This window comes from Caretta caretta, chromosome 23 (assembly GCF_965140235.1).
Source record: "Caretta caretta isolate rCarCar2 chromosome 23, rCarCar1.hap1, whole genome shotgun sequence".
NCBI lineage: Eukaryota > Metazoa > Chordata > Testudines > Cheloniidae > Caretta > Caretta caretta.
In genome coordinates, this window is record NC_134228.1 from 12,334,738 (window position 1) to 12,401,697 (window position 66,960).

At 60.8% G+C, this 66,960-nt stretch overlaps 5 protein-coding genes across 12 annotated transcripts; 4 read left to right on the plus strand and 1 right to left on the minus strand.

Annotated features, from left to right (window-relative positions):
• Window positions 1–704: 704 nt before the first annotated feature.
• Window positions 705–4,644, plus strand: LOC125627966 (germ cell-specific gene 1-like protein). 2 transcript variants are annotated; one of them, XM_048832626.2, is made up of 5 exons: window positions 707–1,130; window positions 1,547–1,594; window positions 2,032–2,184; window positions 2,592–2,703; window positions 4,221–4,644. In XM_048832626.2, the coding sequence occupies exons 1-5, from the start codon at window positions 821–823 to the stop codon at window positions 4,546–4,548; spliced, it is 951 nt and encodes a 316-aa protein (XP_048688583.2). In that variant the 5' UTR covers window positions 707–820; the 3' UTR covers window positions 4,549–4,644. The 2 variants fall into 2 exon arrangements, with proteins under 2 accessions (XP_074978611.1, XP_048688583.2); XM_075122510.1 differs by lacking the exon at window positions 2,032–2,184 and having other exon boundaries at window positions 705–1,130.
• Window positions 4,645–6,870: 2,226 nt separating this feature from the next.
• LOC125627931 (uncharacterized) lies at window positions 6,871–31,636 on the plus strand. 7 transcript variants are annotated; one of them, XM_075122415.1, is made up of 15 exons: window positions 6,871–7,043; window positions 7,845–8,018; window positions 15,821–15,994; window positions 17,394–17,630; window positions 17,884–18,111; window positions 19,698–19,841; window positions 20,654–20,881; window positions 21,279–21,428; window positions 22,138–22,365; window positions 22,770–22,919; window positions 23,629–23,856; window positions 24,183–24,512; window positions 27,987–28,217; window positions 28,687–29,454; window positions 30,070–31,636. In XM_075122415.1, the coding sequence occupies exons 1-15, from the start codon at window positions 6,905–6,907 to the stop codon at window positions 31,140–31,142; spliced, it is 4,482 nt and encodes a 1,493-aa protein (XP_074978516.1). In that variant the 5' UTR covers window positions 6,871–6,904; the 3' UTR covers window positions 31,143–31,636. The 7 variants fall into 7 exon arrangements, with proteins under 7 accessions (XP_074978516.1, XP_074978518.1, XP_048688509.2 ...); XM_075122417.1 differs by having other exon boundaries at window positions 29,286–29,454; window positions 30,070–30,226; XM_048832552.2 differs by lacking the exon at window positions 23,629–23,856.
• Window positions 31,637–34,699: 3,063 nt separating this feature from the next.
• Window positions 34,700–43,244, plus strand: FAM83E (family with sequence similarity 83 member E). Its single transcript, XM_048832680.2, has 6 exons — window positions 34,700–34,779; window positions 35,573–36,654; window positions 36,952–37,119; window positions 37,393–37,517; window positions 40,424–40,949; window positions 42,176–43,244. Exons 2-6 carry the CDS (start codon window positions 36,214–36,216, stop codon window positions 42,413–42,415), a joined length of 1,500 nt encoding a protein of 499 aa, XP_048688637.2. The 5' UTR covers window positions 34,700–34,779; window positions 35,573–36,213; the 3' UTR covers window positions 42,416–43,244.
• LOC125628000 (sperm acrosome membrane-associated protein 4) lies at window positions 38,317–39,182 on the plus strand. Its single transcript, XM_048832674.2, has one exon. It carries the CDS (start codon window positions 38,817–38,819, stop codon window positions 39,180–39,182), a length of 366 nt encoding a protein of 121 aa, XP_048688631.2. The 5' UTR covers window positions 38,317–38,816.
• Window positions 43,245–54,789: 11,545 nt separating the features above from the next.
• On the minus strand, window positions 54,790–58,888 carry LOC125627941 (uncharacterized). Its single transcript, XM_075122388.1, has 4 exons — window positions 58,728–58,888; window positions 57,549–57,908; window positions 56,081–56,620; window positions 54,790–55,652 (listed from the first exon to the last, which is right to left on the minus strand). The coding sequence occupies exons 1-4, from the start codon at window positions 58,732–58,734 to the stop codon at window positions 54,826–54,828; spliced, it is 1,734 nt and encodes a 577-aa protein (XP_074978489.1). The 5' UTR covers window positions 58,735–58,888; the 3' UTR covers window positions 54,790–54,825.
• Between the last annotated feature and the right edge of the window lie 8,072 nt (window positions 58,889–66,960).

The window sequence follows — 66,960 nt, forward strand, 5'->3', positions numbered from 1 at the left end:
TCTTCTTTGGGCTCCACCCAAGTAACTCAGCACCCATCTAAAGCTCTCGCTGGCCCGGGTCTTCGCCGCTGATCCTGGCCCTGTGGCGGCGAATCGATCCAGTCAATCTCAGATTTTTTGGAGGTGGCCCAAACGCGGCTTCGTTTGCCGCCCCAATCTCCGCAACCGCTTGAGGATTCTGGAGTTTGTTCTTTTGAGCCAGCGCCGGTCCGAAGACGGTGTGACGCCCGGTCGGCGGGCGGGCAGGATCGAACCGGCCACCGCTGGAGCTAAATGCACGAGCCTCGGCTGCAGGAGCTAAAAGCCAACTGCTTGTATAGGAGACGCGTTAATCTCAGTGCCACACCCAGGAGGTGTGCGGGTCACAAGGGCCCCAAGGTGCCTCCAACCCCGAACGGAGCAGCCGAGATCTTTTGCCCAGGAAAGCAGCGGGTTGCGGGGGGGGGGGGGGGGAAGGGGGGAGCAGGAAGCTACATAATTCTCCGCAGCTTTGCAGGGAAGACAGAGACCCAGCACTGGATTAGCGCGGAGAAAAGATTTTGATTCCTGCCTCCAAGACGGGCTGGAAGCTAAGAGTGGATTAAACGATCAATCCGCAGAGCGTGGAGTGTCGTCCTGGCCCGTCCAATTCGGGGAGGGAGGGAGGGAGGGAAGGGACCATATGGGAGCCGAAATCGCCGTCTGGAGTCCAAGAAACTTTCTCTCCCAGAGAGACTGAAGCCTTGGCAGCGAGTGGGAGGAAAAGGCGGGGGGGTGGGGGGAGACAGACATTAGGAAGGGAGCTGCCGGCCTGTGGCGACAGAGGCCGGGGCTCAGGACGATGATCAAGCTGAGCCGGAAGACGCGCTCGCTGCTGGCTCTGGCCTTGAACTCGCTGGCCCTCTGCTTGGCCGTGTCGGCCTTCGCCACCAGCTACTGGTGCGAGGGGACGCACAAGGTGGTCAAGCCGCCCTGCCTGTCGGCCATCAGGGAGGGCAACTGTGTGCCCGTCGGGGCCAATGAGACGGAGGCCGGGAACGCCACCCTGGACCCCAACGTGGTGCAGTACATCTGGGAGACGGGCGAGGACAAGTACGCCTTCCGCTACTTCCACACCGGCTTCTGGCTCTCCTGCGAGGAGCACCACGGAGGTAGGGACAGCCCCCGTGTCCCGCCCCAGAGTTGGTCGCATCTCGGTGCCAGGCGAGGGGTTCCCTTATACCCAACCCCTGCACCCCACCCCAGAGGGGCCGCATCAGCACTGGGCAAGGGATCCCTGTGTACCCAGCCCCTGGGCCCCACCCCAGAGGTGGTTGCATCTTAGTAATGGGCGAGGGGTCCCTGTATATACAGCCCCTGGGCCCCACCCTAGAGGGGCCGCATCAGCACTGGGCAAGGGATCCCCGTATACCCAGCCCCTGCACCCCACCCCAGAGGTGGCCACGTCTCAGCCCACGGCCAAGGTAAACCCAATAAACATTTGGGGGGGAGGGTTGGACTGTGCCCCCTCCGTCCCGCTGACCTCACACTCTGTCCTTTTCTCTCTCCCTCATCCTCCCGCCCCCAGACGAGATCTGTCGCAGTTTCATAGAGCTGCCCCCTGAGTCGGAGAAAGGTGAGCAGCCGGACAGATGGACAAATTTGGGGCGGGACTTTCCCCCAGCTCAGCAGCTCCCCCATGGGCACCCCCAGGATGGGGGCTCCAGCTGGCAGACACCCCCCACCAACACACCCACCCAGCAGCCCCCCCCACGACACGCAGACCCAGCAGCCCCCCCCACCGACACGCACACCCAGCGGCCCCCCAACACACCCACCCAGCAGCCCCCCCAACGACACGCACACCCAGCAGTCCCCTGACACACCCACCCAGCGATCCCCCTGACACACCCACCGAGTGGCCCCCCCCACTGACACGCACACCCAGCGGCCCCCCAACACACCCACCCAGCAGCCCCCCTCCCCGACTGGGCAGAGTGGGGCTGGGAGGCGGGCGGGGGGCAGGCCGGGGGCGGGATGGGGGGGCCGTGCTGACCATGGGGTGCCCCCCAGGAGTGCTGTGGCTGTCGGTGGCGTCGGAGTTCCTGTACATCGCCCTGCTCAGCGTCGGCTTCGTGCTCATGGGCCTGGACGCCACCTGCTACGCGGACTTCATCGCCGGGCTCAAGATTAACGCCTTCGCCGCGGTGATCACCGTGCTGTCGGGTACCGGCCCCCCTCTGCCCCCCCAGGCCTGTCTGCCCCCCGCCTGCCCCCGGTCCCCCTCTGCCCCCTGCCTGCCCCCCAACGCCTTTGCTGCGGTGATCACTGTTCACTGTTGGGTACTGGCCCCTGGCCTTCTGGCCCCCCGGCCCCCTGCCTGCCCCCCACCTGCCCTCCCAGCCCCCCAACGCCTTAGCCGTGGTGATCACCATGCTGTCGGGTACCGAGCTCCCCCTTCAGCTCCCGCAGCCTCCCGCCCTCTACGTTCATCACTGTGCTGCCGGGTGCCGCCCCACCCAAACCCCCATGGCCCCCCGACATCACCCCCATTAACCCCATCAGTGCCACTGCCCTCCCTGATCCCCCCAACCCCCCGTGCTGCCCCTGCTCACTGGGCTCTCTGTCCCCAGGCCTCCTGGGCATGGTGGCCCATATGATGTACATGACGGTCTTCCAGGTGGCCGTCAACCTGGGGCCCAAGGACTGGAGGCCCCAGACCTGGTTCTACGGCTGGTCCTTCGGGTGAGTGACCCCGGGGACATGGCGCCTTTCCCCTCTAGGGGGCACCGGCTCCCATCCAGCCCCCAAGTGCCCTGCTGCTCCCCCTGTTCTGGGGACGCACGATGGAGTCCTTCCTGGCCCTTTGGAAGAGCCCCGGAGATGCTGGACTGGCGTGTGCACGGCTGGGGAGGGGCGGGCCTGGGGGATGGACGGACTGAGGGACAGAGGGATGTGGAGCGGCTGGGCATAAGGGTGGGTGGGACATACATGGGTGGATGAGAGGGTGACTAGCTGGCTGGCTGGGGAAGGGAATGGCGGAACAGCTGCTGGGTGGGAAGATCACTGAGCGGTGGATGGTGGGTGGGTGTGGGTGGGCGAGTAGATAGCTGAGTGGTGGATGGATGGATGGATGGATGGATAGGGGAGTAGATAGCTGGGTGGGTGAGTGGATAGATGGGTGGGTGGGCGGGTGGGTAGGTCAGTGCGTGGACAGATGGATGGGTGGGTAGGTAGCTGGCTGAGTGGACAGATGGGTGGGTGGGTGGATGGATGGATGGGTGGATAGGTAGGTCAGTGGGTGGATGGTTGGGTGGGTAGGTAGGTCAGTGGGTGGACGGATGCGTGGGTGGGTGGATGGATGGATGGGTGGGTAGGTAGGTCAGTGGGTGGATAGATGGATGGGTGGGTAGGTAGCTGGCTGGGTGAACGGATAGGTGTGTGGGTGAATACGTAGGTAGGTCAGTGCGTGGATGGGTGGGTGGGTGGGTAGGTAGGTCAGTGGGTGGATGGATGGATGGGTGGGTAGGTAGGTCAGTGGGTGGACGGATGCGTGGGTGGGTGGATGGATGGATGGGTGGGTAGGTAGGTCAGTGGGTGGATAGATGGATGGGTGGGTAGGTAGCTGGCTGGGTGAACGGATAGGTGTGTGGGTGAATACGTAGGTAGGTCAGTGCGTGGATGGGTGGGTGGGTGGGTAGGTAGGTCAGTGGGTGGATGGATGGATGGGTGGGTAGGTAGGTCAGTGGGTGGACGGATGCGTGGGTGGGTGGATGGATGGATGGGTGGGTAGGTAGGTAGGTCAGTGGGTGGATGGATGCGTGGGTGGGTGGATGGATGGATGGGTGGGTAGGTAGGTCAGTGGGTGGATAGATGGATGGGTGGGTAGGTAGCTGGCTGGCTGGCTGGCTGGGTAGGTAGCTGGCTGGGTGAACGGATAGGTGTGTGGGTGAATACGTAGGTAGGTCAGTGCGTGGATGGGTGGGTGGGTGGGTAGGTAGGTCAGTGGGTGGGTGGATGGATGGGTGGGTAGGTAGGTCAGTGGGTGGGTGGGTGGGTAGGTAGATGGGTGGGTTGGTGGATGGACGGACAGATGGAAGTTAGGTGGAGAGGGCAGCGGGTACCTGGGTGTAGGGAAGAGGCTGGGGGTGGGTGGGAAGAGGTGGGGAGCACAGGGCTGGGTATTTGGGGAGAGTGGGGGGCTGTGGCTGGGGCTTACCGCTCCCTGGCCCGATCCCCCCTTCTTCCCCGCCCACCCGCAGCATGGCCTGGCTCTCGTTCACGCTCTGCATGTCGGCCTCGGTGCTGACCCTCAACACCTACACCAAGACCCTGCTGGAGTTCCAGAACCGGTGCCGGACCCGCGAGCAGCAGAGCCAGCGGGGGCCGCGCTCGCCCGGCCTGGCGCCCGACCTCGAGCGCTTCCTGTGGGACAAGTACGTCTTCAGCGTCAGCGGCTCGCTGGGCTTCTCCCCTGGCCGCGCCCGCCCCGCCGCTGGGGGGTGCAAGGGCCGTGGCGGGGGCTACGCCGGCCTGGCCGGGGAGCGCTGCGGGGATGCCGGCGACCCAGACGATGGCGAGCCCTGCTAGGGGGTGGGGGGGGGAATCGACCGTCCCTGGCCCCCCTTATCTCCACAGTCCTACTCTCCCCCCACAATCAAACCTCCCTTCCCAGATCCCTTCCCCCATTCATGCCCCTTTCCCTTCCCCCTCCCCAATCCATGTCCCTTTCCCCTCCCCCCTGCCACAATTCCCTCCCCAATGGGGATGCCGGGCAGTGCAGGCTGGGGCAGCCCCAGGGTCCCTCTGAGGCCAGAGCCCCCTAGTGGGGACACTGGGCAGTGCAGGCTGGGGCAGCCCCAGGGTCCCTCTGAGGTCAGACCCCCTAGTGGGGACGCTGGGCAGTGCAGGCTGGGGCAGCCCCAGGGTCCCTCTGAGGCCAGAGCCCCCTAGTGGGGACACTGGGCAGTGCAGGCTGGGGCAGCCCCAGGGTCCCTCTGAGGCCAGACCCCCTAGTGGGGACGCTGGGCAGTGCAGGCTGGGGCAGCCCCAGAGTCCCTCTGAGGCCAGAGCCCCCTAGTGGGGATGCCGGGCAGTGCAGGCTGGGGCAGCCCCAGGGTCCCTCTGAGGCCAGAGCCCCTAGTGGGGACGCTGGGCAGTGCAGGCTGGGGCAGCCCCAGGGTCCCTCTGAGGCCAGAGCCCCCTAGTGGGGATGCCGGGCAGTGCAGGCTGGGGCAGCCCCAGGGTCCCTCTGGGCCCAGCAGCCTCAGTCCAGAACCGGGAGTGATCCCGGCCCCAGCCGCGGGCCCCAGAGCAGGAACCGAGCGGGAGCGACTCAGCCTGGTGGCAGCAGCGAGGGGCTCGCACAAGGTGGCGGGGATGTAACAGCCAGAAGCTGGAGCTGGGGAGCGAGGCACCTGCAGGCCGCCCAGGGGCCATCACTGTGGGGGGCGGGTGGGTGGGTGTGTGACCGCTCCCAGGGCAGCAAGGGGGAGAAATGTCACCCTGAGTCCCGCTGGGAATTCCTCTGGGGTCCCCGTGACATCGAGTGGCCATGTGGGGAGCAGGGTGCCAATGCCCCTCGCTCCCGACCCGCAGCCCCCTGCTAGCCCAGCCCTGGTGCCTCTCAAGCCCCAAACACCCCCCCTCCCCAGCTCTCCTGATGCGTGTGGCAGGGGTGTGTAATTGCTGTTTGGTTCTCATACGGCAGCTCCCATCTGGGGAGATCAGAGGTCGTACCACTCCGAGTGATTAAAGAAATTGAGAATTAAGCGGCGCCAGCCTGGTTCTTCTGGTGAGAGCGGAGGGGGGGAGTGGGCACCGTGCCAGCCTGGCGGCGGGAGCTACGCGGCGGTTCTCAAAGGCGGCCACCAGGGCCTTTTCCAGCAGCCTGGCAGCCTCCTGGGGGCAAAGCATCGGCCCCTCACCCCCTGTAGCTCCTGGATGCATTGTCCTGCACAACCTCTGGAGACAGGTGGGACCAAACGTTGCAGGAGCAAAGGGAGTTCTCACCCCACCTTGGTGCTGGGGGGCTCGGGCTTCAGTTCTGGGGTGGTTGAGTGGCAGGCTCCAGCCGTGGGGCACTGACCCACAGCTCTGGGCTCCGGCCACAAGCACTAGGCCCCGGGTCCCGCCTCGCTCTCTGGCCCCTGGCTGCGTAGCGGTGGGACTCACCCCCCCCCCCATTGCCCCAGGCCTCTGTTGCCTCCCCCAACCCACATCGTCCCCACTGTCCCCCCTCCGACCACAGCTTAATTTGTCCTGGGGCTTGCTGAAAAATTAATATTAACAAAGATACAAATATCACTTTTCACAGCATTATTTTTACTATTGAGGCCGCAAAAAAAACAAACCCCCACCCCACCCCCAAACCCAACAAAACAACCCTCCTCCCCCACCCTACATAAACAAAGGACAAGGATTTGGACGGGTACATGTGCATATTTATTTGTTTTCCCTAAAGTTCAGTATTTTAGGGGAAAGGGTCAGTGCGACCCCCAGCAAGAGAACCCAGGAGTCCTGGCTCCCATCCCCCGCTGCTCGACCCACCGGCCCCCACTCCCCTCCCAGAGCCAGCGAGAGAACCCAGGAGTCCTGGCTCCCAGCCCCCACTGCTCGACCCACCGGCCCCCACTCCCCTCCCAGAGCCAGCGAGAGAACCCAGGAGTCCTGGCTCCCATCCCCCGCTGCTCGACCCACCGGCCCCCACTCCCCTCCCAGAGCCAGCGAGAGAACCCAGGAGTCCTGGCTCCCAGCCCCCACTGCTCGACCCACCGGCCCCACTCCCCTCCCAGAGCCCGCGAGAGAACCCAGGAGTCCGAGCGCGGGGGCCGGAGGGGGCAGCTCAGGGAGGAGGAGCGAGGGGTGGGGCAAGCGGAAACCGCTTCCTCTTTCAAAAGTCCCGTCGGCCAATGGGAGCGGCCGGGGCTCCCTGCCCCGATTTGGGATGGAACGAGGCGAAATCGGAAGCGCGCGGCCGGTTGGAGGATTCGGAGCTGGGCCCGGGCCAGACGCTGCGGGGATGGACCCCGAGAGGTCGGGCTCTGCGCCCCTGCCCTGCACCCTGCAGCCAGCGAGAGAGCCAGGTACAGGCCGGGTTCTGATCTCAGCCCGCTGGAGTCAATCCGGAGTCACCCCTGACTGCACTGGGGGCAGGGCCGGGTTCTGATCTCAGCCCACCCAGGATCAATCCGGAGTCAATCCGGTGCCTGGGGAGTTACACAGATATAGTTTAGGGTTAGTTGCTCTCTCTGGTCTGTTTTTAATGGCTCCTTACATAAAATAATTGTTTAGACTTTTTGGAGTTTAACTGTGTATCCTGGGGTGGGGGCAGGGCTGGGGATCAGGCCTTCTGCGTATTCTGGGTGGGGGGCAGAGCAGGGGGTGGGGATTGGGCCCCTTGTGTATCCCCCCCACTGCCTGAAGATGGGAAGAATCCTGCTGAAACCTTCAGGTTTGTTTCCTAAAAGACTGTCCCAAGATGTGGGAGGTATCGCTAGACCACACCTCCCCTGGCCCCAGCTGGGGATAGAACCCAGGAGTCCTGGCTCCTAGCCTCGCTCTAAGCACTAGATCCCACTCTCTTCCCAGAGCTGGGGATAGAACCCAGGAGTCCTGGCTCCTAGCCTCCCCCACTCCTCTCCCAGAGCCGCCTTGGGGCCAGCTCTGCCTGCCAGGGGAGAGCGCTCCCTGCTGAGCCCCCCAACCCTGCTTCCTCTAGCTCCAGGCCCCTTACTGCCATGCTGGGACATTGGGGTCAGCACTGAGTGCCAGGGGATATCAGAGAAACCCAGGAGTCCTGCGCTCAGCTCGGACAAGCTTTTGCCTTGTTCGGGTGGGGTGGGGTCCTCTCTGGGCTCACAGAGGTTTTTGCTTCTCACATGCAGGCTTCGTGCCCGTTCCCTTCTTCCTCCGGCACGACTCCCCAGTGTCCTGGGACCTCTGCGACCCTCTCCCGGCTGCCGAGAGCCCGGGCTCGTGGGAGAGCAGCTTGCAGTGGGATGGAGGGTCTCTGGTCTTCGCCAATTCTTCCCAGGGGCAGCCGGGGACACCAGGGGGAGGTAAGGAGGGATTGAACTCCGGACCTTTGGCACCAAGAGCATAGGCCTCTGCCACTGGAGCTGAAGCAGGCCGTCCGGTGGCTGGTAGCAGTAGGAGGCCGTTATCCTGGCAGCAAAAAAGGCATGTGATACATTTGGTCACAGAAAGCACCGTCCACACCAATGACTAAGCTCAACCAGTTTCGAGCTTTAATTTGACCACGCTATGACGCTATGTTACGACTTTAATTACGCATAAAAGGTAAAAAAAGCCGATGGAGGAGGGGGGCGTGACGAGGAAGTATCTAGCCTTCGGGCGCAGGTCACTGGTGCTGTTAGTGTACGATTGTTGCCGGTCCGATCAGATACAAGTCTTGCATTGTTTGAGCCCCCTTTGGTCAAACCCACAGGTTTTATCCCCCGTGTCTTGTGACGCGAGGCAGGCGCAGATCGCTGAAACGGCCATCTCTACCGACGTATTTTAAATATATTTCCAGACATGCCAGTGTAAAATTCTTTGAACGGATGCATTTTTTCCCTTACGTGACTAAAACGTTGCTTGGTACCTCTTTTATTTACTTCCACGATTACTATTCGTCTTAATGAGTTCTGGGTTTTCATTGCGTTCGTGTGTTTCCCTGCGTCTTACAACGGGTCATGCTGGCTTTTCCTCTTGGTGTTAGTCTGTGGCCAGCACGATTCGCGCTCCCTCGTCTGTTTTACGAGGGAGGTATAGGTCTGGCTAGTGAATCACCCATTTGGCTTTTGCCCTGTTATCTCTGCAGCAAAACGACACAAACCAACTTTCTGATTTTTGTTTTTGTTACAAGCTTTGAAAGCTGCGTCGACAAGACACACCGAAAGCCGAGAAATACCCTTTGGTGTTTTCTTAGAACGCTATAAACGAGAGCAGTTACATTTTTCACATTATTTAATAGACATTTAAGAGAGTTCACTACACAGATATTTTTAAGTCTCTTTTTTTCCTTCTTTCTCCCCCCCCCCCTTTTTTTTTTGGGTCTTCCATGTTTTTTCTCCTCTTCCCCCCCCCCTTCTTTCTCTAACCTTCCCTCTTTTTGCTCCCCAACTGGCTCCATCTCCCCCCAGCCCCCTCTGGATCTCTCTGGGTTTCCTTTGGCCCAGCCCTGGGACAGCCTTTTGCCAGAGCCCCCGCTGATGCAGCCCTTGATTTCCTTCACCCCCTGGTGATGGCTGTGTGACAGTGTGACACAGCAGGGAGGGGGGAGTGTTGACCTGGGAATGTGCCCTGGGGATGGGAGACCTGAGAGCCTGTAACCAGAGCCAGGAGGGGCAGGGGGAGGGGGAGGTAACACCTCTGCCCAGGAATGTGAACAGAGGCTGCAGGAGGAAGCCTGCTGGGGGGGTTTAGTTTTCATTTTGGGGCTGGGTGGGGAAAGCAGGGAACCCCAGGGCTGGGGTCTAAGCTCCCTGCTCCCCCAGAAGGACTTGACTGAGGGGTCCTGGTTGTACGCACAAGCTCTGTTTTGGACTGTGTTCCCGTTGTCCAATAAACCTTCTGTTTTACTGGCTGGCTGAGAGTCTCAGTGAATCCCAGGAAGAGGGGTGCAGGGCCTGGACTCCCCCACACTCTGTGACAACTGGTGGCAGCGGTGGGATGTACTGCACCCCGTGAACGGCGCTTCCTGCAGTAAGTGACTGGGGAGCAGTAAAACGAAGGGGGATTGATGGGGACCAGGTGTGCTGAAGAGTCAGAGAGAGATGGTTTCAGGGGGTGGTTAACCCCTGGGAGTGTGTGACAAGAGAGAAAGACTTTTGCAGTAACAGGGTCCCCCGGGGGATTGCAGTGAGCGGTCCCAGGGACGGAAGAGTCTGCAGCGCGACCCTGGCAAAGAGGTGGTGACCTCAAGAAGGACTGGCACATGAGGGGTTTTTCCTGGAAACCGTGGACAACTGCCCAGGCCTGCGAGTGGCCAGCAGGGAGATGTACGCTAAACGCCTTAAGAGTGACCTGGTGGAGCTGTGCAGGCAGAGGGGGCTGCGCATTGGGAGGTCCACCAAGGAACAGCTGATTGCCCAGTTGGAGGAGAGGGATCGCTTGGATGACCCAATCCCTGTCCCAGAGGGAAGCCGCCCGGCTGACGCAGCATGGGCCCTGGGGCCTGACCGGGCTGGGAGGGGTCAGACTGCTGCTGAGGACATCCCGAGACTCTTCCTACCTATGCCTGGGGGAGGGGTTGGGGGAAGCCCGGCGAATACCAAGGGCACCCTGACCCCGGCAGCCAGCAGGGGATCCTCCTGGCGGAGCTCCCCATCCCTGGAGCGGATGCGGCTGGAGTGGGAGAGGGAGATAAAAATGAGGGAGCTGGAGGATCATGAGAAACAATGTAAGCATGAGCAGGAGGAGAAGGAGAGGGAACGTCAGCATGAACTGGAGCTGGCCAGGCTGAGGAGCAGTGGGGCCCCGGCTGTGGTGAGTGTGGGGGAACCCAAGACTGCAAGGAGCTTTGATAAGTGCTTCCTGGCCCAGCGGAAGGAGGGGGAGGACATAGATAGCTTCCTGACGGCCTTTGAGAATGCCTGCGAGATGCACAGGGTTGACCCTGCAGACAGGCTCCAGTTCCTCACCCCCTTACTGGACCCCAAAGCCATGGAGGTGTACAGGGGCAGGGGACTATGAACTGTTCAAACAGGCCCTGCTCCGTGAGGTTGGGCTGACCCCCGAGATGTACCGGAGAAGGTTCCGGAGTCAGCGTAAAACGCCTGAGGTCACCTACCTACAACTGGTCAACCGGAAGCAGGGATATGCCCGCAAGTGGACAGCTGGGGCCCGAGCTAAAGAGGACCTGCTTGACCTAATCGTACCGGAGCAACTGTATGAACAGTGCCCTTCCGACCTGAGGCTGTGGTTGGTGGACAAAAAGCTCGAGAACCCCCAGCACGCAGGGCAGCTGGCCGACGAGTTTGTGAACAGTCGGTCGGGGGTAGCAGGGAGGAGTTCCAAAAGAACAGGCCCCCCGCGATGCAGAGAGAGAGTCACCATGGGGCCTCCCAGCGGGGAAATAGGGAGAACCCCCTCTCAAGGGGAACGCCTGGCGTCAGGCCCCTCCGACCCGTTCGAGGGGACCAATGTGACCTGAGCTGCTATCACTGTGGCCAGAGAGGCCACGTATGGACCCATTGCCCCAGGCTCAGGGACAGACTGAGCAGACCCAACTTACCCTGGGTTAACTGGGTAGGGACCCAGCTGGACGAGGGGCAGACGGCTCAGGCAAGGGGGGCTGCCAGCTTACCACCTGCTCGGGAGGGAAGAGTATCCCCGGCCAGCTCCTCCAGAGGGCTGGAGGCTCCAGACTCAGGGTGCTCGGTTTACAGGATGGGCGCGGGATTGTCCCTCCGGAGAGAGTGCCTTGTTCCCCTGGAGGTAGATGGGAGGAAGGTCAATGGATACTGGGATACGGGCGTGGAGGTGACGCTGGCCCGGCCCGAGGTGGTGGCCCCAGATCGGGTGGTGCCCAACACCTACCTGACCCTGACGGGGGTGGGCAGAACCCCATTTAAGGTGCCCGTGGCAGGGGTACACCTGAAATGGGGGGCTAAGGAGGGCCCCAAGGATGTGGGGGTACACCACCATTTGTCCACTGAGGTTTTGATGGGGGGAGACCTAGGGGACTGGCCAAGCAAGCCCCAGACCGCCCTGGTTGTGACCCATAGCCAGAGCCGGCGAGGGGCACTGCACCCTGACCTTGGTGAGGGTACCACACCGGAGGCGCAGGACCCTACCCTTGTGGGGAGGGAGCGCCGAGGAGCACGGCTCAGAGAGGCTCAGGCCTCAGACCCGGCCAATGAGGGGGAACCGGGCCCCATCCTTTCCCCAGCCGCAAGAGTTCCAGGCCGAGTTGAGGAAAGATCCCTCCTTGCGGAAGCTCAGGGACCTGACCGACCTCAGTGTGCTACGGACTATGAGGAGAGGCTGCCAGGAGAGGTTCCTGTGGGAGAAGGGGTTCCTGTACCGAGAATGGGCTCCCACAAGGGAAGTAGAGTCCTGTGAGATCAGGAGGCAGCTGGTGGTCCCCCAGAAGTATCGCCGCAAGCTACTGTACCTGGCCCATGACATCCCCCTCGCAGGGCACCAGGGAATCCGGCGCACCCGGCAGAGGTTGCTACAGAACTTTTACTGGCCCGGGGTCTTTCCCACAGTCCGGCAGAATTGCCGATCCTGTGATCCCTGTCAGAGGGTGGGGAAGGCCCGGGACAACGGGAAAGCGACTTTGAGACCTTTGCCCATCATAGAGGAGCCTTTCCAGAAGGTGGCCATGGACATTGTGGGGCTTCTCAGCAAGACGACCCGGTCGGGGAAGAAATACATTCTGGTGGTGGTAGATTTTGCCACCCACTACCCCGAGGCAGTGCCCTTAGCTTCCACTGAAGCAGACACCGTGGCAGATGCGCTCCTGACCATTTTCAGCCGAGTGGGGTTCCCCAAGGAAGCCTTGACAGACCAAGGATCCAACTTCATGTCGGCCCTGCTCCGGTGCTTGTGGGAGAAATGTGGGATCCGGCACAACTGGGCCTCAGCTTGTCACCCCCAGTCCAACGGGCTCGTGGAGAGGTTCAACGGGACGCTAAAGATGATGCTGAAAACCTTTATGAACCAGCACCCGCAGGATTGGGACAAGTACTTACCTCACCTGCTGTTCGCGTACAGGGAGGTGCCCCAGGAGTCTACCGGATTTTCACCTTTCAAACTGTTATATGGAAGGTGGGTGAGGGGCCCCCTGGACCTGATGAGAGACTAGTGGGAGGGGAAGGCCACTCCCGATGGAGAGTCAGTGGTGGAGTATGTCCTGATCTTCCGAGAGAGATTGGCTGAACTCATGGGCCTGGCCATGGAGAATCTGGCCAGAGCCCAGAGGAAGCAGAAGGTCTGGTATGACCACACGGCGCGGGCCCGTGCCTACGCCACCGGGGATCCGGTGATGGTTCTCATCCCTGTGAGAAAGAACAAACTACAGGCCACCTGGGAGGGCCCTTTCAAGGTTGTCAAGCAGCTCAATGAGGTAAACTATGTGGTGGAGCTGTCGAACCGGGCACACCACCGCCGGGTGTACCATGTGAATATGATGAAGCCATATTATGCCAGGGGGAATGTGGTGTTGGCCGTGTGTGGACAGTGGGAGGAGCAGGGAGATGACCCTTTAGTAGATCTATTCCCTGGGACCAGAGCTGGTTCCCCCCTGGAAACAATTCCCCTCTCGGATCAGATAACCCCTGCCCAGCAAGCTGAGGTCAGGGGGGGTGCTGCATCCGTCCCGACAGCTGTTTTCCAACCAGCCTGGACGCACTAATCTGACTGTCCACCGGGTGCAGACACGGTCGCACCCGCCGATAAGATGCTCCCCCTTCCGAGTCACAGGGAAAACTGCTCAGGACCTGGAAAGAGAGGTCTGGGACATGCTGGCTTTGGGGGTGATCCAGCCATCTGCCAGCCCTTGGGCCTCACCCGTGGTGCTGGTCCCCAAAAAGGACGGGTTGGTCCGGTTCTGTGTGGACTATCGGAAGCTCAATGCCATCACTGTATCTGATGCCTACCCCATGCCCAGGCCTGACGATCTCTTAGACAAGCTGGGAGGAGCTCGGTACCTTAACCCCACGGACCTTACAAAGTGCTACTGGCAAGTGCCGCTGGATGCAGATGCCTGGCTGAAATCGGCCTTTATCACCCCTCTGGGGCTCTATGAGTTGCTGACCCTGCCTTTCGGCCTCAAGGGAGCGTCGGCCACCTTCCAGCGCCTGGTGGACCAGCTCCTGAGGGGGATGGAGAGTTTTGCCGTGGCGTATATTGATGACATCTGTGTCTTTAGCCAGACCTGGGAGGACCATGTGTCCCAGGTTAGACAAGTGCTGGACCGACTCCAGGGGGCTGTGCTGACTGTAAAAGCGGAGAAGTGCAAGATGGGGATGGCTGAAGTATCTTACCTGGGCCATCGGGTGGGGAGCGGCCGCCTAAAGCCAGAACCAGCCAATGTGGAGGTGATCAGAGACTGGCCCGCTCCCCGCACCAAAAAGCAGGTCCAAGCCTTTATTGGGATGGCAGGATACTACCGAAGATTTGTGCCCCACTTTAGCGCCATGGCCACCCCCATCACTGAGCTATGCAAGAAGGGGAAGCCAGACAAGGTGGTCTGGACCGAGCAGTGCCAGGAGGCTTTCCGGGCTCTGAAGGAGGCTCTGGTCAGTGGCCCAGTTCTGGCAAACCCAGACTTTGACAAGCCCTTTGTGGTGTTCACCGACGCCTCCGACACGGGACTGGGGGCGGTGTTAATGCAGGAGGATAAAAAGGGGGAGAGACACCCCATCGTGTATTTGAGCAAGAAGTTGCTACCCCGGGAGCAACACTACGCGGCCATCGAGAAGGAGTGCCTGGCCATGGTGTGGGCCCTCAAGAAACTAGAGCCCTATCTCTTCGGGCGACACTTCACCGTGTACACCGACCACTCTCCCCTGACCTGGCTGCACCAGATGAAAGGAGCCAACGCCAAACTCCTGAGATGGAGCCTGCTCCTGGAGGATTACGACATGGACGTGGTCCACGTGAAGGGAAGTGCCAACATGATAGCGGATGCGCTGTCCCAGAGAGGGGGCCCCGAACTTCCCCAGGTCACTGGTCAGAGTGACCCCGCTCAGTTCAGTCTGGAAGGGGGGAGAGATGTGACGCAGCAGGGAGAGGGGAGTGTTGACCTGGGAATGTGCCCTGGGGACGGGAGACCTGAGAGCCTGTCAGCTGAGCCGGGAGGGGGAGGTGACAACTCTGCCCAGGAATGTGGAGACAGGCTGCAGGAGGGAGCCTGCTGTGGGTTTTAGTTTTCAGTTTGGGGCTGGGTGGAGGAACGCAGGGAACTCCGGGGCTGGGGTCTAAGCTCCCTGCTCCCCCAGAAGGACTTGACTGAGGGGTCCTGGTTGTACCCACAAGCTCTGTTTTGGACTGTGTTCCTGTTGTCCAATAAACCTTCTGTTTTACTGGCTGGCTGAGAGTCTCAGTGAATCCCAGGAAGAGGGGTGCAGGGCCTGGACTCCCCCACACTCCGTGACAGGCTGCCCACCTGGATCCCGGGGTGCCATGCTTGATGTCAAGGATAAATCCAGGTGATGTCTGGGGCGGGGGTCGCCGTGGTTGCCTGCCCTGGGGAATTGTGGGGAGCTGGGATCCTGTGTTTCGCTGTGTCTCGGCCTGGGCCGGATCAGACACAGAGGCTGAGCTCCCCACCCGGCTCCCCTCTAGGGAGGCAGATGGTGTCCCAGTGCATGCTGGGAAATTCTGGCCAACTGCACATTAGCCTTGTCCGTATCCTACTGCCCAGCCATGTCTGGCCAATGGCCTGTCCGTATTCTACCACCCAGCTGTCTCTGCCCCTGGGCATGCTGGGAAAACCTGGCCAATGGCCTGTCCATACCCTACCGCCCAGCCGTCACTGTCATGGAAGATTTGGACAGAAATGACTGGTTTGGGTCTTCTTCTCTTGGATAAAAGTAACTCGTTCTCATTTTTTACCAAAATGACTTTTTTTTGTTTTCTGAATAGCAGCCGTGTTAGTCTGTATCCGCAAAAAGGACAGGAGGTCTTGTGGCACCTTATGCTTATGCTCAAATAAATTTGTTAGTCTCTAAGGTGCCACAAGTCTTCCTGGTTTTTTTTTTCTGCTGTTTTGTTGCCAAAATGACTCTCTTTACCTTCGAGTTTTCTCTTCTTTGTTGTTGTTTCCCTTCTCTTCTATCTTCTTCCTTCCTTCTCTTTCTTTCTTTTCTTTTTTTTTTTACCACCTTCCCTCCTCTTCTTTTTCCAGCTTTTTCCCCCACTCCACCACCTCTGGATCCTGCTGGTTTTCCATTGCCTGAGCTCTGGACTGGGCCCCATATGGACGCCCCTCCTGCCGCAGCCCCCGATCCGACTCTGCCCCCCGTGGCTGCTGCCTGCCTGGATCCCACAGACGGACCCCCGACATCCAAGACAAATCCAGGTGAGGCTCTGGGAGAAGGTCGGTGCTGCCCGCCTTGGAGGATCCTGGGTAGTCAGGATCGTGCATGTCGTGAGTTGCCGGTTCTCGGTCCAGTTGGAACAGGCTGAGCAGAGAGGCTGAGGGCTGGACTGGATCCAGAGGCTGCTCCCTCCATGCCCCTCCCTAAGGAGGCAGGCGCTGCCCCAGTGCATGCTGGGAAAACCTGGTCAGTGGCCTGTCCGTACCCTACCGCCCAGCCCTCACTGCCCCGGTGCATGCTGGGAAAACCTGGTCAATGGCCTGTCTGTATCCTGCTGCCCAGTATCTCTCATGGCATCTCTGTCTTGCCAGACATTGCGGGCCTCCTGCTGCTACTCTGCAGCACCCTGGACTCCTACCCCAATGGCCTGCAGGTCTTCAGCCTGAGGAAGGCCATGTGGCTGAGGCATGGGGTGAACCTGGAGTCATTCAGCCAGCAACAGGGATATCTGGGCACCCTGGACTATCTGACCAAGCTGCGTGGGATCAGGCTGCAAGGGCTGGAGAGAGGGGACAAGTGTCTCGTTAAGCTTCAGACAGATGAGGAGAGAAGGATGGGGTCCATGCGTCAGGGCTGAACTAGTCTTGGTTAAGGATGAGGGCAGGTTATCCCACTGCTCACACCAATGGGCATCCTGCACCTTCCTCTGAGGCTCACTAGAGTGTATGGCCTTGGGCTTTCTCTGACACTTTTCGGGCTTAACTGAGGTGTCCTGGGTGAATTGCTACCACCTGGTGGCAGCAGGAGGGACTCTTGTCTGTCATGTAGTTAGATCGACATGGTGTCAGTGTAGACGCTGGGTTGCTTACGTCATGTTACCGGCTTTCAGGAGCCGTCCCACAGAGCCCCACGCCGACGGTACAATGGACGCAAGCGCTCCTGGTGGGGACACGCACCACCAACACATAACTGCAGTAGCTGTGTGCCAACAGAATTTTGTCATGGAGACGTGGCCCTAGAATCAAACCAAATTGAAGTTTATTTAATGGAGTTTGAGACCGATTCAGAGAAGGGTTTGCAAACATAAAGTTGCAGGGAAAAGTAAAACATAACCCATCATCTTCAGCTTCCAGTTTATTAACAAGTTCCTTCCCTGTCTACTGAGGTATTTCTCACCCAAAGGTTGGTCCATACAACGCTTGTCCAGCCTGGAGAGCTGGGATTTCATGAGGCACTCGCGCTGCCAAAATATCTCCTCCGTAATGATACCATCTTGTGCCCATTTGAAACTCTACAGTGCATCAGTGTAGACACTAGGGCCAATGTCCATACACTGTCTCTCTGGGTGGTGGTCTCCAAGGGCACAGGTTTGGGGTCTCGTGGGCTGGAGGGGCTCCCTTTCCTGTTGTTCAGCCCTGCTGTCTCCCTCCCTCTATGCAGACTTGGGTGAAGTCTTGGCCTACGTCTCTCACACCCTAAGCTGCCACCGCAAGGGTATGAGGGTGAAACCGTTGATGAAGAGGCTGCTGAAGGAGCATGGGGTGGACCTGTTGGCATTCAGCCAGGACGGGGGGTACCAGGGAGTCGTGTCCTTCCTGCAGGAGGTGCCGGGTATCGAACTCTGGAACCCCGAGAAGGGAGAGAAGTGTCGTGTCCTGAGCTGTACCTTTAAGAAGAGTGAGTGAGGAGATGGTTTCTTGTAGGGCTGCCCCAGCCCGGCCCCCTTCTTGAGCGGGGAGAGAGCCCGTGGCCAATGGCACACTGGCCTCGCTGCACCCTGCTGTGTCTGCCCAGTGCATGCTGGGGAAATCTGGCCAATGGCTTCTGTGCAGCCAACTTTGTCTGCCCCAGAGCAGGCTGGGAAAACATGGCCAATGGCCTGTCTGTATCATGCTGCCCAGTATCTCTCATGGTGTCTCTCTCTTGCCAGACATTGCAGACCCTCTGCCACTACTCTGCAGCACCCTGGGCTCCTACCCCAATGGCCTGCGGGTCTTCAGCCTGCGGAAGGCCATGTGGCAAAGGCACGGGGTGAACTTGGAGGAGTTCAGCCAGCAACAGGGATATCTGAACACCCTGGACTATCTGACCAGACTGTGTGGGATCAGGCTGCAGGGGCTGGAGAAAGGGGAAAAGTGTCTTGTCCAGCTTCAGAAGGGTGAGGAGAGAGGGATGGGGTCCAGGTGTCAGGGCTTAACTGGTCTTGCATAGGATGAGGGCAGGTTATCCTACTGCTAACACCAATGGGCATCCTGCACCTTCCTCTGAGGCCCAACGGACTATATGGCCCTTTGGGCTCCCTCCCCCATGAGATTTCATCTCCCATGATGCACTGTGCTGCTGCCATCATGCACCGCCTTCCCCCACCAAGACTAGAAGCCATGGTGCATTGTGGGAGATGTAGTCCGACCAGGAACCCTGGGCTGTAGAGGAGAATGGGAGCCACGAGGCATCTGAACTACAACTCCCATGAGGCACCGTGGTGACTTTTCTAAATTGAGGTAGCTCACTGAAAACTTGAAATTTTCTAGGGACAATCTGGACCTTTTTGCCTCATGTTTACTTGACAGGAGTGACTCTCTTCCCCCCCCTTTTTTTTGGGGGGACAAAAATGACTTTTTTCCTCACTCTTTTTTTTGACGTCTGCCATTTTTTCTCTGATTTTTGACAAAAGCGAGGTTTTTCCTTCCATATTTTTTTGACAAAAATGACATTTTTCCATCTGTTTTCTTGACAAAAGTGACTTTTTTACCTCATGTTGTTTGGCAAAAGCGATTTCCCCCCCCCCACTCCCCGCTCTGTTTTTTTGAGAAAAGCTGCTCCTTTTTTCTCAGGTTGGCTTGATGAAAATGACCCCCCGCCCCTTCAAGTTTTTTGACACGTGCAACGGTTTTCTCTCAGATTATTAACAAAAGAAATGTTTTCCCGCAGCGTTTTTGGAGAAAAATGGCTCCTTTCTTCCTCCACTTTCTTCGCAAACGGCGACATTTAGTTCCCTCGGGCCTGGTCTACCCGTAAAACGTCGGTGGACGGAGCAATGACCTGCGGGGGTGTGAACAAGCCGCGCTCCGGAGCCCCGCAGCCTCGCCGCCCCGGCCCCGGTGTAGACTCGGCCAGGCGGAGGCTGAATGTGCCCGTGGCCGCGGTTCCCATTATTCGGGGAGTGGAGGTCCTCCCGCAAACCCCCGTTCTGGGGCTGTAACTGGTGCGGCAGGGGTACAGCGCCACCGACGCGGCCTCACGGCTGGGCTGCTCGGGCGCCCGTAGTGTAGACGTGGCCTCAGGGGTTTTCGGACAAACTCGAGTGTTTTTTTTTTTCACTCTGGTGTTTGATGAAAGCCTCCGTTCCCTGCAGTTTTCTTCACCCAAGGGACTCTGTTCGCGCTTCTTGGGGGCACAAAAATGTCTTTTTCTTTTTCCTTTTTTCTGTTTCTTTTGACCAAAAAAAGTGGCAGGAAAGGAGGACGGCACAGCTGGGCCTGTGCCCAGTATGAGGGATAGCCATGCCTGGTGGGGGGAGCTGGGGGAGGGGGCCGTGCCTGGTGGGGGGAGCTGGGGGAGGGGGATGTGCTTGGTGGGGGGAACGGGGAGGGGAGGGGACATGCCCGGTGGGGGGGAGCTGGGGGAGGGGAAGGCATCTTGTCCGGTGGGGATAGCTTTGGGGGGAGGGGGACGTGTGGGGGCCAGCTGTACTTGTCTTTTCATGCCCACTGTGGTGGTCTTGTTTCTTCTCCCCTCCTTCAGGTGCCGCTGTGAAGCCCCCTGCCCCCCAGCCCCCCTCTGCTCCCCCATCGGCCCGGCACAGCAGCAGCCCCCCGCCCGATGCCCCTGCCCCCCACTCGCGGTCTGCCGACCAGGGGCCGACGGGAGCCCCGGGGGAGACGCCCGGTGAGCAGCTTAGCCGGCTTCTCAGCAAGGCCGCTGCGTGTGGGGCGCGAGCCTGGGCGGTGAGACCTCAGCCCAAGCCAGGCCCCCCAACGCCACCCCTGCATCACCCTGCAGCCTGAACTCCCCTCTGCTCCTCCAGGGAAGGGCTCTGTGGGGCTTGGCGCCTGGGCTCTTTCCTTTGCCCATCTCGGGGGGCACGTTGGGGCAGGGCACGTTTGGGGGGAGATTGTGGGGGGGGTGGCTGTGTTGGTGGGGGCTAGGTGTGTGGCATCATTGCCATTTGTGGGAGGCATCTTCGGGGGGCTGTCGGGTTTATGTTGGTGGGGGGGGTGGGGATGGAGGGAGCAGGTTGGTGGGGTGGGGGGGGTGGGGATGGAGGGAGCAGGTTGGTGGGGTGGGGGGTTGTGGGGGAGACGGGGATGGAGGGAGCAGGTTGGAGGGGTGGGGGGATGTGCAGGGGGCTGGGGATGGAGGGAGCAGGTTGGTGCCATGGGGGGGCTTTGGGAGGGAGCTGGGAATGGGGGGGGCTGTGGATGGAGGGAGCCCGTGGCAGGGGTACAGGGATTGGCTGGGGGGACATACTGGCAGCGAACTGTGAGGAACGGGGGGCAGCCTGTGGGGTGCCCTGCTGGGCCCTGCCCCTGCTCTGGGGATGCCCAAGGACTCAGGCCCGTGGGGCTGCCAAACTGCCCCTCACCCCCAGCGCCGGGTCTGCACCCACAGGGTGCCCCATGGCGGGGGGGCTCTCAGCTGGCGCGGGCTCTCACAACCCCCTCTTCCTTCCTCCCCCCCGCCCCCCGGTCTGGTTGCAGACTTGGCCGAGGTCTTGGCCTGTGTGCGGGATGTGCTGGGCCGCTTCCCGCTGGGGCTGAAGGTGGGCAAGCTGAAGGAGGCGCTGCGGAGCGAGCGCGGGCTGGACCTGGAGGAGCTGAGCCGTCAGCGGGGCTGCGGGGACGCCCTGCACCTGCTCCGGGCTCTGCCCCACCTGTGGCTGGGGGACCCGGGCAAGGGTGATGCCTGCCTGGCCCGGATGAGCGCGGGTAGGGGGGCAAGCGGCCGGAGGGGTGGGGGGCAGTTAGGCCGTGGAAGGTGGGGGAGGACGTGTCTATGGGGGAGCCCTGCTCCGTGGGAGAGGGGGCAGGGCATGGCTGGGCCTGTGCCCAGGGAGTGGGGGTTCCTGGGGTGTGAGGAGGCATGGGTGGGCCTGCTGCAGGGCAGGGGGCCATGCCCAGTGGGGGGAACTGGCGGGGGGGAGGGAAATGTGGCTGGTGGCAAGAGGAGGGGGAGGGGGATGTGCTTGGTGGGGGGAGCGGGGAGGGGACATGCCCAGTGGGGGGAGCTGGGGATAGCTTTGGGGGGAGGGGGACGTGTGGGGGCCGGCTGTACTTGTCTTTTCACTCCCACTGAGGTGATCTTGTTTCTTCTCCCCTCCTTTAGGTGCCACTGTGAAACCCCCTGCCCCACAGCCCCCCCCAGACCCTGCTGCCCCATCGGCCTGGCACGGCAGCGGCCCCCTGCCCGATGCCCCTGCACCCCCCTTGCAGCCTGCCAACGGGGAGCCCAGGGGAGCCCCGGGGGAGACGCCCGGTGAGCAGCTTAGCCGGCTTCTCAGCGAGGCCGCTGCGTGTGGGGCATGGGCTTGGGTGGGGAAGCCTCAGCCCAAGCCAGGGACCCCCAATGCCACCCCTGCATCGCCCCAGAGCCTGAGCTCCTGTCTGCCACCCCGGGGAAGGGCTCTGTGGGGCTCAGCGGTTGGTCTCTTTCTCCAGGGTGGTCCAATAAAAGAGATTCCCTTGCCCATCTCGGGGAGGCTATGGGGCAGGGCACATTGGAGGGAGATTGTTTTGTGGGGGGGTTTGGGGCTTTGTTGGTTGGGCCAGATGTGTGGGTGCCATGGGCATTTGTGGGGGGCATCTTGGGGGGGACTGTTGGGGGAGATCATTTTGGTGGGTGGAGGGGCTGTAGAGGGGGCTGGGGATAGAGGGAGCAGGTTGGTGGGGTGGGGAGTTTGGGGGGATGGAAATGGAGGGAGCCCACGGCAGGGGTACAGGGGTTGGCTGGAGGGACACACTGGCAGCAGAGTGTGAGGAGGGGGGCCAGCCTGTGGGGTGCTCTCCTGGGCCCTGCCCCTGCTCTGGGCATGCCCGAGGACTCAAGCCTGTGGGGCTGCTGAACGGCTCCTCGCCCCCAGCGCCGGGTCTGCACCCACAGGCTGCCCCATGGCAGGGGGGCTCTCAGCTGGCGCGGGCTCTCACAACCTCCTCCCCCCCCCGCTCCCCCTCCGGTCTGGTTGCAGACTTGGCCGAGGTCTTGGCCTGTGTGCGGGATGTGCTGGGCCGCTTCCCGCTGGGGCTGAAGGTGGGCAAGCTGAAGGAGGCGCTGCGGAGCGAGCGCGGGCTGGACCTGGAGGAGCTGAGCCGTCAGCGGGGCTGTGGGGACGCCCTGCACCTGCTCCGGGCTCTGCCCCACCTGTGGCTGGGGGACCCGGGCAAGGGTGATGCCTGCCTGGCCCGGATGAGCGCGGGTAGGGGGGCAAGTGGCCGGAGGGGTGGGGGGCAGTTAGGCCGTGGAAGGTGGGGGAGGACGTGTCTATGGGGGAGCCCTGCTTCGTGGGAGAGGGGGCAGGGCATGGCTGGGCCTGTGCCCAGGGAGTGGGGGTTCCTGGGGTGTGAGGAGGCATGGGTGGGCCTGCTGCAGGGCAGGGGGCCATGCCCAGTGGGGGGAACTGGCGGGGGGGAGGGAAATGTGGCCGGTGGCAAGAGGAGGGGGAGGGGGTGTGCTTGGTGGGGGGAGTGGGGACAGGACATGCCCAGTGTGGGGGGAGCTGGGGGTGGGGATAGCTTTGGGGGGAGGGGGACTTATGGGGGCCGGCTGTACTTGTCTTTTCACTCCCACTGAGGTGATCTTGTTTCTTCTCCCCTCCTTTAGGTGCCACTGTGAAACCCCCTGCCCCACAGCCCCCCCCAGACCCTGCTGCCCCATCGGCCTGGCACGGCAGCGGCCCCCTGCCCGATGCCCCTGCACCCCCCTTGCAGCCTGCCAACGGGGAGCCCAGGGGAGCCCCGGGGGAGACGCCCGGTGAGCAGCTTAGCCGGCTTCTCAGCGAGGCCGCTGCGTGTGGGGCATGGGCTTGGGTGGGGAAGCCTCAGCCCAAGCCAGGGACCCCCAATGCCACCCCTGCATCGCCCCAGAGCCTGAGCTCCTGTCTGCCACCCCGGGGAAGGGCTCTGTGGGGCTCAGCGGTTGGTCTCTTTCTCCAGGGTGGTCCAATAAAAGAGATTCCCTTGCCCATCTCGGGGAGGCTATGGGGCAGGGCACATTGGAGGGAGATTGTTTTGTGGGGGGGTTTGGGGCTTTGTTGGTTGGGCCAGATGTGTGGGTGCCATGGGCATTTGTGGGGGGCATCTTGGGGGGGACTGTTGGGGGAGATCATTTTGGTGGGTGGAGGGGCTGTAGAGGGGGCTGGGGATAGAGGGAGCAGGTTGGTGGGGTGGGGAGTTTGGGGGGATGGAAATGGAGGGAGCCCACGGCAGGGGTACAGGGGTTGGCTGGAGGGACACACTGGCAGCAGAGTGTGAGGAGGGGGGCCAGCCTGTGGGGTGCTCTCCTGGGCCCTGCCCCTGCTCTGGGCATGCCCGAGGACTCAAGCCTGTGGGGCTGCTGAACGGCTCCTCGCCCCCAGCGCCGGGTCTGCACCCACAGGCTGCCCCATGGCAGGGGGGCTCTCAGCTGGCGCGGGCTCTCACAACCTCCTCCCCCCCCCGCTCCCCCTCCGGTCTGGTTGCAGACTTGGCCGAGGTCTTGGCCTGTGTGCGGGATGTGCTGGGCCGCTTCCCGCTGGGGCTGAAGGTGGGCAAGCTGAAGGAGGCGCTGCGGAGCGAGCGCGGGCTGGACCTGGAGGAGCTGAGCCGTCAGCGGGGCTGCGGGGACGCCCTGCACCTGCTCCGGGCTCTGCCCCACCTGTGGCTGGGGGACCCGGGCAAGGGCGATGCCTGCCTGGCCCGGCTGAGCGCCGGTAGGGGGGCAAGCAGCCGGGGGGGGAGGCAGCTAGGCCTATAGCGGGAGATGCAGCTGGGGCCATGCACAGTGTGGAAGGTCGGGGAGGACACAGCTGTGGGGGGGCTGTATTCTGTGGGGGGCGGGCAGCACGTGGCTGGGCATGTGCCCGGAGGGTGGGGGTTGCAGGGCACAATTGAGGTTATGGGCTGTGAGGAGGCCATGCCTGGCAGTGGGAGGCATGGGTGGGCCTGCCCCGGGGTGGGGGGCCCTGTGCCTCACATGGGGGCCTCATGCTCTCACTCCATATAGGGGCTGTGTTATTTCTTTTCCCCTCCTCATCAGATGCTGCTGTTAATGCCCCTGCCCCCTCCCGGCCTGCTGAGGCGGGGGGCCTGGGCGCTGCAGGCCCAGCGAGGCAGAGGCGGGGCCAGCGGTGGGTGGCAAAGCCCGGTGCAATGGAGGCGTTGATCCGGGGCGCCCTGGCCCCCTGCCCCTTTGGTATGCGGGTGAAGAGCCTGAAGAAGCTGCTGGCGGGGAAGTATGGAGCCAAGCTGGAGGCCTTCAGCCAGGCCAGAGGCTACGGGGACGTGGTCTCCTTCCTGGGGGACGTCCCGGGACTCACGCTCCGGGACCCAGAGAGGGGCAACAACTGCATCGTGCAGCTCCAGAGAGGTAGGGAGTGCGGCCCGGAGCCAGGCTCACCAAAATGAATCCCCCGACAGTCCCCCCAAGATGCCCCCCACAAATGCCCATGGCACCCACACAAAATGTGACGCCAACCTGGGACCCTGACTTACTCCACTCTGCCCTGTTGTTACCTGCACGCATTAGGGCACCCCACCTTTTCCCAGGCCGTAAGGCTCCAGGTGAAAAGCATCTACCCGTATCCAATCCGTAGGGCTCCGGGTGTAACTAACCGGGTCAATTTAAGTACCCACACCCTTTCCCAATACGTAGGGCTCCGGGTGTAACTACTTCTGCAGGTGAAAGAGCTTTACCCAGTAATATCCTACGTAACCTCTATTAACAATCGCCAAAACTAGACGGCACACGCTACTCATACAGTGCTCACCACGCTCAATACGACAGGGGAACTTTTCTTGATGGCTGGTCCGGATCAGGCCCATCGGGGGGGCTCCAGTTTCTGCCCGGTGTCATTGGCAGAGCGTTGAGGTCTGGCAGCTCTGATCTCTGGGGCTGTGTCCTGGAGTTGGTTCCCAAAGAACTTCCTTTTGGACCCCAGTTTATACAGTGAAACTCGAGCCCTGCTTAACCATATCTTAACCAATCGTTATACTGAAATCTATCTAACCAATCCTAACATAGTGTAACCAAATTCTCTAACCAATCCTACCCCACCACCTTAATTAATTTACACCTAGCAAAATTAATTATGTAGCAGAGAGAAACAATCAGAGAACCAGACAGACCACACAGACAAACAATAGGGAAGCGGGGACCATAATGACAGAACAATAACGAAATGAGGAGTTCACAACCACAGCTATTGAGAAGTGATTTCTTGCCAGACAGGACGCTGTCAAACTCCGTTTTCTTTAACCATCTCAAGATCTGTTTCTTTATCTGGTGACAGTGGGGGCCATTAGGCCGGGGTCTCCGTCTTAGCAGCCTGGTATGACATTGTTTGAATGTCCTGTAGATGGAAACTGAGGATTTGACTTCCTGCTTCTCAGCTAATGGCTGCTGCTCGGCTGCTCTTTTAATCTGGCGGCAGACGAAGGCCTTCTCCTTACACTCTCACCCCTTCACCTGTCCCCAAGACGACCCCTGGCAGGCCAGGGGCGTGGCTGGCATGTTAGGGTTCTGGGTGGCCAGTGAGGGCCCCATTCTGCCCTCTCCGGGGTCCCCGCATCCCCACGCAGCTTCCTGACCCGGGGAAGCAGCTGCCGGCATCCCCCCAGAGCAAGGGGTGGCCGTCAGCTGGGAGGCCGGGGAGCGGGACCCAGAACCTGCTGCCATGCCGGAGAGAGGTAAGGTGATCAAATGTGGAAAATCAGGAGATTTTTTTTGGGGGGGAGGGTAAAGCCCCTAATATTGGGATGTCTGGGCACCCTAGAGAGAAGTGAGGGGGCTGTGCTGGGTTGGGGCAGGGAGGAGTAGCCCAAAGGGCTGCGTTGCCTTTGTTATATTCACCTGCAACCTACAGGCCTGTATCCATAGAGAAATGGCCCCACACTTGCCCTTCGGTTTTGGGGACCTCGGACTCTAAACCGCCGTGGCAGGAACAGGGAAGTGGTAACCACAAAACCCGTTGGAGCCGGGGTGCGCTGATGAGTTAAAATGCTATCAGCCCTGTCCCTCCCCTTGCCAGATTTCACAGGCAAGGTCTGATTTCACGGTCCGTGACACGTTCTTCATGGCCATGAATTTGGTAGGGCCCTACCTATTGGATAAGTACACCTGATGAAAAGGGTGAGGAAGTTCGATTTTGGCCCAGAAGGCCGTGTACTCGAATGAATCATAGACCTGGAAGGGATCTCGAGAGGGCATCTTGTCCAGTCCCCTGCACGCATTGCAGGACTAAGGATTATCTAGACCATCCCTGACAGGGGTTTGTCCAACCTGCTCTTAAAAATCCCCAGTAATGAAGATTCCACAACCTCCCTGGGCAACTTATTCCAGTGTTTAGGAAAAACTTCCTGTCAGTGGTTAATGTCCAGCCTAACCCCCACTTGCTGCAATTTAAGCCCATTGCTTCTGGTCCTATCCTCAGAGGTTAACGAGAATTTTCTCCCTCCTTCTTGTAACAACCTTTTATGGACTTGAAAACTGTTATCACGTCCCCTCTGACTTCTCTTCTCCAGACTAAACAAACCCGTGCTTTTTTCAATCTTCTCTCGTAGCTCATGTTTTCTAGACCTTTCATCATTTTTGTTGCTCTTCTTTGGACTTTGTCCAGTTCGTCCACATCTTTCCTGAAATGTGGCGCCCAGAACTGGACACCATGCTCCAGTTGAGGCCGAATCAGCGCGGAGCAGAGCGGAAGAATCACTTCTCGTGTCTTGCTTACGACACTCCCGCTAATACAGCCCAGAAAGATGTTCGCTTTTTTTGCAACAATGTGACACTGTTGACTTGTATTTAGCTTGTGATCCATTCTGACCCCCAGACCCCTTCCCACAGTACTCCTTCCTAGGCCGTCATTTCCCATTCTGTATGTGTGCAACTGATTGCTCCTCCTAAGTGGAGCACTTTGCATTTGTCCTTATTGAATTTCATCCTGTTTACTTCAGACCATTTCTCCTGTTTGTCCAGATCATCTTGAATTTTAATCCTGTCCCCCAAAGCACTCACAACCCCTCGAAGGGTTATTCATGATAGTGCTCGGGCCCTGTAATAGGGCCAACCGCTGTGTGGAGGGGGCTAGCTAGCTGTCTCTTGGGCCTTCAGCTCTGATGTTATCTGCTGTCCTTCTTGAGCGTTGAGGAACCTGGACCATCAGACCTTTGTCTCTGCTCTCCATGCCCTTGAGGAAGGGTGTGAGCATGCAGATCTAGGAGTATGATACTCCAGGTATCCCCAATAGTGTATTGTTCCTATCTCGTTATGAGCTTTTCTGGCTTTATTACCGATCTTAATCAAAATCGCTGTGGCTTTGCTTTTCCCCTGGTGCGAGTGTCCTTGCCAGACACTCCGAGGTTCCCGCCAAGGTATCAAACTCCGTGGTATTAGCCTGGTTCTGGGACAAGAACCTTATTCCCGCCGGATCAACTGGCCATCGGTACAAGTATTGTTAACGTTGAATAGGATCGGGCGACGCTCCCCACATGGGTGTGTATGGTGGGCCAAACCGATCACCCCAGATCCCAGGGATCGGGGTTGGAGAGGGGGTGCAGATCCGAATGGGCCAGAATCCAAGGAATAGCTATCGGCCAGTGAGAGGGTGTGTAGGGGCTGCCCCCTAGTGGAGGGTAGGGGAATTGTAGCCTGTGTGCTGGAAGAAGTGGGGTGTAGCTGGTTTTCCCCCTCCTACCGTAGGACATGAGAAACTCGGATTCATCCCTTCCTGGTTCCCTGGAGCCAGCCCGTCCCTGCCCTTGCGCTGGATGGGAGCTGGCGCCCCCTAGAGGGGAAAAAGCCCCATCCCTGACCGTGGCGATCTTTCTTCTCTCGTCCTCTCTGCAGGCGAGACTGAGGTCCTGATGCTGCTCAAGTGCTTGCTACGCCCATACCAGTCTGGCCTGCGGCTGCAGAAGGTGCAGGAGGTGCTGCTGGAGAGACACAGGCTGGATCTGAAGCGGTTTGTCAGCTCCCAGGGTGAGGAGGACGTGCTGGGATTCCTGCAGAGGCGCCTGCCCACGCTGCAGCACAGGCAGGCGGAGAAGGGGGAGAATTGTATCGTCTGGCTGGGGACAGGTACGACGGGGCGGTGGAGGGGACGGGACAATAAATCCCACTCAGAGCTGGGAACAGAACCCAGGAGTCCTGGCTCCCCGCCCCTCCCCTCCCTGCTCAAACCACTAGGCCCCCACTCCCCTCCCGGAGCCAGGGAGAGAACCCAGGAGTCCTGGCTCCCCCTGGACCAGCAGTCAGAACTCCATTCCACAGGCCAGAGCCCCGCCCCTCGCTCTCCATGGGGCCATCGGGGGTAGCTGAGACCTGGATTCCTTATTGTCTGTCTCCCCGGCTGTGGGGCAGGCTGCGGGGCTCCCCACACCCACCCATGGCGTATACCTGCCTTTGCTCCAGTGCATTGTGGGAAAAGTCCAGGCAGGTCCGGAGCGGGATGCAGGCAGAGCGGTAGCTGCCGTGCATGCTGGGGGATGCCATGTGCCTGTTACCCTCCCTGACCTGATGGCACTTTTCCACCCCACCCCACCCCCAGGGCAGAAGAAAGGCTCTGGATCTTTGCCCCCTGACAGTGTCCGCCCTCTGCCCGGCTCCAAGAGGTGCCTCCTCCCAACGAACGCTGCAGTGCACCCGGCCCCACCCGCCACCGACTGCCTCAACCCTCGGCTGCCCAGTGCTACCACCAACCGACCTCTGCTTCCCAGCCTGCCCTCGGGCCGGGAGCCCTTCCGCGCCCCAGCTGTCCTGGGCAAGCTGGGAAAATCCCCAAGGGCCAACCCCCGCCTCCCAGCCTGGTTACTGAGCCCACCCCGGCCCACCGGCGCCCCCTTGGCCCTGCGAGCAGAGGAGGGGACCCAGGAGTCCGGGGCCAGGCCTGCCAGCGCCCCCTTGGCCCTGCGAGCAGAGGAGGGGACCCAGGAGTCCAGGGCCAGGCCTGCCAGCGCCCCCTTGGCCCTGCGAGCAGAGGAGGGGACCCAGGAGTCCAGGGCCAGGCCTGCCAGCGCCCCCTTGGCCCTGCGAGCAGAGGAGGGGACCCAGGAGTCCGGGGCCCAGCCCCCTGAGGACCTGAGGGAGCTGAAGCAGAAGGTGGGGGCCATCCTTGCCGGGTACCCCAGGGGCATGTCCCTCTTCCAGTTCCGTGCCGCATACAGCGCTGCCCACCAGCACCCACTGCCCTTGGGCCGCACGGCCTCCACCAAGCAGCGGCTGGCGCAGATGCCCGACGTGGTGCGGATGCAGGGCTGCGGGGTGCAGATGCTGCTGCTGCCAGTGGACCCCAACGGACCCCCCGGGGGAGAGCCTGGTATGTAACGGGGGGGCAGCTGCCTTGCATGGTGCGGGGGGGATATTGAGGGGCTGGGCTGGGTCCCCCACAAGGGGTGTGTGATTGCGGGGGGGGTCAGGCTGGGCCACTCTGTCATTTTGTGACTGGCTCGGCCAGTCCTCCTCCTCCTCAGCTCTCCCTGTGGCGGGACATCTCCCACAATGCCCTGCTGGTGCCGCTCACTGTGTGGCCCACCCCAGAGCAGCCCAGACCTTCCCAGAATGCACTGGGGCATAATGTACAGCAGGGCGGGATGTTTCCCAGCATGCATTGCTGGTGCTGCGCTGCATCCCACTGTCTGAGGCACGCTGGGCATTTCCCAGAATGCACTGGGCAGGCAGCGCATCGATGGCGGGGCAGGACTCTGTCCCCCCCTGCTGGTTGGTCCGGCTCAGAGGATAAAAGCCTCCAACCGCTGCCGGTTGAGGGAGCTCCCCTGCCAGCCCAAGCACCGTCTAGCTCTGAGCTTGGCAGGCCCAAACCCTGCGGGCAGGGGCAGGGATGTGGTTCAGCCTTGGAGGTGGCACTGGGTCAGACCCGCTGGGTTGGCTCTGCCCCACTGTCAGTGGGATTTAACTGGGTTTGTTTTTCAAGGTCTTGCCCTGTGGATCCCGCAAGAAGCTGCTGCCCTGGCTGGGGACCCCGACGACCCATCTGACCCCCGTCCTGCCCCTGCTGTTTCTGATCCAGCTGGGGACTCCCATGTTCCTGCCAAGCCCTGTTCCACTCTGGCCAAGATCCCCCCAGCTCCCACCCTGACTGGGGACCCCAACACTCCAACTGAGCCCCCTCCCCTGCCTGCAGCTCCCACCCTGACTGGGGACCCCGACACCCCAGCTAAGCCCCTTCCCACCCTGGCCGAGATCCCTCCGGTCCTCACAGCTCCTGACCGAGCTGGGGACCCCAAAGTCCCAGTCAAGCCCCCTCCCACCTTCATGGATCCAAGACCGGGGCTGAGCTCCCAGGCCCTTCAGCGCCCAGAAGCCGCCAGACCTGAAGCCAGCTGGGAGTTACCCAACTTGGTGCCCAGTGCCCCCGTGGTTCTCCCAGCATTGGGGCCGGGCAGCAGCTCGTGGTTCAAGGTTGGGGCAGAGTCTCCCCCCGCCCCGGGTGATCCCGGTGCTGCTGCTCGACCGGTCGTGTACCCTCCTCCCCAGGAGGTCCCCCCGGCCCCTACTGCAGGCCCAGAGCCGCCTTCCCTGTGCCCAGAGGCACTGGGGCCATCCCAGGCCCGGCTCAAGCGGGTCCAACTGGTGCCTCCCTTCCAAGACCACCCCTGGGCTGGGGATGCCCCTCGGGCACAGCCGGTCCTTAAAGCCCTGGGTCAGAACCAGGGCACGTCAGCAGCTGTGGGATCCCCTGTGGGCCCGATCCCTGCAGATCCATCCACGGGCCAGGCCATCTCCCCTGCTAAGCAGCTCCCAGTGGTGGCCCCGGATCCCCTCCCACCTCCAGATGCCAGTGTCTTAGCGACCCCCGAGCAGGGCTGGCCAGAGACCGGGCCAGGTGGAGATGTTGGCTCTCCTGTTGACCCCTTGCGGCGCTGCAGTCCGACACAGCTGGTCCCCTCTGCAGGGAGGACCCGGCCGGGCCCGTGGGGCGAGATCCCCTCCGCCCCACTGGCCCACTCACCGCCACGCAACACTGACACCTGCATTATCCTGTAGCCACCACTGGCAACTCAGGCTGGCGACTCTGGGGTGGAGCAGGTCGGCCTGCGGCCAACTCAGCACAGTGCCTGCAGGAGAGGTCGGGAAATGAACCCCTGTGATTTCCCCAGTAGGGGGCACTGGGGCATTTCTCCCCCCAGGACTTGATTGGGGAGTGACGATCTCTTTAGTGGGCTTGAAAACGTGGGCTCACAACTTTAAAGAAGTGGCCACTGACTATTTTGGCAGGGGAGGTGGCTTAACTTCAGGACTCCTAACTCTAGACCCACCCTGAGACCACCCCCGCCCCCCCCCCCCCCCAGCTCCACCGAATCGCGAGTGCTTGGTGGTTCTGGAAACCAGTCGTGGCTTTTCAATCGCACGTTGCCCCAAACCGGTGGCCACTTCCTGAAAGCGGTGGCCAGCCACCGACGTCTCAGGGAAACCGCCCGTGGTCCCGCGTGCAGCATTTACATTTTATCCATTAAATTTTCTAAGAAGCGGCAACCAAAGCTCCCGTGTGGTTTGGTTTCGCCGGCGTCTCTTGAAGTGGCTGGGGCCTGTAACTCTTCGCTTGCCACGGCTTAGCCCGGCCTCCGCCTTTGTTCCGGCGTCCGAATTACTTCCGCAGTGCCAGCGGGTGAGCGCAGGGGCGTTGTTTTGCCGCTCTGTGCCTTGGTTTCCCCAAGCTGCAGGATGGGATTAATGATCGTGACCGGCTGGGTAAAATGTACAGATTGTTTTGACGTGTGCTGATGAAAAGCCCTTCCCAAGCTGGATGGGTGGGGGTGAGGGGTGTTTCCAAAATCTCCAATGCACAGGGGGGGAGGCCTTGCAAAATCTCCCACAATGCACTGGAGGGACAGTGTGAAGGGGAATCAATTGTCCATCCCCCTCGCTCCCCCCCCTCCCCCGCCAGGGGCCCTGCCCAAGACTGAGTATCCAGGCCCCCCCCCCGTCCACTGTCCCCAAAGACAGTGTCTGGCCCCCTCCAAGACAGTTCACCACTCCCAACACAGAAATATTGGTGTTTACGGCCCCCCCATCCCTGGGGCATCTGTCCCATGCCCCCCAGCCCCTTTTCTCCCCCCTCTTTTTCTCCTAGGGCCCCCCATATTTCCATTGCACAACACCCCCCTCCCCCTCTGAGCATCTCAGCATCCTTCCCCCAAATCTACCCCCCCACCCATGGGTTCAGCTTGATTTAGCCACAGGGTACTCCAGAACCTGCCTATTGCACATGTATGGGGGGGAGCCAAACGGGGGGGGGGGGGGGGGTTGAGCTGCTCCCTAGCCTCCCCCATGGGTGTTTGAGGGGGCTGGGGAGGGACTCATCTAGCTGCCCACCCCCAAGTTCCACTCTGGCAGAGATTCCCCCCCAGCTCCCCCAAGAGTCAGAGCTGGGGGGGGGCTTTTCCTACCAACCATCTCTGCTAAGCCAGGGCGGCTCTGGCTGGGGGGAGGAGTCTGAAGATGGGGGGGGAAGGGGAGGCAGTGCCCCCCCTCCCCCGTGGTCATGGGACAGGTTCAGGAGCTGGGCTGCGGGGGGAGATAAGGGGGGGAAGAAGCTGGGGTGGGGCTCTTTCCCATGGATCCATTGCCCCCCACCCCCACCTGTCGGCCATCTTTGCTGTGGGCAACATGGTCTCAGATTTCCACCGTCCCCCTTTCAGGCAGCGGGTTCTAGAGATTCCCTTCTTGGCTCAGGGCATGGGCCTGTGAGTTGTTTCACTGGGGAACAGAAAGAGATGGTCCAAATCTTGCATTTTCTGCCCCCTGGGGCCATCCCGTTTGCTTGCAAGGAGGGCGCGCCGAATCCCGTTTCCCTGGGCACGGCGCCTGTCTCCTTCCTCACCATGTCAAGACCACCTTCCCCGTGGGTTCTGGGCCCCCCACAAGCTCACTTTTTGCTGTCTTGCGCATGCCGCTTGCTAAACCAGCCTGTAGCCCCTGGGTTAGTTATTGCTGCCTTGGGCGCTGGCTTCTTTTGTTTACAGTATCGCTGTGTAAAGATGGGATTTAATTGCTCCTCTATAAGTCAAAGCCCAGCTTCATCATGTCTAAACCCAGACGGGACCATTGGGATCACCTAGCCCGATGCAGGCCATAGGGTTGCCCCTGTGGAAACTAGAGCAGATCTTTTAGGGAAAGGGCCTGTCTTGATTTTAAAATGGCTACTGATGGCATCGGTCAGTCAGCGGTTAATTGCCCTCCCCTGGGAACAATTCACACCTTCTTCCCAGTCTGGATGGGTCTGGCTTGATTATCCCATTTCCCTTCCCCATGGGGGGGCCTATATATGGGACCAAGTCCCTCTAACCCCTCCATCTCTCTGCACAGCCAGGAGGCTGGACCCAGGCATGTGGAGCAGAGAATCTCTCGGGCAGGGGGTAGGCGAGCTACTGCGCCTTGGGAGCACAATACCACCCCCCCCGGCCCAAACACTCCTGCTAACGGCTGCACCCTGGGATTGAACCCCCAACCCTGCGAGTACCAGCTAGAGGAACTGCCCCTGAGCTGGGCGCATCAGGCTCCACGCAGAGCAGCCACTGGAGGGTGCTGGGGTATCGGGGGCGGGGGCTCGAGGGTGAGTTTGTGGGGGCAGGTTCAGGGGAGCAGGTCTGTGGGTGAGTTTAGGAAGAAGGTTTGGAGGAGGGGTCCCGAGGGTGAGTTTGGGGGGGCAGGTTTGGGGGAAGGGGCCTGTGGGTGAGTTTGGGGGGGCAGGCTCGGGGGAGGAGGGGGCTGGACAGCACAGGAGCAGGCTCGGGGGAGGAGGGGGCCCAAGGGTGAGTTTGTGGGGGCAAGCTCGGGGGTGGCAGGATCCACCCGTGCCAGCCCGACCAGTCCGTCCAGTTCGGGTTACGTGGGTGCCGGGGCCCAGGGATTCCTGGTAACAACCACCCGGCTGCCTGGCCCTGCGCCCGGCCCCCGCCCAGATCCGGGACGCTGACGCTGCCGGCTCGGTGCCTGGGGCTGCCAGGCAGGCGCTGCCCCCCGCCCCAGGGGGTGACAGAGCTTTTAGCCCTAGAGCAAACCTCCAGATCCCGCGCTCCGGCCTGGAACACCCCTTGCCCCATAGATACACATGGGGGTGTGCGGCCGGGGTTAGGCCCTGCATCCCCAGCTCTGCGAGGGGAGTGGGGGCTAGTGGTTACAGTGGGGGGGGCTGGGAGCCAGGACTCCTGGGTTCTCTCCCTGGCTCTGGGAGGGGAGTGGGAGCTCATGGGTAGAGTCGCGGGGGCTGGGAGTCAGGACTCCTGGGTTCCCTTTTGACTCTTTACTGGCCTCCTTTGCACAGCCCTGGAGGGCCCCCCCCCCCCCGCTGCCAACTGGGGGGTGATTATTCGGTGCCACCCCAAGGCAAAGCGTCCCCGGCCCCATTTGTTACCCACCGCCCGGGTGCCATCCCCGCCCCCACCCTGTTCGCTCAGCGGGCAGGGTGAGGGCCCAGCTGCCTTCCCCTTTAACTGGCAGCTCTGCCCTTCCTGGGCCACTTCCCAGGAACTCCTGTGCCCAGCTCCAGGGCCTGCCTGGGGCGGGGGCGGGCCGGGGCGGGCCCTCCGGAGCCCGTGGGGAGGAGTGCAGCCTGCGGAATCATTAACAGGGACGGGACAGAGCGCGGGAGGGAGGATATGAACCCGGATCCCTGGGGCAGGTAGGTGTGGGCTGCAATGGTTAGAGCAGGGAGGGTGGGAGCCAGGACTCCTGGGTTCTCTCCCTGGCTCTGGGAGGGAAGTGGGGGCTAGTGGTTAGAGCAGGGGAGGTCTGGGAGCCAGGACTCCTGGGTTCTCTCCCCAGCTCTGGGAGGGGAATGGGGGCTAGTGGTTAGAGCAGGGGTGGGGTTGGGAGCCAGGACTCCTGGGTTCTCTCCCCGGCTCTGGGAGGGGAATGGGGGCTAGTGGTTAGAGCAGGGGTGGGGTTGGGAGCCAGGAGTCCTGGGTTCTTTCCCTGGCTCTGATAGGGGAATTGGGGGCCTGGGCTCCATTATGGCTCTTTCCCGGTTTCTCAATTTTATGAGATTAACCCCTGGCAGGTCCAGTTCTGTTTGTTTGCAGGAAGCGATGCCCTGGTGATTAGCTTGTTCCTTCTTGGGAGCCTGGGGAGGGAAGGGGAGAGTCTATGATAGAACCCAGGCGTCCTGGCTCCCAGCCCCTCAGTTCAAACCACCAGACCCCATTTCCCTCTCAGAGCTGGGGAGAGAACCCAGGCTTCCTGGTTCCCAGCCCCCTCCACCCCCCCCCCCCGGCTCTAGCCATTGCACCTCACCCTCTGTCCAGTCCTGAGACCTATAACTAATAAAATGGAGGTGGGGAACCGAAAACCCACCCCTTGAACCTAATCTTATTGTGCCTTCTGCTGCGGCACCCTGCCGTGAACAGGGCGGTGGGGTGTGTCTCACTTCCCCAGAGCTGGGATCCTGCGCTGAGGCCTTGTCTCCCTCCCTCTAGGGCCTTCGAGCGGCAGAGCCCCCCAGGGCAGGAACCCAATTGCTGAGGGCTGGGTCTCAGGGGCACTCGCAGCCGCCGATCGGCCCAGGAGAGGTCCGTGCCAGCTGCCAGCCCGACAGAGGCACCCGTCTGCTTTAGACACTCTTCACTGTGGTATCTGGGGAAACTGAGGCACAGAGAGACCAAGGCCATAGTGCAGCAGGACCTTGAACTCAGGTCTCCCCAGTCTGCAGCTGCACCTCTGACCCATAGCCGAGCCTGCCTTCTGCTCCCCAGGCCAGACGGGGGTGGGATCCAGCTTTGAGGTGCCCCAGGACGGAGACACCCCCTGGTGTGGGGGTGTTTCCCTACAGATGTTGCTACCTCCTAGGACCGCACCGCCGGAGGTGCAGGGTGCTGAGTGTGGGGGCTTGCAGAGAACCAAATGGGGATTAGGCACCATGCTTTGGACAGGGGACAGGAAGGACAGACAACTGTGAGCTTTGTATCTGGGCAGCGCCCGGCGCGGAGAGAGAGAGAGAAAGGACCGACCGTCTGACCAGGTGGGCAGGGAGGTTGGCAGAGAGCAGAGTGTGTTGGGGAGGTGTCTGTGTCTGTGTGTGTGTGTGGGGTGCCCCCCAGCCCCACTTGTCACGGGGCCCATGGCGGCCTCCCAGCTGGACTGCCTGGAGGACGCCCCCGCAGGGAACCCAGTGAATGAATCCAGCCCCGAATTCTTCTACTCGGAGGGGCAGCGGTTGGCTGTGGAGGCCCTGCTGGCCGGAGGGCAGTCGGCCTACGCGCAGCGCCTGGCGCAGGACCGGCTGCGCCCCTTCCTGTCCGATGACGAGCTCCGGCACCTGGCCGAGGGGGCCCGGGACATCCCCGAGCCGGCAGGGGAGCAGGACGGGGATGCCGACGAGCTCAGCCTCAGCTACTGGCCCGGCTGCTCGGACGAGCCCATCCCTGAACTGGAGCTGGGCTGGCCCCTGGATGGGAACTGGAAGGGCACCACCTGCGTGGAGGTCTACACCCACCCGCCGGGGGACGGGGCCCCCAAGGTCAAGGAGCTGGTGCGCAGGAAAATTCAGCAGGCTGCCAAGGTAACGGGGAGCCAGGACGCCTGGGTTCTTTCCCCGGCTCTGGGAGGGGAGTGGGGTCTAGTGGTTGGAGCCCAGGTGCTGGGGGCTAGGACGCCTGGGTTCTCTCCCCGGCTCTGGGAGGGGAGTGGTGTTAGACCTCTTGGTGGGAGTCCCAGGGGAATGATACCGAGGGCTGGGAGCCTAACGTACCCTGCTCAGTCTCCCGCCCCCGAGCCGGCCAGTCTCTGCCCTGGGGCCGGGTGGGAGTTGGTGCCCCCTGGAGGCCATGTGCGTAGCTCTTTGTGGGGTGTTCCCCAGGTGGTTGCCGTAGTGATGGACGTCTTCACGGACCCCGATATCCTGCTGGATCTGCACGAGGCCGGCATGCAGCGCGGGGTCCCTGTGTACCTGATCCTGGGGGAGCAGCACCTGGCCGCCTTCCTCAGCATGGCCGAGGGGGCCTGCCTCAATGTGTACTATATGGAGGTGAGGCCTGGCTCCTGCAGCCCAGCGCCCCCTAGTGCTGCACTGGGGCAGCGGGAAGAGCCCTGACTGCTAGGGCAGAGCGCTCCCTGCTGCCCCCCGGGAGGGGTAGGGACTGCAAGGGAGAAAAGCGGGGGTGGGGGGGGGGGAAATCGGTGGCTGGGATCCAGAGATCTGGGGGGCGTTTGGCTACCTGCCCTGGGGGTGGGGATCCCACAAATGTTGCTGAGGCCCCAGCTCCTGATTTTGTGCCCCCTCCTCGCCCCACCCCCCCAGAACCTGCGGGTCCGGGTCATTGCGGGCTGCACCTTCTGGAGCCGAAAGCGCAAACAGGTCACTGGGACCCTGAAGGAGAAATTCCTGCTGATTGACGGGGACACAGTGATAACAGGGAGCTACAGGTGAGGTTGGGGGAGGGGTGGGGGGCATCAGGGATGAATGGGAGGGGAGAGCACCTCCGCCTGGGCCCCCCCCCGCTCCCTGCAGCACCAGGGGGTTTCCTTTAGCGTCTCCCATCTTGTCCCAGCCCAGAGGGGCCTTCTCCACTCCAGGTGAGGGGTCCCTGTACAACCAGACCCTGCTCCCCACCCCAGAGGGGCCGCATCTCTGTGTCTGCAATGGGGTGGGCGGTTGTGTGATGGGGATGGACCCGTTCCGGCTGGGCAGCGAGGCTAAGAATGTATTGAACTCAGTTCACGAGTGGTGAGAAAAGCTCTCGGTTTAAGCAGTGTGGGATGCATGGATCATACGGGGCAGTGTGGGTGCTGGTGGGGGTGTGTGTGAGATATGCCACCCCTTTGTGCTTTGCAGAAGGGAGAGCGCCCCCTGACAAGGGGTCAGCACCCGCATGCTGCAGAAGGAATCCTGCGGCAGAGTGTGGGGAAGGGACCAGACCCCCTAGATCCCGCAATGGGTTGGGGCTGAGATGGAGATAGAACCCAGGAGTCCTGGCTCCCAGCCCCCCTCCTCCAACCACTAGACCTCCTCCCCTCCCAGAGCCAGGGAGAGAACCCAGGAGTCCTGGCTCCCAGCCCCCCTCCTCCAACCACTAGACCTCCTCCCCTCCCAGAGCCAGGGAGAGAACCCAGGAGTCCTGGCTCCCAGCCCCCTCCACTCTAACCACTAGACTCTCTTTAGCTGATGACTCTATCACTCCTCTCTCTGGGCTCCAGACCTCATGGTGACATCACTCTCTGTGACATCATTCACTGTGACATCACCAGGCTCTGGCTGGAATGGGCCAATGAGAATCTTGCAGCCTTATTGTGAGGTCATCGCTGCTGGGCTACTCATTCTGGGCAGGGGGTCTCGGGGAAGCATTGAGCTCTCTGCAGTGGCCGCGGCCAGTAGCCCACAGCGACCCGGTTAGGGACAGGCACGTTCGGAGGGACTGGGAATCCGGACCCTCCAGCCAGACCCGCGTTCTGAACTCGCCGAGTCCTCGCGGCTCCCACCAGGTTCTGGAGTGACTGGAGCCGAGCAATTGGGATCCAGCTCGTTCCCTGGTTCTGACGTCCCTGGAGCCAGGAGATCCGGATCCAGACCCTGGTTCTGCCATTCCCAGAGCAGCCCGGATCCAGACTCCGGTTCTGAAGTCGCTGAGTCAGGAGGGCCGGGATCTGGTCGTGACGTCCCCAGCGTGGCCCGGATCCAGACTCCGGTTCTGCCCTCCCCGTCTGTGCGATCACCCCACTGCTCTCATGCTCCTCCTGCTGGCTCTGTCTCTCCTGTTGGCGCTGCCCAGCGCCAGCCCCAAGGAGTGCTTCTTCTGCGAGGTGACCTCCTCCCGCTACTGCCCCAGCACCCGGATGAGCTGCGCCCCGGACGAGGACTGCTTCGTGGGGCATGGTGCCGCCCTGGGGGTCTCCCTCATCCAGACCAAGGGCTGCACCCGGGCCATCCGCTGCGGCAAGGAGCACCCCGTCACCCACATGGGAGTGACCTACAGCCTGGTCACCCAGTGCTGCAAGGGCAGCCTGTGTAACGGGGCCGTCGCCCCCCCCCGAGGGCCCGGCCTGGGCCTGCAGCTGGTGCTGGGCACGGCCGTCCTGCTGGGGGCGCTGTGAGAGACTGGGGGGTGGGGTGGGGGAAGAGGCGTTGGAGGAATAAAGCCCTGGCACGGGGCGACGGCTGGTGTGGTTGTCTCGCGCCGAGCTGGGGCGGCGGGGGTCCAGGGTTGGGGTGGATCAAACAGGGCGGGGGGACAGGACAGCAGGAAGTGAGAACTGGGAATAGGACCCAGGCATCTGGGGGTGCATGCAGAGTCGCGGGGGATGGGAAGGGCAGCGGGGGGAATGGCAAACTGGGACTGGAACCCAGGCGTCCGGGGGTGAATGCAGAGTCATGGGGAGATGGGAAGGGGAGCGGGGGGAATGGCAAACTGGGAGTAGAACCCAGGCATCCAGGGATATACTTCCCCTCCCCCGTTTGCTGTGACCCCCCCACCCCATGTCACACCCGTGCCACATTGGCTCTTTGGGACAAGGACCGTCTTTGCGTTCGCACTACAGGAATCGGCCCCATGATCGGTGCCCACGAACCCCGGCGTCCGGGCCCAATCCCAGCTGGGCCTGTGGCCGTCCGCGTCCCTCAGTGCCTCCTGCCTCGGGGCGTAGGGACGAGGTGAGCGATTGCTGTGCCCCACCCCCAGAGGGGACGCGTGTCCGCGCTGGGCAGGGGGTCCCGATGTAACCAGCCCCCGGGCCCGCCCCAGAGGTGGTCGCCCCTGAGCACCGGGAGTCGGGTGCAGCGACGCCGCTGTTCACACTCCCCTGAGCAGACGCTCTCCTGTGGGGAAGGTGCCATTTGCCCCGGGGGGCAGGGTGCCCCCCATTTCCTAGCCTTTTATTTGCCTTGGGGATGTTTCCAATTGTGTTTGTTCAGAATGTTTAATTTTTCTTATTGTCTCCCCGTGTCCCCTGCACCCCACTTGCCCCTTCCCCATCCCCCTGCACCCCACTCACCCGGCCCCCACCCTGCTATCCTCTGGCCCCTCTCCCATCCCTCCTGCACCCTACTATCCCCCACTGGTCCCTCCTCCTGCACCCTGCTCCCCCCTATTCACCCCTGCACCCCCACTATCCCCCACTTGCCCCTCCCCCCACCCCCATGCACCCCACTCACCCTATCCTCTGGCCCCTCCCCCACCCATCCTGCACCCACTATCCCCTATTTGCCCCTGCACCCCACTATCCCCTCCCTCACCCCTCCTCCACCCCACTCTCCTCCCTTCCCTTGCACACCCTGCTATCTTCCTTCCCCTGCCCCACTCTCTCCTGCACCCCCCCATCCCTACACCACCCCGCAGCTTCACGTGGAGCGACGCCCGGCTGAGCCGCCAGCTGGTGACGCTGCTGACGGGCGAGATCGCCGGGGCCTTCGACCACGAGTTCCGGACCCTCTACGCCGCCTCCCGCCCGCTGGCGCCTGCCCGGGCCCCCCTGCTCGGCCCCCCGGCCCCGCCCCGGGACGGCCGCCCCAACGGGCAGCCTGCCCCCTACCGCAGCGAGCTGGGCGGGCTGCAGCTCTCCAAGGGCGCCCACCGGGTGGCCGAGCGCCGCTCCGTGGCCCCCCAGCCCGTGGCCAAGAGCCGGGCTGGGAAGTGGGAGCTGGTGCGGGCCACCCGGGCCATGGCCGGCGACGAGCACCCGGCCCTGCCCCGGCGCCTGGGCCCCGAGGGCCACAGCGCCCTGAGCGACGTGGACCAGGGTGGCCAGCCGGGCCGGCTGGCAGGCGCCGTGGGGCAGAGACCTAGCAAGTCCCTCTGGGACCTGAGCCGCCTCTCCCAGCTCTCCGGTTCCAGCGACGGCCTCGAGACGGGGGACGAGGCGAAGGTGAGCGGGCAGCGCCAGGCCAGGGGGAGGCCTGTGTATCCTGGGGCACAGGACTGGGGATTTGGGGGGTTCACTATATCTTGGGGGTCAGGGCTGGGGGTCAGGGGGCCCTGTGTATCCTGGGGGGCAGGGCTGGGGATTGGAGCCTCTGTATCCTGAGGTGCAGGACTTGGGACTAGGGGGGTTCACTGTATATCCTGGGGGGCAGGGCTTGGGATTAGGGGTTCCATCTGTATCCCAGGGGGCAGGGCTTAGGTTGTGGGGGTCCCTATGTATCCTGGGGGCAGGCCTGGGGATTAGGGGGGTCCTGTGTATCCCAGGGGAACAGGGTTTGGGGATTAGGGGGGTTTGTGTATCTCAGGGTGGGGACACGGTTGGGGCCCCTTTGTGTCCTAGGGTGGGGGCAGACCTGGGAGCCCAAGGCTGGAGATTGCCCCACCCCCCTTGCGTCCCAGGCAGGGCTGGGGGGTGGCATGATGCCCCCCCCGCATCTCCAGTCCCGGCTGCGCCCTGGGCCCTGCCTTAATGCAACATCTCCTCCGCCCTGGGTCAATATTGACCCAGGCGCCGCTCCCAGCTCTGCCCCATGGGGCCTTTGCCCTCCCTGGGCAAGCTGTGGGGCCGAGGGGGACCAGCGCCTGTCCCCCAGCCCCTGACACCCCCTTAATTCCCATCTGCATCTCTCCTGCTCCAGTGTCGTCTCCTCTCCCTTTCCTCCTTCCCTCCCTCCCCCCTGGCTTTTCTCCATCCTCTCTTCTCCTTTGCTGCCCCTGCCCAAGGACCTGCCATTGGGGGCTGGGGCGGGGGGGCATACGAGGGGGGAAGGCACTGCGGGATCCTGCCCCCTGCCCCGCCGTGCTGGGGGACCCTGGGGTGGGGTGGAGAAATGCTGGGGGGCAGGGTGTACCATGGCAGGGACCCACCAGAAAGATCTGGGGGGGGGATTCAGGGATGGAAGGTATACAGGGACCCACTGGGGGGGAAGATAAGGGTAAAGGCTTAGAGGGATTTGGGGGGCACTGGGGTGCAGATGGAGCTGCTGGAAGGGGCTGGGACATGGGCAGGAGTGCCCCAAGGGGGGCATAGCAGGGGGGAGAGGTTTGGGGGTCAGAGGGGCACTGGGGTGTTGCTGGGGCAGAGGGTGCTGGGCCAGGGGGACTGGGGTGCTCCCAGATAGCACTAACTCTCCCTTGGGGGGATGCCCCCCTATTCCTTCCCCCCCACAGGGCAAGCACAAGTGGGGCCTGCAGGACACACCAGCCCGGGCGCTGATGAGGCGGAGGGGCGCCCCCCCGGCCGGCGAGGAGCCCCGCCCTGCCCCCCTCTTTCTGTCGCCCGCCTACATGCCCCCACCGCAGGGCTTCCGGGCCTTGGGCCGGCTGCAGGGGCAGCTCTACCATGGGGCCTCGGCCCTGCCCCGGGTCTGGGGGGCCCCCCACGGCTACAGCAGGGAGCGTCGCTATTGACCGGGCAGCTACTGGTATCGGCCGGCCGGGGGGGGGCGCAGCTGAGAGAGACCCCCCCCCCCATCTCCCCAGGCTGCCCCCAACTGGGGTAGGCCCATCGGCTACCCTGGACCCAGCGCGGGAGCAGGAAGGAGTTACACGGGGGGGAGTCGGGGCCGGCCTATGGGCCGGACTGGAACCCCCTGCATGCGCCGGGCCCCGTTTTCAGCCCGGGGCTGAACCGGTGAGGCTGGGAAGTCCCTGGAATCAAGCCGGCACTGGGAGCCACGGTCCTGGAGTCATTGGGAGGAACGGGCGGGCCTGGAGGGGGCCAGGGCTCGCTGTTCTGCAGCCCTGCGGGCGGGCGAGTACGGATTATACGGGGACACGAAAGCGGGAGGTGGAGGTTGATTGGGGGCAGCTCAGCACCACACAGGGCATGCGCCCCCCGGCACAGCTGGTATGACAGTGTGTAGGGCGGGGGGGGGCACTGATTAAACTGGCATTACCTGGGAGTGCAGATTTCCTCCCCTGCCTCCGGGTGAACTGGGCTCAGCCCTAGCAGCTACGGGGGTGCTGGAGCGTTAATGGGCTCAGCTGGGACAGGGCTAGGGGAAGCCCCCGGGGCATTTCCAGGCACCACTGGGGGCTATACTGGGCTGTCCAGTGCTGCACCGGCAGGCTGGGAAGCAACGCTCTGAAGGAGCCAGAGCCCAAGCAACTAGGTCAAGAACTGGGTTTTAATGGGGTCTAGTGGTTGGGGCAGGGGAGTCTAGTGGTTAGAGCAGGGGGGACTGGGAAGCTGGGTTCTGTTGCCAGCTGGCACGCTGCTGAGGGATAATAATTATGTACAAACCACCACAACAAGGGGCTTTTCCAGTTGAAAGAGGGAGTTTTTGTTTCCTTGCGGCATTTACCCTGCACCTGCTGGTTTGGGACCCTGAAGCAGGGGGCCCATCAGGGCTAAAGCCCCAGCTCCCGGAGTCATGAGACCTTTGTTGGGTCTCTACTGGCAATTAACAAGGCCCCTCTTGGCCTCTGGGGCTTGGGAAGAAAAGTGGCGGGGGAAGAAATATGACCAACCCTTGCCAGAGTCTGAGGGTGCCTGAGCCGACTACTCCCTGCTGGGGGACTTGCTCTAGGGGTGGGGCCTTCACTCCCAGCTCCACTGCTCTGGGCCTCTGTGGGAGAGAAGGGAAAAAGCCCCTCACATTCCCGCATCAGACAAATCACAGGGCTGCCAATTGTAGGTGGGAGGAGACCACCCCCCCTGCAGGGGTATCCCCTCAGCCCCTCCGCCCACACCAAGTGGCTCTGGCCCCACAAGGAGAGAGGCAGGGGTGGGAGCCTGGGGGCCCTTGCCTCTGCATCAGACTCGCTGTGCCCGGCCTCTTGGCTCCCTCCAACACTCCCAGCTTGGGGGGCAGCACTCCCCCCAGTGGAAGGTCAGCAGGAGTTGGGGTCCATTGGGCTGCAGAGAAGAAAAACGGGGAGGTGGGCTCAGGGAGAGGCAGTGGGACCCTAAAAATGGGACCACAGGCCCCTCCAACATCCTCCCAGCCTCTCCCCCTGCCACTTCTGGGCTCTTACCACTTTATAAGCACCAGAGCCAACATCTACTTTCCACAGGGTAACAACCTACTACTGCTGCCGGCACCAGACACACACAGCCATTTGGGTCACACTCCAGGCTTGTTGAGAGAAGTGTGGGGCCATGTTTGCTGAGGCCCCACCCATTTCACTCCCATTATAGGCAATTTGTGGGGGGCCCAAAGCCCTCGTTCCACTGTCCCCACTTTCATCATCCCTGGACACTCCCCCTCCCCCCAAGTTGGGTCACAAGCAGGAACTGACAACTAGAGCCAGAGGAGGTGGGTTTCCCAAATGGCAGGAAATGCCATGGCTTTGTGCAAAATGTTTCAGAACAGGTGCAATTTTTTCAAATACACAAACAAAGGGGGTCAAAACTCAGCTCTCCTCTGTTTGGATTTTTATCATAACCAAGGGTTTAAAAAGACCAGGCCCTGGTCTTTTTAGAGTTTCCTTTCAGGTCAAAAATAGTTTGGAGGAAAAATTGCAGCCGGTGAGTTCCTCGTTTGACCTCTTTGGGGAAGAAAACAAAAAAACCCCAAAAGATTCTGTTCCCAAAGCACCAAGAAGTTTTTCCTCCCCACTAAACGAAATTTCATCCAAGTCAGATGCACGCGATTTCATTTTGGGGGATGGGGTGGGGGTCCAAAAACCCTTCTGATGAAAACCCAGCCGGCTTCACACCCCACCTCCAGGGCAAGAGGAACCAGATTCCCAGGCCAGATGGGAGCATGGTGATCATCTGGTCTGACCTCCTGCGTAACACAGGCTGCTACGAACTCCTTGAAATCGAGAGACTGGCACAGCTGACGCCTGCCTGAGTTTGCCGGGAGCCTGAGCCGGAGGAGGCGACAGCGGGTGGGTGGATCCAGAGGGCCACAGACTCAGTGTAGAAGGGAGAGGGGCAAAAATCTCCCCCCCCCCGCACCCACCTGCGTGGAGGTGCACGGTGTATGTGCGGCCTCTGGAGGGCTTGTGCAACCAGATCCCGGGCACCTGCCCCAGCAGCTCCAGGACGTCTTTATACCCTGCTTCCTGGCTCAGCGCCGCCAGGTCCAGGTCGTGGTCCCGCCACACAGCCTCCAGCAGCTTGGGCAGCCCCAGGCCCAGGGGGAAGGGGCGCAGGACGTTCCACAAAGAGGGGGCGAGGGTGGCAGCCACACCTGGGGACAGACACACCCAGAGATCAGAAGCAGAGGGGGACTTGGGACCCTGGAGATTGGAGCCAGCTCAAACCTTAAAACCTAGGGGTCCTGCTCTAACCACTAGTCCCCACTCCCCTCCCAGTGCCAGGGATAGAACCCAGGAGTCCTGGCTCCCAGCCCCCCTGCTCTAACCATGAGCCCCCACTCCCCTCCCGGTGCCAGGGATTGAACCCAGGAGTCCTGGCTCCCAACTCTGCACTTTAACCACCTCCGTCTCCCATGGATTTCCATCTCTTCGGCTGCTGGCGCGCCAGGTCCCCTCTTCCGGGGCGGCAGGAGGCTGAGGACCCAGGATCCAAGCACGGGGCTGGCTGTGACTGGCTGCTGCCTGGGGCTGGACTTGGGGGGCCCCCCAGGGCTGCTGCAGCATCATCTGCCAATGCTAGAAAGGGGAGAAAAGTAACAATCTACAGCCAAAAATAATCCCTGACACCGACCAGAGATAAAGCAGCCACAGGGCTGTGGGGTGGGTCAGTCAGAGATGCCCAGGGGGGGATCAAGGCGGAATACAGCCGGTGTGCACCCACCCACTGCCCACTCCCGCCTGCCAAACAGCCTCCTCAGGGTGCAGAATCTCAGCGCTCCTCGAAACGAAAAATGAAGCCTCTCGCCGTTTGGGCCGCCACAAACGGCTCAAAACCAGGAACCAGGCACAGCTGACGCCTGCCTGAGTTTGCCGGGAGCCTGAGCCGTGAGGCAGCGACAGCGGGTGGGTGGATCCAGAGGGCCACAGACTCAGTGTAGAAGGGAGAGGGGCAAAAATCTCCCTGCCGCACCCACCTGCGTGGAGGTGCACGGTGTATGTGCGGCCTCTGGAGGACTTGTGTAGCCAGATCCCGGGCACCTGCCCCAGCAGCTCCAGGACGTCTTTATACCCTGCTTCCTGGCTCAGCGCCGCCAGGTCCAGGTCATGGTCCCGCCGCATGGCCTCCAGCAGCTTGGGCAGCCCCAGGCCCAGGGGGAAGGGGCGCAGGACATGCCCCAGAAAGGGGGCGAGGGTGGCAGCCACACCTGGGGACAGACACACCCAGAGATCAGAAGCAGAGGGGGACTCGGGACCCTGGAGATTGGAGCCAGCTCAAACCTTAAAACCTAGGGGTCCTGCTCTAACCACTAGTCCCCACTCCCCTCCCAGTGCCAGGGATTGAACCCAGGAGTCCTGGCTCCCAACTCTGTGCTTCAACCACCTCTGTCTCCCATGGATTTCTGTCTCTTCGACCGAGCAGGCTTCTTCGGCTGCTGGTGCACCATGTCCCCTCTTCCGGGACGGCAGGAGGCAGAGGACCCAGGATCTGAGTGCAGGGCTGGCTGTGACTGGCTGCTGCATGGGGCTAGACTGGGGGGGTCCCCCGGGGCTGGTGTGTATTCATCTGCCAATGCTAGAAAGAGGAGAAAAGTAACAGAATCTACAGCAAAAATAAAATAAATAAAAATCACTGACAAGGACCAGAGATAAAGCAGACACAGGGCTGAGGAGTGGGTCAGAGACCGGGGGGGGGGGGGGGGGGATTAAGGCAGGATACAGCCGGTGTGCACCCACCCACTGCCCCCTCCTGCCCGCCAAACAGCCTCCTCAGGGTGCAGAACCTCAGCGCTCCTCAAAACGAAAAATGAAGCCTGTCGGTTCGGGCCGTGACCAACTGCTCAAAATGATGAAACAGGCACAGCCGATGCCTGCCTGAGTTTGCTGGGAGCCTGAGAGGGAGGAGGAGCCACCGAGTGTAAGCAGCTCAGCATCAGTTAAACTGGGGGCAGCTCCCGCTCTCACACAACAACGAGCTCAGGCTCTGGGCAGACTCAGGCAGGCAGTTCGGAGCACGCTGTATAAGACACAGGGGGGAGGGTTGTCACGGAGTCCCTGGGCGATGCTCTGGATCTGCTCCCCATGAAGCCAGGCAGGACTCTGGGGAAGTCTCCTCTCTGGGAGCAGCCTGTCTGCAGGACACACAGCTCACCCGGCTCCACCTTCCTGGGGTCTGACCTCGGAGCATTCAGCCTCCTCTGCCCCTCCGTGCGCTTCCCACAGCGAGTCCGCCGAGGCGGGGTCTTGGGGAAGCCAGAGGGTCCTGCCCCCCAACTCCGCAGTCAGACGTGACTCTCAGCCAGCCAGTAAAACAGAGGATTATTAGACGACAGGAACATGGTCTAAAACAGAGCTTGCAGGTGCAGAGAACAGGACCCCTCAGCTGGGTCCATTTTGGGGGGCAGTGAGCCAGACAGCCACATCTGCACTTCACTCCACGTCCCAGCCACCCCCAAACTGAAACTCCCTCCAGCCCCTCCTCCTCTGGGCTTTGTCCCTTTCCCGGGCCAGGAGGTCACCTGATTCCTTTGTTCTCCAACCCTTCAGCTCTCACCTTGCAGGGGGGAAGGGCCCGGCCATCAGTGGCCAGGAAACAGGGTGTCGGCCATTCTCTGTGTCCAGACCCCTGCACACACCTGCCCTCTAGGGCTCTGCAGTGATCATACACCCTTATCCCACCACCTAGATACTTAAGAACTGCCTAGGGGAAACTGAGGCACCCCCACACTATTCAGAGGAAACACTGAGAACAGTCCCACTTTGTCACAGAGGGATAGCTCAGTGGTTTGAGCATTGGCCTGCTAAACCCAGGGTTGTGAGTTCAATCCTTGAGGGGGCCATTTAGGGATCTGGGGCAAAAATCGGGGATTGGCCCTGCTTTGAGCAGGGGGTTGGACTAGACACCTCCCGAGGTCCCTTCCAAGCCTGACATGCCCCAGAAAGGGGGCGAGGGTGGCAGCCACACCTGGGACAGATACACCCAGAGATCAGAAGCAGAGGGGGACTTGGGACCCTGGAGATTGCATAGAGGCAGAGCGCCCTCTGCTGGGCCACAAGAATGCAGCACCGGCTACTAGGCAGGGGAACACACCCCGGCGAGAGGGGTGGTAATATTAGGACTGCTGCCATGTTTTGGGGAGGCAGGGCAGGCCTGACGGGAAGGGGCAATTCACACGCCCACCAGCCCCTACCTCTCTCAAGCTGGATAAGGCACTGGGGGCCCCTCTCAGGGGTGCGTACCCGCAGCCCAGGCACCTGGGCCAGCAGCTGCAGGACGTCCGGGGCACTCTCAGCCCGGCACAGAGCCTCCACGTCGACCCCGTGCTGGTTCCTCATGAGCTCCAGCAGCTTTGCCAGCCTCAGGCCCGAGGCGAAGGCCGACAGGATGCCCTGTACCAGCGGAACAATGGCCGCGAGGCCTGGGATGGACGGACAGACAGAGAGAGCACAGAGCTTGGGGTTAGGAGTCACTGCTGGAGATTGTAGTCAGCAGAAACCCTAGAACTGAAGTCCTGCTGTAACCACTAGACCCCACTCCCCTCCCAGAGTCAGGGCTGGAACCCAGGAGTCCTGGCTCCCAGCCCCCTGCTCTAACCACGAGCCCCCAACCCCAGGGTAGAACCCAGGAGTCCTGGCTCCCATCTCTCCCCTTGAACCACCTCTGTTTCCCATGGATTTCCAACTCTTCGACCGAGCAGGCTTTTTCGGCTGCTGGCGCGCCAGGTCCCTTGTTCCAGGGCAGGAGGCAGAGGGTCCGGGATCTGAGCGTGCTGCTGGATGTGACTGGCTGCTGCATGGGGCTGGACTGGGGAGACCCCCCGAGGCCGGTGCGGATTCATCTGCCAACTCTACAATGAAGGGGGGAGGGAAGGAAGAGAATAGACTGCAAAATAAAACTCACCGACACGGAGCAGAGATACCCAGCAACAGGGCCGCGGGGTGGGTCAGAGACTCCTGGGGGAGATCAAGGCTGAGATGCACCCACCCACCGCTCCCGCCAGTCCACCGAGCCTGCCGAATCTCAGCGTTCCTCGGGATGAAAAACAGTCTCTTGCCGCCCCCCGCATCTAACCCACAGGACCTCACTTCCCTCCCAGAGCTGGGAAGAGAACCCAGGAGTCCTGGCTCCCTGCTTTAACCACTCAACCCCACTCCCCTCCCAGAGCTGGGGATAGAACCCAGGAGTCCTGCTCCTTCCCCCCCATCCCCAGCCTCCTCACTTCTTGGCCCAGCCCGTTCCTTGGGCCACTCGTGAGCCGGGTCCCAGTGGTCGGTGGTCCAGTGGCTGGGGGAAGTGGAGCACGGCCAGCTGGGGGTACCCCATGTGAGGGGATCCCGACCTGAAGTGGGGAGAGAAGCCAACCCGCAGGAAATGGGAAGAGTCTGGGGGCAGAGGATATAGGGCTGAGGGCCCTAACTGTGCCCCCCATGGACCCCAACCCCATAGAGAAGATACAGAGTACAGGCCCTGGGCGGGGGGGTGGGCAGTGAAGCCACCCAGGACAGGCAGAGGGTCCGTGACACCTGGTACAGAAACAGATCAGAACCACAGACACACCAGGCCTATAGCTCCCCCTGACCCTCAATGCTCCCCCCTGCCTACAAAACCCCTCCACCCCCTCTCTTTGCCCCCAGCCCTCTCCATCCCAAACCCCATCTTTGTCCCCCTAAACTCTCCTCCCCCCATCACCTCCCACCCACACAGTCTTCTCCCACACCCCACCAGCAAGGCAAAGGGGTGCCCCCCCCACCATACCAGCTGGCTCCAGGGGCTCCCACTCCATGGGAGTCTCTGTCCGGGGTGGGGAGCGGCGAGGTCTCTTCCTAGCAGGGGAGCTCCCCTCCCCAGCCAACGTGTCCCTGTCGGAGCCCAGCTCCGGGGAACCAGCAGCCACCACCACCACCTCGAGCCAGGGCTCCATGGTGCCCAGCCAGGACCTCAGCCAGCCCCGGGCACAGCCCACCTGTGAGAGAAGAGCTTGTGAGCCAGAGACAGAACCCAGGAGTCCTGGCTCCTAGCTCCTCCCCTGCTCCAACCCACTAGACCCCACTCTCATCCCAGAGCCAGGAAAGGACCCAGGAGTCCTGGCTTCTAACCCCATCCCTGCTCTAACCCACTAGACCACATTCTCCTCCCATAGCCAGGAAAGAACCCAGGAGTCCTGGCTCCCAGCTCCTCCCCACTAGACCCCACTCCCATCCCAGAGCCAAGAAAGGACCCAGGAGTCCTGGCTTCCAACCCCACCCCTGCTCTAACCCACTAGACTAGACCCCACCCTCCAAGCCAGGAAAGAACCCAGGAGACCTGGCTCCCTTCAGAGAGATCCAGACAAATGAGCTACCAGGACAGATACCAAAACCAGAAAGCAACTACCCATCTCCTAGGGGTCCCCTTTATACCTTAATCCCTTATGGGGCGGGATCCAAGGCAGCCAATCAGGAGACACCCTCTGGTCACTCAAGGCGGGACCTGTAGAGCAGGCCTTGCCATTGGCTGATGCTCAGAGCCAATCCCTTGTGCCTTCTCGGCGTTCCAGGCCCTCCCCATTTTCTAGGCCTTGGATGAGGGAGGGGTGCATTGCTGGTGGGGAGGGAGACACTGGGGGTCAGTTAAGATGTGAGGGGGCATTTTGGGGGGGTCACTGAGGGGGAGGTTTACAGGCCTCCTGTGTGGGGGAGGAATCCCTCAGTGGGGACACTTTAGACGGGGGTATCAGGTATTTGGAGGTCAGGGAGTATGTGAACAGCTCCCCTGAAAGAGGGTGTGGGGGGGCCAAAGAGAACAGTGTTAGTCTCCTTGGCAGGGATCCTTTGAGGGGCTGGTGGGGGGGACTGAGAGGGCATATGGGGGTGTCAGGGGCATTGGGGGCCCTGTGCTTCCAGAATAGCAACTATGCAGGGAGATGACAGGCATAGGGGGCTGGGGGTTGCCGCAGCAGGCCACAGTCCTGGCAGTGCCAGGGTAAAGGATGACTGCAGGCTGGGAACTGCAGGCAGAGTTAAGGCTGTAAAGGACGCCTTGCCCCAGGGGGATCCAGGCCAATCATATAATCTGGGCTCAGAGACTGGCCTTCACAACTTGGAAAGGGGGAGGCAGTGGGCTGAGTGGGTGGGGCAGGATGGGGGGGAGTGTCACAGAACAAGCCAAATATGCTGGGGAACAGGGGCAGAGCTGTGCCCCCAGCTGAGGCAATGTGGGTCATGGGCCTATTTGGGGCACTGCTAGAAGGGAGCAGATCAAGTGGAGGGGGTGGCCTGGACTTTAACTCTCTTTGTCCCAGGCCCCAGAGGCTGCAGTTTAGGGAGCCATATCTGAAAGGCACTCTTGACGCGGTGTGAACCAAGTCTGGGGGTGGGGAGGACTATTCATGAGATGCCGAATGGGACAGAGATGGTCACTATACCCCCCAGCTCTGATCCTGCACTTTTCCATAGCAGATCCCCCAGGCCGCATTTTTCCAGATGGGGAAACTGAGGCACGGGAGAGGGCATGGGGAAGCAACTTGCCCAGGGTCCCCCAGCAGGACAAAGTCAGGAACGAACACACACACACACACACACACACACACACACACTGCTCTAACCACTAGGCCATACTACTGCCTGTGGAACTACTGCACACTAGGAACAAGCTGGTCCAAAGTCAGAAATGCCATTTTATTTTTTGGCGGTGTGTGTGTGTGGGGGGGCATTGTCCTGTTTCAAATGAAAAGGAGAAAATCCTAAATTCCTGGTGGCTCCCTGGAGCTGACCCAGCACAGCCCAGATTTCCAGCAGGCGAGTTGGCGAGTTGCCCTGCCCAGCCTCACAGTCCCCCTGAAGTCATTCCTGGTGGAAGCAGAGCCAATCTTTTCGCCAAACCAGCCCATCTTGATTTAAAAATGGCCAGCCACAGAGAATCCACCCCAGCTCCTGCTAAAGTGATCCACCAGTTCATTCCCCTCCCTGCTAAAAATGATCGTGACGGGGGTGGAGAAAGGGACCAGGGGAATGTTATTTACCCCTTCACATCACACACCACCCAGGGGCCAGCCCATGAAATGATCAGGGAAGGGATTCTTCATCCAACTCACAGTCTCGGGGTGCTGGAACAGGGGGGCCCGGGGGCCATAGTCCTCCCATTTTTTAAGGGTCAGTGACAGGGGGAGGGGGCAGAGAGGAGCGAATGGGGAGGGTGGAGTCTTGGGGGGAAGAGGTGGCACAAGGGCAGGGCCTCAGGAAAAGGGGCAGGGCCTTGGGGAGAAGGGGTGGTGTGGTGTGGTGGTGGGGCCACAGCTCTGGCACCTGAGGCCCCTCCCTCTTTTAGAGCACCCCCCCTGCTCCTAGTTAACCTGTGGAACTCACTGCCAGAGGATGCTGTGAAGGCCAATAGGATAACTGGGTTCAAAACAAGAATCTGAGCACGTCATGGAGGATTTATCTGGCTTCAGCCCCCACCTTGTTGGGCCTTTGTCTGCCAAATCAAAGAGGCCTCTCTTGTGAAACGGCCGGGCCCTGTGTAGGCACTTACAGCCCTGGCTCAAGTCACCCGGTCGCCTTCTCTTTGTGAAGCCGGGCAGCTGGAGTCTCTCCCCAGTTGGCAGATTTTTAATTTTCCCTCCATTTCACTCCCCCCCTCCCCCGCTGAGTTCACCTTCAGCCGGCCCCTTCCAAAGGAGCCAGAGCCCATCGGGAGTCCGGCAGGCGCTGAAAGCTGGGACAGACGGTTACGCCTTCCTAACAGGCAGATTTCACCCCCCTCCTGCTTCCACAGCTACACCTAGCCCAGCTACGATGCTGCCTCAGAGGATCCCGCAGTGCCACTGTGCGTGGGTTTTCCCCCTTGCATTAAAGATGGAGAACAGCATTCAGGCCGTATACACAGACTGTCCAGGCCCCTGGGTGTTAATTAAAGAGCGGCTGGACAGAGTCACCGGTACGTCCAAAAATCTGAACGGCCCGTGGACTGGACCCTCCCCCTTTCAAACAGATTAATACGAAACCTTCCCCTTCTGAACTTCACTCCAATTTCTGATTAGATCTGGGACAATGACCAGGGGAGAGTTATTTTTCTGATCTACCAGGGAACTAAGCAGAAAATTTTAGTTTAGGCCAAGTCACTTTCCAGGGCAGGGGGTTTTGACCTTTTTTTATTTGCCGCTCCCTAAAAAAAGGTAAAATGGAGAAGCAGACCCCTTGGGAAATCTTAGGCACAGTCTAGGACCCACCAGGGGTCTGCGGATCAGAGGTTGCAAACCACTTGTCTCAATCCCCTAACCGCAGGGCTGCTGCTCTAGAATTTTTATGAGCAGGGGTTTTCCATCATGTCACACATTCCCTGCCCCACTCCGTGATGAGAAAAAAAATTGATGCACCAGCAAACAAAAACAAACCCAGGCTGTGAGACTTGCAGCCGCTAGCTCTGTAGACGTCACCTTAGAGCAGTGCTGCGAGTGAGCTTGATGGAGCACGATCCCACTTCTGCCACCATTTCGCGCTCAACTGTCTCTGCACCAGCCGGCGTCTCCCTTGGTTGGGGAAGTTGCTCGAGGGAACTCAGCACGGAGCCAGCCTGGTCATCTCCCTGCAGCACATGCAGTCCCCATGGGTTATGTGAAGGAGCCTGCAGGGATGACTTAGCCTTGCTGGGTTCTAGGTTCTGCAAGCCAAGAGCCACTCTGCTCTAGCACCTTTAAGAGGGATTTCCCCACCCTATCATGGATTTCCCCCTCTGTGATGAAAAAAATGCCACAGAAAGGAGCGGATCATTCAGGAAGCAAATTTTATTAGGAGAACAACTGGAGATTCATCAAATAAAATATGAGAAGATTCCCCCGGAGAGGTGGGAAAATAAATATTTAAATAATTGTTTCCTTTGCTCAGGGCCATGATATGGCTCTGGAGCAGCCACAGACCCTCTCCTGCCAGCCCCCCATAACACTGGGTATGTGGATCCTCCCACCAAAACAGATTGGGGGCTAGATCCCCAGAGAATGGAGGGGGTTCTAGAGTCCTCAACCCACAACAAAATGGAGCATGTTCCAGATTCTCCACCAGAATCAGTGCTACATTCCTCAGGACCCCACATAATCGAGGGGGTTATAGATTCAGCAAACTGGAACAGGTTCTAGATCCCACCATGTCCTGACAAAACAGAGTGCGTTCCAGATGCCCCGCACCAGAATCTAGCTGGTTCTAGATTTCCCTCCCTCCCCCACCAAGTGGAGCATGTTCTAGACCCCCTTTCCCAAACCAAGTGAGTTCTAGATTCAACAGATTTCCCCCGACTGGTGAAGGTTCCACCACACTAGGTTGGGTTCTAGACCTGCCCCAGCCCCTACTAGAAGAGGGTGGGTTCTGGATCCACCCCAGATGGCTGAATCCCAGACAGACCCCAGCTTTAAGGGTGATTCCACCTCCCACTCAGACCTGTGCTACTGGGGGAGGAATGGGCTGCCTCACTGGGACACAGCTGCCTTCCACCTCTAGGGGGCACTGGGGCCAATCCAGCCCCAGGCTGGGGCATTGCGAGAATAGGGGGCCATCCACCTACATTTAAACCAGCCTGCTGCCCATCATGAAGACTCCACCCAACCCCACATCAACCCCTGCCCCCTTCTCCCCTTCCCCGCCCACTCCAGATCCGCTCTCAGCTGGTGATGCAGGAGCCAGGGCAGAACCCGGCTCCCTCTCTCCTAGTAGGAGAGAAGCGTTTCTAACTCATGCGGGCGCTTGTCCTACAATCCCCCTCCTACCCAGATGACCAAGCCCATTGTGTTGTCCCCCCCCCATGTCAATTTAGTGCCCCCCCCCCCCCATTTCCACACAAATGCTGTCAACTTACAACATCCACCTCACAGAAGGACACAGAGGTCAGGTTTGCGCTTGAGTGGCTTCCTCTTACTCCCCATAGATGGGGGGCGGAGCGGGGAGATATGGGGCAGATGGGACTCTGGCTTGATGGCCGCCCATGGTGCCCCCCTGTCCTCCCGATGTTTGTAGGGGGATGCCAAGCTGGGCTCACCCAGAGGCAGGGGCCTGAAGGGTGGTCTTTCCCTGGCAGAATCCGCGGTGCCAGGGACGTCTTGGATGGGGGACCAGGCTGGCTCAGGGGAGACCACAGCCATCAGAGGATGGCCGCCAGACATGGGTCCTGGCAAAGTTGGGGAACAGGACGGCTCTGGGCTGGGACAGCTTGCAGAGCTGGGGGCAGAGTTAAAGCCGTAGAGGACGGCATCCGTGGCAGCCACATCGTCCAGGCTCAGCGCTGGGGTGGGACCCCAGGGGGAACCTGCAGGGGAGAGGGCTACCGAAGATGCCAGAGCCAATGGCAGGGGGAGCTCGGCCCCCAGTTCAGATGGCACAGAACCAGCAGCTGGTGTAGCAATGGTGACGCCCTCCATGACATCAGTCTCCTCAGTGATGGGCCCCATGGCTCCATGTTCCCATCCCATCCCCAGTGACCAGGGGGCTGCTGAGGCAGCGGGGGATACAGGGATCTCAACTGGGGCCCCCAGTGCCACTCTGTGCCCTGGGGGAGGGCTGCAAGGAACAGGGGGCTGCTCTGGGCCTGCAGGAGCCAGGGTGGCCTCTGGGGAGCTGGCAGAGATGGAAGGCGATGGACAGACCACATCGGGGCTGGCAAGAGCGGCGACGGCCTCTGGCAGAGATGGGGCGAGACCTAGACAGACACGAGAGAAGGGAATTCACTCAGTGACTGGGAAGTTTAGAGAGGGAGAGCATGCCCCCTACTGAGCCCCCGACCCACTGCTGAGCCCCCCGCTCCACTCCCTGCAGCACGGCACCCTCTGCTGAACCCTCCACCCCACACCCTGCCACACAGCTGAGGTGCCCTACCCTACTCCCTGCCACACGGCGCCCCCTGCTGAGCCCCCTGCCCCACTCCTTTCAGCCTAGCGCCCCCTGCTGAGCCCCCCGCAGCCCAGGCCCCCTGGCCCTGCGTAGCTCCATCCCGCTCAAGCCCAGCCTGACCCACAGGCGAGGACTCCTCCCCGGACTCATAGCTCAAGCTGCAGAGGCCCTCGCTCCCCAGGTTCGATCCCTGGGATGGTCCTTCTCCCCCCACCCCGCCCGACTCCCAGCACATACCATTCTCCTCGCTGGGGAGCTCCTGGGGGCAGACCGGGAAGAGCATCGTCTGCACCCCCCAGCCCTCCACCCTGACAACCCCCGGCATGGCCGCCAGCTGCTCCTTCACCGAGGCCGTGCTGTCCAGGGGGAAGGGGTGGCTGTAGGCGGCACCGTAGGCCTGGCGGAAGCGGAAGAGGGAGATGCCCCCGGGGTGGCCCCGCAGGACGCGCGCCACATTCTCCTCCAGTTCAGCCCGTTCGGCCATGGGAGGGTCCAGCTGGGGGCTGGCTGGGCGGGTGGGGCGGGGCAGCCGGCTGGGGGCCTGCGTGGGGCTATTCAGGGCTGCCCCCTGGTACGCTGCCAGACCGCGTGACTGGTTGGTGAAGATTAGCAGGGGCGGCTGCCGGGGGGCGGCCACAGGAAGGCGGGAGCTGGGGAAGTGGCTCAGCGAGACAGCTCGGGGCAGCCAGGTGCTGGCCTGGTGGCCGGGGGCAGATCCGGCTGGCGGATGGTCCGGGGGTGCAGCCAGGTGGTGGCAGGAGTTCCAAGGCCTGGGAGCTGGAGGGAGAGGAGAGAAGAGATGCCCGGTGAGATGCTGCCATCCCCATTAGGATGCATGAGCCCCTCTAGGGGGCGCCAGTCTCACTGAGCTGGACCCCTTTGCAATGCACCCACTCCGCATGGGAGCTGTTGTAAGCCAGGGCAGATTTTGCACCGAGCCGAGGCTCCCTCTAGGGGCGCTTGGGCCCCATAGCACAGGCCTGGGTCTTTCAGCTTCATCACTCGAGACTTGCGCAAAGAATCGGGGGGCGGGGGTGGGAGAGGGATCCAAGTTCACTCCCAACTTCGGTGGGGGCAGCGTTCAATTTCCCACCAGCCTCGATTCCCCAGGCACAGTGTTGCTCCCTGGGACCTGGCACCCGCATTCAAGGCAGAGATTCCCAGTGAGGGGGGTTTCCTGCTTCCCCTTTGCAGCCAGCTCTGTACCAGGCCTGTTTAAATGATGCCCCAGGGTATCCCCAGGCACCCCATCATTGATTTCACCTGCCCCAAAGCAGAGGCAGGACCAGACGGTTTGCCTTGTTACAGCAAGTTGACACGCTCCACCCCAGAGACAGCGGCATTCTCAGGGCTGGACTGTGCCCTCCAGCCAGAGGGCATCAAAGCCAGAGCTGCGGTTAAGCTTTGCAATCTGTAGGCAAAAGTTATTCTGCCATTTTCGAGGGGGAGAGGGAGAGAATTTGCCCAAGGTAGATGGCAGAACTGGGACCAGAGCCTTGTTCTGATCACTAGACCCCCTGAGCCAGGGAGAGGACCCAGGAGTCCTGACACAGATCTACCCTGAAAATCACTGATGCACCTAGTAGTGTAGACAGCACCTGTAATGCTACCCTAACAAAGGGAAGGGCAAGGTGACACACAGCCACCACATGCAGTTCCCACTCCCCCCAGTAGGGGGCAGCCCGCCCACAACCCATGACCACACCTGCTTTAGGAGCCCCTGGGTGCTGCCGTTCGGGTGGCGCCTCCTTGTGGATCCGGGGGTGATGGCGGCATCTCTTGGGGGGCTTGGCCTCCGGCAGCAGGTCGCAGGCTGCGTGTGGGCACCTGACCCACGGTTCCTTGCCCTCCTCGTCCAGGACCACCAGCTCCTTCAGGTCACCCAGGAGGTGGCGCAGCGAGCGGTAGCCGTGCCGGGGCAGATCCAGGCGCCGGCCATGATGCTGGTGGAAGAGCCTCCCGAAATCCCGCAGGGGGATGCCCCCCGGGTGGCTCAACAGCAGCCCCAGCACAGCCCCTTTGAGGGTCAGCTGCGAGCCGGGATCCAGCCACCCCCCAGCAACAGCTGGAAGGAGAAACAGCTGTTGGGGGGCTCAAAGGGCACCAGATGGGAGGACTTTACCCTTCACTGACCACCCGGGGGACTCTCTCATAGCACAGGCGTGGGCCTGGGCACAGCCAGGATACCAGGGGAGATGGGCCCCTGCTGCGAGTGGGAGAGAAATTCCCTGCCCACAGTGGGACTGCAGGTCAGGACTAAAAGAAAAGGAGGACTTGTGGCACCTTAGAGACTAACCAATTTAGTCTCTAAGGTGCCACAAGTCCTCCTTTTCTTTTTGCAAATTTACAGACTAACACGGCTGTTACTCTGACACCAGTCAGGACTAAGGCTCTCGTCAGCAGTGGGCAACTCGGGGCAGGGCAGCCCCCCTCCCCGGAGATACTAGGCCCCACTCCCCTCCCAGAGCAGGGGGAACAGGACCCCGGCATCCTGGCTCCCAGGCCCCCTGCTCTAACCACTAGCTCCCACTCCCCTCCCAAAGCCAGGGAGGGGACGCAGGAGTCCTGGCTCCCAGCCCTGCCCCCCTGCTCTAACCACTAGCTCCCACTCCCCTCCCAGAGCCGGGGAGAGAACCCAGGAGTCCCAGCCCCCTCCCCCCCACTCTAACCACTGGCCCCCACTCCCCTCCCAGAGCCAGGGAGAGAACCCAGGAGTCCCAGCCCCCTCCCCCCCACTCTAACCACTGGCCCCCACTCCCCTCCCAGAGCCTGGGAGAGAACCCAGGAGTCCCAGCCCCCTCCCCCCCACTCTAACCACTGGCCCCCACTCCCCTCCCAGAGCCTGGGAGAGAACCCAGGTGTCCTGGCTCCCGCCCGGTCTTACCTGCCATAGCCTCCGGCTGGAAGCCCTCCGGGAAGGGAGGGGACAGGGCGCAGCTGAGCTCGCCCGTGGGGACCTTTGTAGCCAAGGTTCCTCGCCCCTCCCCCTCCCGGCTGAGGCTGGGCTCCTGTTAACCCTTTGGATGCTGTCACAAAACTGCGCAGTAGAGGCGGGGAGCCAGGACTCCTGGGCTCTCTCCCCGGCTCTGGGAGGGGAGTGGGGGCTAGTGGTTAGGGCAGACGGGGCTGGGAGTGAGGACGCCTGGATTATATCCCCAGCTCTGGGAGAGGAGTGGGGTCCAGTGGTTTTGGAGGTGGTGGTGGTGGGGCTGGGAGCCAGGACTCCTGGGTTCTATTCTCTGCCAGTGTTTTGGGCAAGTCATGTTACCTCTCTGCTTGCCCGCCTAGATGTAGGGCCCCCCAGTGAGCCTCCCGCCCTGGTCCCTACTGCACGGCGCCTCAACAGTCTATTGTCCCTTATGGAGCGGGGGGCAGGACCATCCCCTCCAGTTTATTCCCCATCCTCGGGTAACCCAAGGTACCCCCTCGGCACCTAGATTGGTCCATCCGTACCACAGTCTTTACTGGGGCAAGGGTAGACAAAGGTAGGAAACGAGCCCAGGCGGCCGGGCATGGCGTTGCCCCGGGGCAGCCAGAGCCTCCCTGCTCCTCATCCAGCCTTTTCTTTCCTGTCCAGTTCAGGCACGGTGCACCCCCCCCCATACGCCCTCCCTGCCCCCAATAGATCCGTGTCCAGCTCCCTGCCACCCCCACCCCATGCACTCCTTGTGCCCAGATTGCTGGGTCACACCCACCCACGCTGCCCTTCCCTGATCCCAGCCAGGATTGGCAAGTGCCCGGGTCCAAAGGTACCCTGGGAGGCTGGGAACTAGCTGCTGAGAGGAAAAGCGGGGAGCAATGCCCAGCCTTCAAAATAGAACCCAGGAGTCCTGGCTCCCAGCCTCCCACTCGCTCTAGTCACAAGACCCCAGTCCCCTCCCAGAGCCAGGGATAGAACCCAGGAGTCCTGGATCCCAGCCCCCCTACTCTAACCACTAAACTCCACTCCGCTCCCTGAGCCAGGGATAGAACCCAGGAGTCCTGGATCCCAGCCCACCTGTTCTAACCCATTAGGCCCCAATACTCCACTGCTGCACTAGGGGGTGCTATGCTGCAGGGAGCAGGAGGAGGGGCTCAGTGGAGGGGCAGTCTCCCCTGGCCGTCACTGCTGGCCCTGATACCCCAGTGCACTGCTTGGGGGCGCTGTGCTGCAGGGAGTGGGGGCAGAGGTCACTAGGGGGCTTTCCCCTGGCCGTCAGCGCCGGCCCCAGTGCTAAGTAAAGTCCTGCAGAGAGAAATCCTACAAAACCCTGTGCAACAATTACAGCCGTGGCCATCTTCACATCCTCCCCGGTGTTCTCGGCTCCGATAGGCCTCTCAGTAGACAAGCGTCGCTAGCGGGATGGTTCCTGCTGGGGTTTCCCTTGGGTCTTCCCTCTTTGATATTGTAGCCCTGACTACACCTGACACATAAGAACGGCCACACTAGGTCAGACCAAAGGGCCATCTAGCCCAGTATCTTGTCTGCGACAGTGGCCAGTGCCAGGTGCCCCATTGGGAATGAACAGAACAGGGAATCAGAGAGTGATCCATCCCCTGTCGTCCTCTCAGCAAACAGAGGCTCGGGACACCATCCCTGCCCATCCTGGCTAATAGCCATTGATGGACCTATCCTCATGAACTTATCTAGTTCTTTTTCAAACCCTGCTATAATCTTGGCTTTCACAACATCCTCTGGCAAGGAGTTCCACAGGCTGAGTGTGCGTTGCATGAAGAAATACTTCCTCTTGTTTGTTTTACACCTGCTAACTATTCATTTCATTGGGTGACCCCTAGCTCTTGCATTATGAAAAGCAGTAACCAACACTTCCTGATTTACTTTCTCCACACCAGTCATGGTTTTACAGACCTCCATCATATCCCCCCTGAGCTGTCTCTTTTCCAAGCTGAAAAGTTGTAATCTCTCCTCATACAGAAGCCATTCCAGACCCCTCGTCATTTTTGTTTCCCTTTTCTGAACCTTTTCCAATTCCAGTCTAATTTTTTTGAGATGGGGCGACCACATCTGCACGCAGTATTCAAGGTGTGCACGTACCATGGATTTTGTCACGGAGTGTGGGTCCCAGGTCACCACTCCCCCTCCCTGCTGCGTCACAGATTTATATAGAGGCAACATGATATTTTATGTCTTATTATCTCTCCCTTTCTTAATGGTGCCCATCCTTCTGCTGGCTTTTTTGACTGTCGCTGCACACTGAGTGGAAGTTTTCAGAGAACTCTCCGCACTGACTCCCAGATCTCTCTCCTGCCTGGTAACAGCTAATTGAGGCCCCATCGTTGTATATGTAGAGCTGGGATGATGCTTTCCAACGTGCATCACTTTTCATTCATCAACATTGAATTTCATCTGCCAGTTTGTTGCCCAGTCACCCACTTTCGGGAGATCCCTTTGTAGCTCTTGGCAGTCTGCCTGCGACTTAACTAACTTGAGTAGTTTTGTATCATCTGCAAATTTTGCCACCTCACCGTTTATGCATGAAGGTGTGTCACGGACTCACAGGCCCCTGCAGGCTCTCTCGGCTCTGTAGGATCCCCGGGAGGAACTCCCCTCCGTCTGACAGCCCTTCTCGGGGTTCACTCTCTGTTGGGGGCTAAGCCCTGGGTTCCACCATCTCCTGGAACTGCACCTCTCAGAGCCTCCAGCCCGCCTGGCTCCCTTCGTGAGCCCCCTTGGGGGGTCCCCTTGCTCTGGCTACCTGGGGCCACCCCCACCAGATGGAGCGATGGCCCCCCGATCTCCAGTCTGCAGGGACTCTCAGCCAGCGTAAAACAGGAGGGTTTATTGTATGGCCGAACCCAGCCTAGGCAGTACTCAGGGGCCTCGGGGCTGGCCAGTCTCAGCACCTTCCAGCTGGTCTGTCCCAGTCCAGGTGTGTCTGTCCCAGTCCAGGTGCAGCCAGACCCCTCTTTGTCCCCAGTCCAGAAGCAACTTCCTTCCAGCTGATCCCCCTATATCACCTTCCCCACAGCCCCTCCTCCGCCCTGCGTCTTCCTTCCGCACAAACAGATCACCGGGGCCCTCTCTCTTCCGTCCTTTGTCCTCCCACTGGCCAGAACTGCCCGGCTCCCAACACAGGCTGGGCCTCTGGGTCACCAGTTGCTGAGATCTATCATGTCCAGGCCGTTGTCTGGGGTCCAGGCTGCTAGGTGAGATCACACCTGGCCCTCTGTACTGGCAAACCCTCACTCCCACCACCTCGTGACACAGACGGCAGCGCACAGGGGAAACTGAGGCACGCACAGTACTCATGCACAACACGAAGAAAATCCCCCGCTTCGTCACAAGGCATCAGCCTGCTTTCCCTTAGCTGCACTTCCACACCCCATGATTATTGGTCTGCCCCATTTTTCATAGGTTGTTTGTAGTTCCTTTTCGTCTCACGTGCAGCTACGCATGGCAGGTACCCTGCGGTCAGGACAGACATTTAAAGATGTTACAATCAGGCGGCAGTTGGTTTTGGACAATATCGTGTGTCTATTGCAATCCATTGTCCCATAACCTCACCTGTTGGCACAGCTTATGCCGTAACCTTTGGTCTTAGCGGTTATTGCTAGGTCACGCAATCATCTTAAGCCTCTGGCCTAGTCTGGCGAAGCTAAAATCGTACAGGTCTCAGCCTGTAGGCCTTGCTATTAACCGTGCTTTACTAATACCTAATACACACTCCTCACGCCTTCTTATCTATCCTATACTGCGCTAATCCTGCAACTCCAGTCTAAGGAGCATCCGTTGATTGTATAGGAAATAACAAATCCATTGGCCGTACCATCACATAATACACTGAGAAACGGAGGATAAAATGAAGGCTCCACACATAATCGGGGTGTAGTGAGCAGAGCGGCCTCCCTCTGGACTTGAGAGCAAGGGACCACTATGTTTCCCCTGGTGGGAGGAGCCAAATGTGCCCCGCCCCCTTCCCGGAAGTACCGGGGCGGGGCAGGAAGTATAAAGGGAGGGCCCTGCAGGGGAAGGAGGCAGATGTCTCCAGCCTGCTGCTGAATGCAGAGCTGACTCTGTGCTGTGCCCTTCCCCTGGGGGAAACGAACCCTGGAGATGTGGTGTCAGGATTGTCGTCTGCAGTGTACCCCACGGAGACAAAGGACCCCTGGACTGCGGAACCCGCCCCCCACCCACCCAAGCTGTGGTAGGAAGTAGCCCAAGGACACCAGACTTTTGCCTGGTTTTGTCGCCGGAGCACAGGCTGGTGTGATTGGGTAGGATCCCCACTGACCCAGTTGTGGCACTTCATATTCTTAAGTGAGATATGCTTTTGATATGAATATGGCATTACTAAGTTGTATTTTATGCAAGATGGGTCATGTAAGATATCATTGGAAAGATTATGATTTACTGAACGTGATTATCCTGTTTGTATGCATGCATCATTTCTGTATCAGTCAATATTCCTAACTTTAATGTACCAATTACAAAAATGTTTGCACCTGAGGAATGCCCACACACAAAATGCCATGAGTCTGGCTGGTTGGCCAATGATCCGTTAGGGGGAACAATAGGATTTTGAAGATGCTAATCTCCCACCTTCCTCAGATGTTTCCTGGGATGCTGCAAACAACCTTTGACTTATGGCTGCTTTGACACGGCAGGGTCATGTGATAATATCACCTGGTACTGGACTCCATCTTGGACTGATAGTAGTTTTCCACTTGTAGGAGGTGGGGATCAAACTGGGAAACAAATGATTCCCCCCTTATGTAAATCCTATTTAAGGCTGGGGAGTGAGATAATCAGGGTTGGTTCTTCACTGAATCCCTGCCCAAGCTGACTGCTGAAAACACCTAAAACTGATCTGGGGAGGAAAGGACTGAACCCAGGCTAGAAGGTGTTTGGCCTGTGAAAGAAATACCTGGAGCTCCAAGTTGCAAGCAAGAGGAATTTGTCTTCAAGAAACTCTGCAACCTGCTGAAAACAATATTTAGGGTGAGAAATTACTGCTTGTAGCCAGTTTCTATTGTGTATTAAACTATAGTTTGCATGTTTATTTTATTTGCTCAGTAATCTGCCTTTGATCTGTTTGCTATCCCTTAAAATCACTTGAAATCTATCCTTTGTAGTTAATAAACTTGTTTTGTTGTCTCAAAACCCAGTTTGTGGAAGTCATTACTGGGGGGGTGGGGGGACAACGCTGTGCATATCTTCCTCCACATTGAGGCAGGAGGCAAATTTCAATTAGCTTATGCAGTACAGTTCTCTGTGCAGCGCAAGACAAAACAATTTTGGGTTTGCACCCTGAGAGGGTGTGCACCTGAGCGCAGGTCAGTTCTTTAGCTGAAAGCTTTCCCATGCAGGGCTGGTTTCAGTGTCTGTGTCTTTCTGCAGCTGGGTGTGTCCCTACCTGTGTGTATGTGCTGGAGAAGGCTTGAGGGCCTGGCTCTGCAGGACAGGGTGAGGGATCCCAGGCTGGTGGAACGGGTGGTCTCTGTGGTACCCCAGTACATCAGGTGGCATCCCCAGAGTGGGGGACAACCTGTCACACCAATGTTGGAACCATTCACCGTTATTTACTCCTCGGGGAATTCTGTGCATCTGCGAATGCGCAGAATTAATCTGTCCCGCATAATCTTTATTTTTCCCGCAAAAAATATATTCTGGCTGAGAAGTGCTGCAGTTCTGCCTTTTGCCCCCCGCAGAAACTGCTGTGGGGCCAGAGCAACCGGCTGCGGCCCGGCGCTGCCAGCCCCTGGGGGAGTGGCTCTCACTGGGCAGAGAAGGGGAGTCTGCCTGAGGCCGCTGGTGCGGAAGGAGACTTTGAAAGGGGGAACACGCACGCCGTGACCTGGCCGCAGGGCCGAGTAACAAAGAGGCAGCAGAAGCTGCTGGAGCGAGAGAGGCGGAGGGACGGCAGGCAGCCGCGGGAAGGGGCGTCGAGCTGTTCCCCAGAACGACCAGCAGGAGGCGCCAGCCGCGTGGTGCGTGGAGCACCCCGTCACCGAACTGTTCCAAAGCCGACAGAGGTGCTGCACGTAGGGAAGAAAAAACAAGCGCAGCAGGGCAGGGTGGGGGCGAATGGGCCTGGCAGCAGCACAGCGGAGACGGATCGGGGAGTTGGGGTGGATCACGCCCTCAGCATGAGGCAGCCATGCGATGCCGTTGCAAAACCAAAAGCAAATGCAGCCTAAAGCTGCCTTTGCAAGAGAGGGGCAGAGTGCGAGTCCCGGGCGGTGAGAGTCCCGCTCTGCTCGGCGCTGGGCTGGCCAGGAGTGCTGTGTCCCGCTCCGGTCACCACTGTGCGGAAAGGATGTGGAGAAACTGGAAAAAGGATCCAGAGGCGAGCGACAACGATGATCAAAGGGCGGGAATGCAGCCACGTGAGCAAAGGCTGGAGGAACCGGGCATGTTTAGTTTGGAAAAGAGGAGATTAAGTGGGGTTATGATCGTGGTCTTGAAAGGCTGCCATAAAAAAGATTGAGAAAAGTTGTTTCCTTGTGGGGGGGCTGTGCCTGCGGGCGAGAGCTGCGTGGAGCCGCTTGTGTACCTCCGCATAGGAGCCGGACCTGCAGCTGGCCGCTTCCCGGGGGGCTGCGTGGTGTGCGGTGCCAGGAGAGGTAGGAAGTCTGCCTCAGCGCCCCTGCTGCACCGCTGACCGGGAGCCACACGAGGTAAGCCAGACCTGCTTCCTGCACCCTAAACCCCTCATCCCCAGCCCCACTCCAGAGCCTGCACTCCCAGCCCAGAGCCCTGACCCCCTCCCACACACCAACCCCTTGGTCCTGCCCAGAGCCCCCTCCCACACCCTGGACCCCTCATTCCCGGCTCACCCCACAGCCCTTGTCCGCGGGGAAGGGGACCCCTTTGGAGCAGAAGCTTCGCCCAAGCATTGCAGTTGCTGCTTCTGGACCCAGGCTCGCTGCTCAAGTACGGCCTGGTCTAACCGCTCGGCCCGGGGCTGGGGGATTTCCAGCCCTGCCCACCAGGTCAGATGCCATTACCCACGCCCAGGGGGCATGGGGAACACAGGGGGCTCAGCACCCACTGGACCCCATTCTCCTTCCAGGGCCAAGGATAGAACCCAGGAGTCCTGACTTCCACCCCTCCCTGCTCTAACCAGTAGACCCCACTCCCCTCCCAGAGCCAGGGATAGACCCCATGAGTCTTGACTCCCAGCCCCCCTGTTCTGCCCCCTGGACTCCAAGAAAACTCAGCCCTAGAGAGGAGAGGCCCCCTGCCCCATTTCCCGCCCCCCTGAGCCAGCCAGGCCCTGCCCTGGGGCTGGATGGGAGCCTGCGCCCCCTAGAGGGGAAAGGGTTCGTGCCCCATTCCCACCCCCCTGAGCCAGTCAGTCCCTGCTCTGGGGCCAGCAGACCCCCCCCCCCCATATCACCTTCCCCTACAGCCCCTCTCCTCCGCCCTTTGTCTTCTGACCCAGCTAAACAGGCCACCTGGGCCTACTCTCTTCTGTCCTTTGTTCCTCACTGGCTGGAACCGGCTGATCAGGTCCCCGGGGTCCTCCTTCCTTGGCCCTTTGTCCTCCCAGTGGCCAGAACTGGCTACTCCCGGTCACTAGTCACTGGGGTTCCCCATCTCCAGGCCGTTGTCCGGGGTCCAGGCTGCTAGGCGACGTCACCCCTGGTCCTCTCTCCAGTCCCGACCCGCTCTGCTTCCCAGCTGGGCATCTGATATCACCGGCCCCAAGCCCTCAATCTGTCCATTGTCTTCTCTCCAGGTAAACAGGGTCGCCTAGGCCCCCTCTTCTGTCCTCTGGCCCCTCTGGCTGGAACCGGCTGGTCCGGTCACCAGGATCCTCTCTTCACAGCCCATTGTCCTCCCACTGGCCGGACCGGCTGTGACTCCTGAGCTGGGCCTCCCGGTCACCAGTCGCTGGGGTCTCCGATCTCCAGGCCATTGGCCGGGGTCCCAAGTTCCCTCGCGGGTCCCCTGTACCAACCAACTCCCTCTCCCATCACCTCGTGAAACCAATAACACCCAGGGAAACTGAGTCCCACCCCCTCTGCATGCAGCCATTGAAAAAACCAAGAAAACCCCCCACTTTGTCAGATCTCTTCCCCCTTCAAGTCTGAACTGAGCGGGGTCACTTAGCCAGTCACCTGGGGAAGTTCAGGGCCCCCGCCCCATGATAAAGCATTGGCTTAGATGTGCT

Coding starts and splice junctions, on each gene's coding strand:
- LOC125627931 (XM_075122415.1), top strand. CDS start 6,905: ATGGAACGAGGCGAAATCGGAAGCGCGCGGCCGGTTGGAGGATTCGGA. Junction 7,044..7,844: donor GCAGCCAGCGAGAGAGCCAG/GTACAGGCCGGG, acceptor TCTCACATGCAG/GCTTCGTGCCCGTTCCCTTC. Junction 24,513..27,986: donor CATCGTGCAGCTCCAGAGAG/GTAGGGAGTGCG, acceptor TCCTCTCTGCAG/GCGAGACTGAGGTCCTGATG.
- LOC125628000 (XM_048832674.2), top strand. CDS start 38,817: ATGCTCCTCCTGCTGGCTCTGTCTCTCCTGTTGGCGCTGCCCAGCGCC.
- LOC125627941 (XM_075122388.1), bottom strand. Junction 56,621..57,548: donor CCCAGGGGCTCCTAAAGCAG/GTGTGGTCATGG, acceptor CTCTCCCTCCAG/CTCCCAGGCCTTGGAACTCC. Junction 55,653..56,080: donor GCTCCCCAGCGAGGAGAATG/GTATGTGCTGGG, acceptor GTGTCTGTCTAG/GTCTCGCCCCATCTCTGCCA.
- LOC125627966 (XM_048832626.2), top strand. CDS start 821: ATGATCAAGCTGAGCCGGAAGACGCGCTCGCTGCTGGCTCTGGCCTTG. Junction 1,131..1,546: donor CTGCGAGGAGCACCACGGAG/GTAGGGACAGCC, acceptor TCCCGCCCCCAG/ACGAGATCTGTCGCAGTTTC. Junction 2,185..2,591: donor GGTGATCACCGTGCTGTCGG/GTACCGGCCCCC, acceptor CTCTGTCCCCAG/GCCTCCTGGGCATGGTGGCC.
- FAM83E (XM_048832680.2), top strand. CDS start 36,214: ATGGCGGCCTCCCAGCTGGACTGCCTGGAGGACGCCCCCGCAGGGAAC. Junction 36,655..36,951: donor AAATTCAGCAGGCTGCCAAG/GTAACGGGGAGC, acceptor GGTGTTCCCCAG/GTGGTTGCCGTAGTGATGGA. Junction 37,518..40,423: donor GTGATAACAGGGAGCTACAG/GTGAGGTTGGGG, acceptor ACCACCCCGCAG/CTTCACGTGGAGCGACGCCC.